Here is a 72,089-nt window from a genome sequence, read left to right on the forward strand (position 1 = left end):
CTGTGGTTTAATTTAAACTCAGGTTTGCAAATAGAATAGCTAGAAGTATTTTTCTAATTACTGCATAATTGCGACATGACACAAAATAATGTTCAATAGTTTCTGATTATTCGCAGAATGGACAAATAAGGGAGAGGGTCAGACCAGCTCTGTGTGAATAAAAACTTAATGGGGGAACATGGCATCGGAATCTGAAGATAATAGCTTCATGTTTTCTCAACGGACTCCACTGAGATTTTCATGGGAAGTTGAGATGCTGATAATCTGTCCATCTTGTAATATTTTCCAAACTATCTGTAAAAATAGCGATTTTTTTTATATCTAACCCCTGACAAGTATTCCAACTCAGGAAGCACCGAGACCAATGGTCCACCGAGTGATGCTCACGCCAAGGCATCTGCCAGTTCATTTAGTTGTAGTTCGCAGTGACCTGGGACCCACACCGATTTCAGGAGTTTTAAATACGGCGGTGCCAATGTTCAGAAAGTTGCTAGGACACGAGATTGTTCTGAGGTTGTCAGAGCTGCACACATCGAAAGTGAATCTTCACGGATGATTGCACTGGTTTCGGTCGTAGAAAGTTTTGAAAGTGCTAAAATAATAGCTACTAGTTCGGCTTCAAATAAAGGAGTGAAATCTGGAAGCTTCACTGAGAAAGACCAGCCGAGGAAATCAGAGGAAATTCCTACACTTGCCTTTTCACTGTTCACACATGCATCTGTAGCTATTACATTATTGGTTTTTGCATGTACCAAGTAATCTTTTAATGTAATGGTAAAAGATCTTAGAGATTGCAACTTGGCTTGAGGGAGGAATAATTCATCATACTTTATGTATATAGTGTTGAGAGTTGAGGAATTAGTTTTACTTATCGTGTTAATGTCCACATTTATGCAATCTACTTTCGTTTTAACAAAAATTATCTGAAAAGTATGAAATCGTGGCCAATGTGCGAGAAAGAAGGAGTCAGGGTCACTGATAAATGCGTACTCTGATCTTCGCGCCAGTAAACTGTAGAACTTTAGGAAGGTTCGAACCGTTAGGATGCGGAATCGACAGATGAGTGTTGTCAATCTCGCTTCCTGATACAATACATTATTAGCCAGGAACATGTGAAGTCCCAGGTATATTCGCAGGACTTCTCGCTCTAATATTACTAGATGTTTATTTTATAACCAGTGCCCTCCGAGAATAATACACACCCAAATCCCAATATTGGTCGCATGTACTTTTTATATATCATTAACACCGTGTCTTTGCGCAGCCCGTATTTTCTGTTGCTTAGCCTGCGTAATAAACCTAACGCCCTTTGCGCCTTTGCTGTTATATATTTTATGTGTCTGCTCCAATTAAGCTTTTCATTATAAATCATTCCTAAGTACTTGATTGAATCTACTCGTGGAATAGGTTTCTGATCATATAATACAAAAAAATTGAAATTGAATCTGCTATGGGAAACACTAAGAGCGCACTTTTACTGATGTTCAATGATAATGAAATGGATTGCAACCAAATTTCTAGAGTATTACTATATCTTTGCAACTTTTGATGCAATGAGTAAATGTCACTGTCTGCAGCAAAGAACGCGACATTATCTGCATAAATGTAGACACGGACATCCTGTTCAATTGAAACAGATCTCATCAGTATACTGAATAATACTGGAGATAGGACGGCCCCTTGGGGAACTCCACGTTTCTGTTTAAATTTATGCTAGCATCATCCATCCTTCACGCATTAAAATTTTCTTGATTTTAAGAATACAGCTATCCACGGCACTCAATAATATAATGAGGAAACTTTAGGCTGCGCAGGGTGCTCAGTAGAATAGAGTGCTCGACACTGTCATACGCTTAAGCTATGTCGAGAGTTACTAACGCGGCATATTGCTTCCGTTTACAAGCAATCTGTATTCCCTACTTCTTCTTTTTCTTATTCTCCTCTCGTGGCTCATACCCAATGCAGGTGATTGGCCGAGTTATAAGCGATTTTTTTTTCGGTATTTTCTTGTTGGTGGCACGTTATATTTTCGTCCATCTTGTGTTATTCAATTACGATTACTTCTAATACCATCTTCTATACTTACCCTGGCATCATTGGCTGTTAGTTCTCAATATTATTGCGTCTTACAAGAAAAACGAGCCCTTGAATTTACACCTGTTTTTCGTAGCTTATTATTGTTGCATTGCGCTGTTCTTTGTCGTAGGGTGAAATGTAGGGTAATAGCAACTGTGTAGGGCAAATCACAAGAATTTCGGTTAGAAGGTTATTCCCTCCCCCCCCCCCCACAAAATGACTGTGAACACCAGGGCGAGGGCGGAGGACGTTGGGGGATGAACCTTCGAAAAACACACCAAGATGGGATGTGGGTGACTTGCAGCGGAGTGTAAAATAGGGTATTAATATCTCTAGAGGTTGGAGTTTTGGAGTGCTCAGGAGTTGGCGCTTTCAAGATGACCATTTCTCATTCTCTAAGTGGAGAAGCCAGCAGCCATAAGCGTCCGCGAAAGTTCACGCGAGAACAGGCACGTCAACGCCGAGTCGACCGCGATGTTCACGTGAGAAACACCGAAGCTAAGCGCCAACGAACGAGAAATATGAAAATATAGAAGTAAGATATGGCCTGATGGAGGACGAGCATAAGCGTCGCTGTGTCAACCGTGTTTGCGAGCGGGAACTGGCTCGATGTTAAGGGGCGAAGCCTTGTCCGGTGAAGAATATCCAGGTCGAGGCTTGTCAGTTGGCGGTGCTGGCGTGCGCCGTCTATACCCGTGATGATGATGGCACTAATGGTGATGAACTTCATGAAGATCACGGACAATGACTGATTTGTGCAGTGTTTGACATCTCTAGATGCTCTACCACGCATTCAGTATGACTGGAAACAACAGACAACCACCAGCGGGCCGTGCCCAGCCTTCGTGTCTGCCAATTTCAAGCTTGATTGATTGATTGATTTGTGGGGTTTAATGTCCCAAAACCACCATATGATCAAGCTAGATACGATACCGCACAGTAGTAATAATGAAGGCAAAACGAAATCCACAACTCAACACAACATACCAGTTAGGACCAATGAACATTGTACATAACTGTACACCGCACGGTACTCATTTACACGCGTTAGTCATCATAACGGGTGATTTACGGTAACACTGAACGATCCGATTGCTTCGCCCACTTGTCATCCTTCACTTCGTTGATATGCACTGATTTCTTTATTATTACTCCAGTAGTTTGTCACCTACCGTCTGAGCTCAGCCCGGGTGACTATGGTCATTTACTTTATAATGCGAGGGTAAACGTCGTTTACGATTACGATAATGTGCTGATTAGGCAGTCCTACGTGGAGGTATACATATAACCTTCAATGTAAACTGCATCGCGGTAAGAGTGTATGCAGCCTAAATATTCCGATGCTTCGCCATTCTGCTTCATAATTCGCCACCAGTGTGACGCACTTGGAAGCTCGAAATAAAGGTCGTGGCAGGGCTGTGATACTTTGCAATTCAGTGGAGTTACTATGCAAGATGCGGAGAAGTAAAGTTTTAAAAAGAGAAACGAGATACCAGCAAAAGAAATGTTTCTGACGGAAAACGTACCGGGCCTGTTTAAAGGTAACTCGACAGATAACTCAATTCTACACTATAGTTCTGTTGTGTGGGATGCTACAAGGTAGCAGCCTGCTTGCAAGCTTTTTCTCCGACATTCATAGTTTCATCTTGCGATAAAGACGAAATTGGTGATCGAGGGACAACGACCGCTGATTCCATTCGTTGTGTTCGCGTTCTAGTTCCAACTACTCAATATGTAGCACAAGAATAAAATAGGAAGTGTCGCTAAGTATTTTTATATATCACCACCATGAACTTGTCTTCCCGAGACAGGCTGACTTAATTTTTCGAACATTGATTGCTAACTTTATTGTCTTTACCATGCTGCGTTGTTATTGGGCACATCATGACGAAATCTTCAGGACTCCACATGAAATGATTTTTGTGGGCGCGTTGCTGTTGAGGAAAACACGCACTTTTTGTATAAAATATATACCGGGGTCTGAGCTTTCTGCCACCTTTAGTAGCACGAGAGAATAGCGATAAAAACCTCACTTACTTAAAGTAAGATCTGTTGCTCGTCCCCGATACTGTGGAACTGCACGATTGAAATATTACGGCTGATTTCGTACATTCTTGGCTCATGGCTAGTTTTCTGTACTACGCTGAGCCAAAAGTTACATCCACTGAACGCACTACAAAAGACCCAAGATAATTATATTTTTCACAGAAAAAAATCTAGAGACTTTAATGCCATTTTTTTTCACCTTCCAATACACTGAATGTGAGATCAAAACAAGTGGGAAAGGAGGTAATACTATTAATGAGAACATTACATGAAAAAGCCATAGCTTTGCCAAAAAGGCGAAGCAATGAACGCGATAGCAACATATTGAAAGGTTACGCACAGAATGGCAAGCAGATCGAAACGTACCACGTGTTTCTCACCCACAAATGACGCACAAAACGTACAGCTCAAAACCTAAGCCCCATATCCCTAACCTGTTGCATTGGCAAGCCGATAGAGCATGTACTCCTACGACGTCTGTAGCCCTTCTTAGAACAGCAATCCTTCATTGCGCATTCTCATTTAGGATACCGAGCTCATCTATCGGTCAAAGATGTACTGTTACAGCTACGGGATGAAGTCCTAGGGCATCATTCTCGCGCCCAAATGAGAGCACTCATTGCTTTAGATTTGAAGGGGTCCTCTGATCATGTTGAACACAACCTTATCCTTCGCAATGTAGCCGAGTCGCATTGCGGAACTCGAATCTATAACTACATCCGCTCATTTATTCGGGATCGTACGGCCACTGTGGGAATGGGACTGCATTGGGCTGGTATAATCCACATTACAGGACGTGGGACACCTTAGGGCTTCGTTTTCTCCCCTACATTTTTTAATATCGCACAGGCAGGGCTTCCCCCTTTGCTCTACCAGATACCCGATGTCGCCTATGCTATTTATGCGGATTACATCACTGTCTGGTCGACACGGGGCTCTGACGAAGCCATCCAGGACCAACAGCAGAAAGCAGTGGATACTGTCGTTGAGTACGCTAAAGAAGAAGGCTTGCAATGTGCTACTAAACATCAGAGCTTATCGCAAATTGCTCCTAAAGCAGTAGCCCTCTTCCCCTAAATATTGGGCCCGTGGGCGACATACCCATACTACATGTCCCTCGTGCCCGCATCCTTGGACTACATGTTCAAGCGGATGGCAAAGCTAACTACACCGTTGGCCTTTTATCTCGACAAGTTGACCAAATACTGCCCATGATCCGGCGGGTTTCAAATCGGCGCTCAGGGCTTGAAGAAGACCTGCTGCGCTTGGAGGAGGCCTGCGTAATCAGCCGGCTGACATATCACTTGCCCTTCCAGTGGTTGACCCAATCGCAACAACTACGCATAGACGCCATGATCCGCAAAGTGACAAAGCTGGCCCACGGCGTTCCGAACTACACTTCCACACGTCCTCTTCTTAAGTTGGGGACACACAACACGCTAAGTGAGCTGCACGAGGCAGATTGGGTCAGTCAGTGCCAACTCCTCCTACTCACCCCTACTGGCCGCAATCTCCTCTCACGCCTCGGATATCCCGTCCCACCACTTGAGATTGAAACTCGCCTCACGCCCTTATCGCCTGCGATACGGAAAATACTAACTGTTCATCCCTTACCACGTCACATGCACCCCCAGCATGACAAGGGCCGGCGCAAATCTCGCTTACGATACATCAGCGGTATGCTCGAAGACATCCCGGAATAGCATACTCTTTACACGGACACAGCCCGAACTCGTGAAGGTTACACCTCGGTAGTGTTAGATGTCACCGATTCCCTGCAGTACTCGGCTGCAATGCGTGGGACACATGCCAAGAGTGGCCCACCAAATTCTCAACCAATTTCCGCTAACTGAGTCAAACGGTACTTTTCGCGTCCACTTACTCTGGATTCCTGGTCATGCCTCTCTGCCGGGCAATGAACGAGCACACACTGTCACCCGCGAAATTTCGCTCCAGGTGGCCCGGCAAGGCGAGGCGAACATGTGGGAGTAGGGGGATCCTCTTCCCGCTTACAACGACATTCTTCGTCACTATAGGAACGTCCGTCGCACCCAGAGCACCCCACCACCATCATTCTTGCGAGAGGAGGCAGTAGCGTTACGCCAGCTACAGAATAAAACATTTCCCAATCTAGTATCACTTCATAAATTCTACCCGCAGTGCTCTGCAGACCGTTGCCCCAGCTGTGGAAACTCGCCCGCGACCTTCCATGTCTTGATCGAGTGCACTGCGAACATCTTTCCTCCCTTACCTGATTTCTCCACCCTTTACGTAACAAGGAGCTGTGGGATGATACCTTCCGCGATGGACCTCCTGAGGTCCTCCGAGCTCTGATAAAGCGGGCCCGACTCGTCGCTGGAGTCGTCCTAGGGACCCCGGACTAGGGGGTTTTTCCCACGCCCTCCTTCTTCATGCTTTTGTGAATAAATTAGTTTCTCTCTCTCTCAGGTACAGATTAACGCGAATAAGCGTCTCAGCAACGCCTCGCTGGTCTCAGTTGTTACTTCACTGTGTCTGAAAAGCGCGTCGTTTTTGCAAGCGGAGGCTGTGAAACAATTGCAGTGACCTTTGTGCGCCCCGTAAGTACAACAGAATTGTTCCAGTCAAGCGCAGCGCTAGCCAAGAGGTATTATCTTCCCGCCGGGAGATGAGGGCGCGCGAGAGAGATCGTCCACTCCCCTCCTCTGCGCTGGCTAAAGAGCGTGAGAGATGAGAGCCACCGCGTCCTCATTGCGCCATCTTGCTGATAATGCTGAAAACACGATTGTCCCCCCCCCCCCCCCCGAGATGTCCACTAAGTGGTAGATATAAATAGCTTGCCGTTTGAACGTTGAAGGTGGTACCCCTCGGTAACTCCGTGGTTAACGCCTCGCGTTATCGACGCGGAAGTCCAACGTTAGTATCCAGCCGAGTGTGTCAATATAGTTGCTATCGCAATAATTAGCGGGATTTATTTAACGTCCCTTAAGCACTATATACTATGAGGGACGCTGTAGTGGGCAGCTCTGGAAATTTCAACCACCTGGTAACATCTTCGCCTTTATCGAGATCGCGGCCGCCGCGGCCAGAATTCATCCCGTGATCCAGCGGGTCAGCAGTGGAGAGAAGGAAATAAGTGGGCAGCTCACTGGAGAATCTGGAGTTTTTTCGCAGCGGAGATCGGTGCACACAAATAATGATCGTGATAACGTTGAGGCCCGACCAAACGTAGGCGCTGCAGCGCGTCATCGCATGGTTTTTATGACGCGGCGCTGCGCCCTCTCCCAGGCACGTCGCTTCATAGAGTTTCTCACAGTCATGACTAAAAGATAGTGTGGCACGAGTACCTATGCGAATTTATCAAGAGGCCCCGAAGCGTAGAGCTTCCTAAAATTGACTTGAGGGGACTCTGGCACTGCGATCTGTCAACGTTCATGGGAATGATGGGTAGTACACCGATTTGCCTTATCTTAGTAATTGCGGGCGGCGAATCGCCCTTGCGGCTTCGTTAATTGATGGTTTTGGGTAGTACAGTGATTTACTTTGTCTTCGCAATAGCGGGTGGGGAATCCCATTTGCAGCTTTGTTAATTGATGGTCTTGGTTCTGTTTTTAAGGAAAGAGTGACCTCTTTTCAACTTCGTGACCCGATTCGAAATGGCAAGGCTAAAAAAATAAGGTGGTGAAGCACAATTGGTTAAAATTTTCAGTTATTGTTTCGTGTGAAAACAGCTCGAACCCACACGAACACAGACGCAGCCAGAAGCAGGCCAGAAATAGGAAGATTAGACAAATATGTGTACTACCGATCATTCCCATGCTCGCTGAAGCACCCTGCGTTGCTGCTTCCATAGACACTAGCCCCAGAGTTCCCTCTAGTATATATTAGAAAACTCTATGCGTTGGAGCACTGGAAATGACGATATATGTTTCTGCGAGGCTTGTGTTGGGTGGTGTTGAGCGAGGCGTTGGCTCGTATGCGAATACGACTGCGCAAACATAGCTTCGAAACGTTTATAAGTGGATCTCACTCACGCGTACTATATACTAAAATAAAAGTCTTCTTAATTTGACGGTACAACCAAACGGCGAAAAAGAGAAACAGACGACATTAAGTGACAAAAGGAACGCTCGCTTTGTCGTCTGCCAGCCAAGTTCGGCGACCGTTGGTCACTTCTTACGCCACTTCGTAAAATCGTACATCGACGTAGAAGGATTCAGTGTTAAATAAAACACGTTATGTGCAATGAAAAAAATATATAGCCTAATATTAGGCTATACATATTGCCACAAGGCAGTAGTGGGATTGGGGCATAAAGCGGTAGAGGGTCCCTGGCTGAAAGAAAAGACTACGAAGTGGATAGAGACTGGTTCCAGCCCGCCAGTGCGCCAGGCATTGTCATCGCGTGTAATCGTTGTACATATCTGTAAATATACGTTTTCTTGTAAGATTATTGGTGGAGGTGCTGGGTACGCCTACCTGGCTTTTCCGGCAAACCAACACGGAACTTCGGAGTGGTCACCACCTTCATTTTCCTGCAATGGCTCAACAGGCCCACCCACAAGAGCAACAGCAGCCGCAGCTGCAGCAGCAGCAGCAGCACCAGCACCAGCACCAGCAGCACCAGCACCAGCACCAGCAGCACCAGCTGCCTCCTCTGATTCTCCTGCCTCCACGAGACCCCAGAACCTTCTCGGGCACAGGCAAGGACAAGGTGAATGTTGAAGATTGGGTCGCTTTGTACGAGCGCGTGAGCGAATACTATAGGTGGGACCCTACGTTGATGCTGGCCAACGTTGTATTTTACTTGCGAGATACGGCGCTCACCTGGTATGAGACGCATGAGTCGAAGTTGACCAGCTGGGACGTTTGCAAATTGAAGCTTCTCGAGTTATTCAGGAGGCCATTTGGGCGACAGCAGGCCGCGAGGAAAGACCTGGAATGTCGCGTGCAGACATCGACAGAATCATATGTATCCTACATACAGGACGTATTGGGCCTCTGTCGAAAGGTGAACGAGAACATGAGCGAAACTGACAAAATCGCTCACATATTGAAGGGAATTGCCGATGACGCTTTCAATTTGTTGATCGTTAAAGATTGCGCCACCGTCGACGCGGTTGTGAAGGAGTGTCAGCGCTTCGAGCACGCCAAGAACCGTCGCATAACCCGCCAGTTTGCGCGTCTGCCTAATACTGCAGCCACTTCGACCTGTGAAGACAGCCCCAAGTTCACGCAAGCTACATCGTCCGAAAATGTCACCCGAATCGTTCGTCGTGAACTCGAAGCAACGGTCCTGAAGACAACGCATCCACCGTCTCCCTCATCCAAGCCGTCGTTCGCCAAGAAATAGCAAATCTCGGCATCACACCTGTTTGCGCCGTTCGCACCACCGAGAGCTCGGCTTCTGGTAACCAGATTCCGGTGTACCCTTCACGCTACCCTTCCCGCTACCGGAACCCTGCTGAATGGAGAACGTCGGATGATAGACCGATCTGCTTTCACTGCTCTCGCGCCGGCCACATTGCACGCTACTGTCGCAATCGTTGGTCATCCAATTCATCTTGGAACACTGGGACATGGCGTCGCTTTGAAGGCAGTTCTCGCTGCTTTTCTACTCTGTACGATCCACAGCCTGTTCCTACTAACGTTCAGGGCCGAAGGTTCAGCTGGTCACCATCACCCCAAGGCCGCTGATCTCCCTCGCCGATGATTTCTCGATCCAGGTCCCCTGCACGACCTGGGCCCTCAACCTCGGGAAACTAGACCATGCAGCTCCCGGAGGTGACGCTGCATTAACGACCCATTCTGCAAATCCTCTGTTGACGATTCCTACACGCCGCAATATTTTGGACCTTTTGGTGGATGACGTTACCGTTACAGCCCTCATAGACACTGGTGCACAAATTTCAGTCATGAGCGCTGCTCTCTGTATTAAACTGCGAAAAGTGATCACGCCTCCTATTAAGTGTGCAGTAATGCTTGCCGATGGGAGCACATCTGCCGTTCTCGGCATGTGTACCTCTCGCGTGTGTATTGCTGGGCGCCAGACCGTCGTATTGTTCACCGTGATTGAGCAGTGCCCACATGACGTGATTCTTGGCCTCGACTTTCTCTCTGCGCACTCCGCCCTTATCGACTGCTCGACGGGTCTTCTTCAGTTGGAACTGCCTTTTGACGCACATGACGCTCAAAGCGTCATGTTGAGCGTCATGTTGCACATGACGCTCAAAGTCGCCTTTGTGCCACCGAGTTCCTGCATCTTCCGCCGCAAGCCGCGACTTACGTGCAGCTCGTGTGTGATCCGCCTGTGCGCGGTGGTGAATATGTCGTTTCACCTATTACCGACGTTGTGCTAAAGCACTCCATTGCTGTCCCGCACACCGTGGTGAGAGTATGCCACAATCAGACCCATCTGTCTCTTTTGAACTTTGGTTTCTCCACGCATGTGCTGCCTGCTGGTATTAAACTAGGCGTCATGTCGTCGTTGCAAGAGTGTGATATTTCTGAACTGTCGGCTCAGCAACCTACTCCGCACGTCAACTTGCTCACTGCGCCCAACCTGTCAAGCATTGACATTGCCAAAATGATAGCGCCAGATCTTTCGCCCTCCAAAGCACAAGACCTCCACCGTCTGTTGACATCCTATGCGGACATATTCGATCTTGACAACCGCCCTTTAGGCCAGACATCAGTTGTGACCCATCACATCAACACCGGCGATGCCAACCCAATTCATCGCCGCCCTTACCGCGTCTCCGCTGCCGAACGCTCTGTCATCCAGAAAGAGGTCAAGAAAATGCTCGCCAAAGGCGTCGTCGAACACTCATATAGTCCGTGGGCATCCCCGGTCGTGCTTGTCAAGAAGAAGGACAACACATGGCGGTTTTGCGTCGACTATAGACATCTCAACAAGGTCACTAAGAAGGACGTTTACCCTTTACCAAGAATAGATGACGCACTTGACTGCCTTCATGGCGCAAAGTTTTTCTCGTCCATTGACCTTCGATCTGGTTATTTGCAGATCGCTGTTGACCCACGGGACCGAGAAAAAACAGCATTTGTAACCCCCGATGGGTTATACCAATTTAAAGTAATGCCGTTTGGGCTTTGTAATGCGCCGGCCACCTTTGAGCGCATGATGGACTCCCTTCTGCGCGGCTTCAAATGGTCCACTTGCTTATGCTACTTAGATGATATAATTGTTTTTTCACCGACGTTCGCAAGCCATCTAGAGCGACTGTCCAGTATTCTCCAAGTATTTCGCAACGCTGGTCTCCAGCTGAACTCCTCCAAATGCCGTTTCGGCCGTCGCGAAATAACTGTACTTGGTCACCTTGTTAACGCATCTGGGGTACAGCCCGATCCGGACAAAATTCGCGCATTGACTCAATTTCCCGTGCCCTCTTCTCATAAGGATGTCCGGAGCTTCCTTGGTTTGTGCTCCTATATTTCCGCCGCTTCATCCGAAATTTCGCCGATATTGCGCGGCCTCTCACCGAGCTTCTTAAAAAAGATGTCCCATTTACTTGGAATTCGCCTCAGAGTGCTGCATTTTCGGCGCTCATTGCAGCCCTCACGACTACGCCAATATTAGCCCACTTCGATCAGACTGCCCCGACAGAAGTTCGTACGGACGCGAGTGGCCACGGAATTGGTGCTGTTTTAGCTCAGCGTCAGCATGGACGTGACTGTGTCATCGCCTACGCCAGCCGCCTTTTATCCCCTGCCGAGAGGAACTATTCCATCACCGAAAGAGAGTGTCTTGCTCTTGTTTGGGCTGTCGCTAAATTTCGCCCGTACCTCTTCGGCCGCAGTTTTACTGTTGTAACTGATCATCATGCACTCTGCTGGCTTTCCTCGCTAAAGGATCCCACGGGACGTCTCGGTCGTTGGTCTCTACGCCTCCAAGAATACACCTTCTAGGTCGTCTATAAATCTGGTCACCTCCATCAAGACGCCGACTGCCTGTCACGGTATCCAGTGGATCCACCAGACGCCACAGAGAGAGCTACGGAGGCTTGCGTCTTATCAATATCAGACTTTCTTGATATCGCTTCTGAGCAACGCCGCGACCCGGATTTACTTCCCATCATAGAAAGCCTGAGTTCCGCTACTCCACCCACTTCCCTGAACTTGTATTTCCTTCATGAAGGAGTTCTCTACCGCCACAACATGCGCCCTAATGGTCCTGACCGTCTTCTCGTCATGCCTTCCCATCTGCGTGTAGATGTTCTCCGACAGCTTCACGATGAACCTGCCGCTGGTCACCTGGGAGTCACCCGCACTTATGATCGCGTCCGGCGCCGTTTTTTCTGGCCACGCCTATATCGCTCTGTGCAAAAGTATGTCGCCAGCTGCGACCTTTGTCAACGTCGAAAACGACCAACATCGCTTCCAGCTGGCCTTCTTAACCCTGTGGAGATCCCTGCTGAACCATTCTACCGCGTAGGGCTCGACCTTCTCGGGCCAATTCCCACTTCTGCATCCGGGAACAAATGGGTTGCCGTGGCGACCGACTACGCGACACGTTACGCGATCACCCGTGCTCTTCCAACCAGCTGCGCTACCGATGTCGCCGACTTTCTGCTACATGACATCATATTGCATCACGGCGCTCCTCGACAGCTCGTTACTGATCAAGGCCGATACTTTTTATCTCGCGTCGTCCAGGATATCGTACGTTCCTGTTCCACGAACCACAAGTTCACAACGGCATACCATCCACAAACTAATGGACTTACAAAGCGCCTGAATCGCACTATCACGGACATGTCGTCAATGTATGTTTCTCCAGACCACCGTGACTGAGACGCAACGTTACCCTACGTCACCTTCGCTTACAACTCCTCCAGACATGACACCGCAGGCTATTCCGCGTTCTACCTTCTTTATGGACGGGAACCCTCTCTGCCTCTTGATACACTCCTTCCCGCTGGTTCAAGCTCCCCTGTCACATACGTCCGCGATGCCATAGAGCGAGCCGCCGCAGCACGACAGATTGCCCGAGAACGACTCATGCTTTCTCAAGCCTCTCAGAAAGATCGATACGTTCGTCACCACCGCGAAGTTTCGTATGCACCAGGTTCTCTCGTACTCTTGTGGACCCCATGTCGTCACATCTGCCTCTCAGAAAAACTTTTATTTCGCTATGACGGACCATGCAAAGTCCTGCGCAAGATCACCAACCTCACCTACGAGATACAGCGAGTCGTCGACGAAGCGCACTCAATGCCACCACCATCCACTGTTGTGCACGTCGTGAGACTGAAGCCTTATGTGTCACCTAACACTCCCCTTTCGTGACAAGCGCCGGGTCGGCGCTTTAACGCCGCGGGGTAGTGCCACAAGGCAGTAGTGGGATTGGGGCATAAAGCGGTAGAGGGTCCCTGGCTGAAAGAAAAGACTACGAAGTGGATAGAGACTGGTTCCAGCCCGCCAGTGCGCCAGGCATTGTCATCGCGTGTAATCGTTGTACATATCTGTAAATATACGTTTTCCTGTAAGATTATTATTATATAATATATTATATATATAGGCTATATATTATATATATAGCCTAATATTAGGCTATATATATATAGCCTAACGTGCTCTTTTAGTTAAAAATTCAAGCATTTTAACGTGAAGCCAGACGCGTCTTCGAGGTATTCAAATCCGAGTCAAGTTCGAAGCTCGCATATCCCGTCATTGCCTTACATCCAGCAGGTAACTAGTGCCAGATTTTCCTCTAGGTAAGTTTGTGAGAAACTCTCTGCGTCGCTTCGCGTAGCCGCGCGACGTCCATCTTCATAGGAAGAGGACGCGGACCCAGTCATAAAAGCCACGTGCACTGACACACAGCAACGGGTGCGTGCGGTCAAGCCTTTACGTTCTTATGCGCTCAAATCCTCTCCGCTCCGCGACGCTGGGGCCAGCCTTCTTCCTTCCTCGCCCTTTACCTTTCCTTTCTCTGGTGGGAGCGACAGTGGAACTCGAAAGTTAGCAAAATGCTTATAATTTAGATCGCCGTAAAATAAAATAAAAAACACTGCGCTTGGTTTATTGCTCATCAGCTTTATATCGCTTATCAGCTTTATATAAATAAAATAAAGCATGTCAAAGAAGGGAACTTCAACTGCACTATCGTGAAACCTGGGGAGGGGTGAAAGATGTTGTCTGCGTTTAGTTTACATGCACCCTGCGAATCTTTATTTTTCAATTAAGCACAAGAGAGTCTTCCGCCTGTACTACGTTACAAGTAAATAAATTGACCGGTGAACGGTTGTGCAGCGCGTTGTTTCTCACACTGGTCAGGGAGCGTTTGTAGAGACCATTTTAAAAAAGGGGAAGATCCCTTCCTTCTTGGGCTGTTGCACGGGAATGCAAAATCCGACATCAGAGCCGACATTGGGGGTCACACATGTTAAAAACAGACCACATAGGACTATGGCGGCACCCAGAGAGCCTTCGTGAAAACGTCTATAGTCAACGCGCGCCATTCGCTCTCTCTCGCCACGCGGCGGGTGCAGAGGAGGTGGCGAAAGAGAGCGAACTATCTCTGGCGCTCAAGCAAATCGAACGTCACAACAGCAGCAGACGACGATGCACACCGACATGCGGAGACTTTCAGGTGCTTCGCCCATAAAACCACGCAGACACTGGTGACCGTTGTTAAAGCGACAGCGCGATAAAAGAAATTAAAGCTGTTATGTCGTCACGTTTCTACCGTACAGCAGCTGGGTGGTCTAACATATTTTTCGTTTCCTCTGGGTGAGCGTACATGGACCCAGGTTCTTGAATTTAGGCGCACGTTAAAGAACCCCTGCAGGTGGTGGGCACTTACACGGCATACTACTTGGTTTTCGGACGTTAAACCCAAACAGTTATTATGAATGGACGTCAGACAGATGGGAAGATGCCTGAGCATAGGACGACATGGTCACCAGCCACATGGCCCATGACGTCGACGTCAGCCTTGAGTGCGCGTCCATTGGTGCATGCTCATATTTGTCCGCTGTTGAGCTGCACCCGACTGTTGTTGTATACAAGTTCAAGATTCAGATTAAGACAAACACGTTCGAGGGATTTATAGAGAGTTTATCAGCGAAAATCTGTGCACGTGAAGAAACGACAGTGACGCGCCAGCTGATCGTTCGCTGTGCAAAGTTAAGCAATATGTCTCTATCTATATGGCACACGTCACAACATAAACATAGACTCGTTTTAAAGCTCGTGTAGTTTGTATTGCTCACAAGCGAGAATATGGGCACCGTCTACACCCCCGAAAACTATAACCGACACGGTGGGCTACCGCGAGCCCTTCTCTTTATGATCACCGAAGCTTCGCATACTTCTTGACGTTCTCGACCGCTGTGAAAGGAGCGTCCATGCAGTTCTTGGTGAAGTCCCCGAAGTTAACGTCGTAAAGGAGCCACGACAAGCCCTCGCGAAGGTTGGTGGAGTTCTTGAGGCCGCCGAACTGCACAAAACGAAGGTGAGAGCAGTACCGGTTGTTTTATATTATAGGTGTCGGCAACCAGCGGCCCGCGTGGCACTGTTTTGTGGCCCGCGTGATATTATTATGCGGCCCACGTGGCACTATTTTGCTATTCACCTGGCACTATATTTTGGCCCACGTAGCATAAATACACACAAAGAAACAGCATTGACGCTCTTTCTTTGTGTGTATTTCTTCCTGTGGTGGTTTAGGCATCTCGAAGTTTCCCTCAGTATGACGAACCAACTAGCCCAGCAACAAGTACTTCTATTTTGCGGCCGGCGTGGTACTATTACGTGGCCCACGTGGTATTTATATGCGGCCCGCGTGGCACTATATTTTGCGGCCTGAGTGGCACTCTTTCGAAGACCGCACGGCGCTATTATGTGGCCCGACTAGCGCCGGTATGCGCCCCATGTATCACAATTATGCGGCCCGCGTGGCACAATTTTGTGACCCACGTGGCACTATTATGCGGCCCGCGTGGCACTATATTTCATCCAACGTGGCACTATTCGCGGCCTGAGTGGCAATAGTTTGTGGCCCGCGTGACACTATTTTGAAGTCCGCGCGACACTAATATGCGGCCCGCATGTCACTAATATGCGGCCCGCATGGTACTATTACGCGGCCCGCGTGGTGGTTATTTGCGGCACGATGAGCAGTATTATGCGGCCCACGTGACACAACTATGCCACCCGTGTAGCACTATTTTGCGGCCCATGGGGCACTATTTTGCCGTCCGCGTGGCACTACTATGCGGTACCCGGCACAGCATCAAAATCACCGCCCCCTTTCCCTAGAACTTCCTTTCTGGCCATTGACATGGCAGTTTGACTAAAAATTGAATTTTCGTTTGTAGCCTATATTTCATTACAACTTTGTCGCATATGTGCTGAATATAAACACGATTACTAATCGAGGTTTACAAAGTAAAGTGTCCAAAAAGTAGTTCTTGAAGGAAAGGAAAAAGAAAAAGCTAATTTCTGTCTGCGTTGTTAAGCTCACGGTTAAGGCGACACGGTTAAGCTCCTTGTAGGAGATGGGGGAAGGGAATAAAAAAGAATAGTAGAAAGAGAAAGATATACAGTGTGTCCCACGTAATTTTAGCCAGAGTTTAAAAATATGCCAGAACACGTAGTTACCAAGTGACCAAATGCATGTGCCTCACCGTTGCTTGGAGTTAGTCAGACTTTTTTGTGTTTTCAAATATTGTTTAATTAGATCTGTTTAATTAACTAACTTTTCCAGAAACGAAGATAGATAAAAAATTTAATGAGAAAGTTCTAGATCGGTTTGCAAAACGTCCAAAGAGATAGTTTTGAACTTTATATCTGTTACGTATTAGTCTTTCTCTGTTAATTGCAAATGCCCGAGAAATGCGAAAAATACCACGTGACAAACCCGCTCGCGCGTCAGTGCGCACGATGATTTTAGTGCTCCCTGACGTTCCGCGTACGAACGACACGCTTCCCTCGCACCGGTTCATGACAGCGATAAGCAGTCACGGTGGCTATTGTTGTTGTGGCCGAAAGCAAAACTTGTTGATCGTAAAGCCACCACCATCATTGCGGCCCTGCCTAAACAGCACATTGGGGCAAATGTTATGGTCGTTTGCACACGGCACGTTAGGGAGCACATTGTGCGCACTGGCAAACGAGCGGGTTTGTCACGTGGTATTTTTTGTATTTCGCGAGCATTTGTATTTAGCAGAAAAACACTAATACCTAACAGATATAAAGTTCACAAATGTTTAGTCGGAAGTTTTCCAAACCAATCTACAACTTTCTCATTGACATTTTTTCATCTATCTCCGTTTCTTGAAGAGTTGTTAATTGGACAGATGTAATTAAACAAGATTTAGGAACACAAAAATAGTCTCACTAACTCCCACCAACGGTGAGCAACATGCATTTGATCGCGTCGTTAATGCGTGTTCCGGCATATTTTAAAGCTCTGGCTACGTGGAGCACCCTGTAGAAGACGGAGAACTTGCCGCACACCAGGCAAGAAAGAGGAGAGATGGCGGACATGGTCAAAGGAATCTGAGGGCGGGGAACCACTCGGCGAGAGCTACCTTTCAGGGAAAGTGCTAATACTTGCACAATTCAAAGTGCTCTCTCTCTCTCGGCATAGGTTGCCCCACGTAAAAATGTTTTTTGAAGTACAATATATGGAACATATGCGTATGCACAGCGTATGCGGAACAATCTTAAAAACTTAGCAAATTCCAAGCCCAGGTCGACCCGAGCCCACCACCTGAAACCCGAGGGCGAGAGCGATGGCAGTTTCTTCAGCCTAGGTGATGTGACACCACACGTAGACGATGGTACATTCTGCGAGTGTGTGGTCCACGAGCGTGGTTACTGCCTTGTGGTTCGCACGGTTGTAATTGGCGGCATCAACGAAGTACGTAGTGTTCTTGTGCGTCCAAACAACGACGGTCGCTTACAGTTCTGATGGACTCTCAAGCGGCTTGCCGGAACTACCTACAAGGGCGCGTAAACAAACGCGCCCTCAATGTTATCACGAGCGCTACGGACGCTGGCGAGCATCTCACACACACATTCCGGATTTCGTATCCGATTATATGGACACCGGGTCACGTGTGACTGGAGGAAATCCAGGAAAAGGATAGGGTAGCTCGAGGGTATGCGAGCCGAGCACCTTCTAACTGCGCCCCCGAGGAACCCGTTCCCGTCCCTTGCGGCTATTCATCGCAAGCGGAGCCCCAGACTAGCACGTCTTGCATGCCAGCCGAGAAGGGTTCCCGCCCGACGCACGTGGTTCATCGTAAGCATGCTAACGACGCCGCCAAAAAGAATGGTAGCGAGGTACTGTGGGCAAGCCACCATGAGAGATCATTTTTGGACCGGTATGTCTTTATGAGACACGCGCAGTGATTGGAAGTTGTCTTTCACGTCAGTAAGCGAGTAAAATGCGAAAGTGAACGTTTCTCATCGTCGGTCTGCTCGAGTTCTGAACTTTGAGGACCGATAGCTCCCCTTTTAGTGCACCAATTTGCATCATTTTTGTGGCATTCGTCTCGACATTCATTACTGCACACGTTCCGGTTCTAAATAAAGTTGTCTAAAATGGGTCAGAGGGCCCCTTTATAGGTAAGGTGTGGAAGAAGATCTGATGCACAAGCTTTCATAAAAGGCTGGTTATCTGTGCACAGGTGGTGTTTTTGCCAATAACACGGCAAAAACAATAATTTGGGCATTTGTCTCTTGATTTATTGAGGCTAATACTAACTCCTTAAAATTTTACTTAGCTCCCACCAGCCTCTGTAGAAGCACTTCGCCGTGGCCTCAGACATAGGCTCCGGCTAATTCGACCTCATCATCATCAGCCTGACTACGTCCACTGCAGGACAAAGGCCTCTCCCATGTTCCGCCTGTTAACCTGGTCCTGTGCTTGCTGCTGCCAATTTACGTAAACAGAGCTAAACGCGATTTGTCAGCCGTGTATCTCGTCTTTGACGCTGCTAGGCACTCACATCAGATTGGACGAGCAATACTCGTCATTAGCGGCTTCTGTACAGACGAACTAGGTTATAAGATAATGGCTAGTTGCTGGAGTGAAAATCATATTTTGTGAAAGTGAAGCTGAATTACCGTAAAAACGGCAGGCACGGTCTGCACAGAGGCACCACAAAACTTCAAAATTAAACAGGAATGTTTCCATCGCATGCCCACAAGTTTGACAAAGCGATACCTTTGGGACATGCACTGTTTAATGTGTGCTAGGGAGTTCATTCAGATGGGCTAACTTTGCAGGGATGAATAATAGTTTAGTTTAAAATTAACGGAGCATTTTGTATGAGCAGATCGACACCACTTTATCTCTAAGCGGGCACCACCCGCAAAGAGCACGCTTCTGAGCTTGATGGCGGATTGACGATGGCGGGGGGGGGGGGGGGGGCAAATGCTTATTTCAATGTAACAGGAAGAAGAAAGCAGCGACGAACAACACGAAGACAGTGAAAAAGAACAACCACACAGAACAAGCTTTTGGTGAGGCGTTTCGCTGGTTTCTTCTTCCTGTTACTTTGAACGAGCTCGCCTAGAATGCTACGTGACTGATCTTATTTCACATTTGTGCGTTAGACATTTGGAGGGCTTCCGCTCCTGAATTTTCAGTGGCCTTGCGAGACCAGCCCTCTAGATGACGCGTGCGACTTTGGATGGTTAAAAAGCTTCACGGTGGCCCATCGGTAGAGAACATGACTGAAACGAAAATCCGTATGGTGGGTCATACAAAGCTTACTTTATATTTCAGCGACTCTTCATCCTCCCAAGTGATGACCATGTTGGGTCCAACGAAGGGTGACCCGAACTTCATGCCACCAGGTAGCACATCGATGTCGAATAGACCTCCTATGCAATCCTGCGGGTGCAGCACTCGAAATAAGTCCTCCTTTTTTGACAATGAAAAACGAAAAGCAACCCTAATAAGATTTAAGGGTCTGAGTGGCACTATGTTAGTAAACTTCTCATAAGCTATGACCGATTTTATTTTTTCACTATTCGATGTATGCCACCCTTCTCCCCCAGGAATCTTTCAGCACGGCTTCGCGCTGCCTTGAGGATTCGAAGCATTGAAAGCTTTCTGCCCCTCACCTGGTTTTACATGGCCTCCGTGAGCAGCACATATACGGTTTCGCGAGAGACGTCATCGCGTGATGTCCTTTTATGCGACATCACAATGACACCACAAGCAAGGGAGTGTAAAAGGAAAGCGAGGACGAGGAGGAGAGAAGAGAAGGATAGTAAGTAGGAGGGAAGGAGAGGAGAGCAATGCATAGCTGTGAGTAGTTAAATGTGAAGGAAAGGCGGGAAAGGGAAGTGAGGGTAAATAATAATATCTGAGAGTAAGAAGAAGTGGTAAAGCGTAGGAAAGCTGTTTACATGACAGTAAAGGGGGCAGAAAATAGAAGTGGGAACAGGGAGGATGGCAGTGACGAGAGGGAGTGTGGCATAGCCGTGTATAGTATGGCTATAGCAAGGAGCAAAAAGGTAACTGGAGGTGACGAGGAAAGAAATAAAGCACAGCAGTGTATAGTGTAAAAAGTGGCCCAGAAAAGAAGTTATCTGTTATCCAGAAAAGAAGTTATATCTGTGTTCATCAGCATCATCAGCAGCCTGACTACGTCCACTGCAGGACAAAGGCCTCTCCCATGTTCCGCCAGTTAACCCGGTCCTGTGCTCGCTGCTGCCAATTTATACCCGCAAACTTCTTAATCTCATCTGCCCACCTAATCTTCTGTCTCCCCCTAAGCCGCTTCCCTTCTCTGGGAATCCAGTTAGTTACCCTCAATCACCAGCGGTTATCCTGTCTACGCGCTACATGCCCGGCCCATATCCATTTCCTCTTCTTTATTTGAACTATGATATCCTTAACCCCCGTTTGTCCCCTAATCCACTCTGCTCTCTTCTTGTCTCTTGAGGTTACACCTACCATTTTTCTTTCCATTGTTCGCTGCGTCAACCTCAATTTAAGCTGAACCCTCTTTGTAAGTCTCCAGGTTTCTGCGCCGTAGCTGAGTACCGGCAAGATACAGCTGTTATATACCTTCCTCTTGAGGGATAGTGGCAATCTACCTGTCATGATTTGGGAGTGCTTGCCGAATGTGCTCCACCCATTCTTATCCTTCTAGTTACTTCAATCTAGTGGTTCGGCTCTGCGGTTATTACCTGCCCTAAGTAGACATAGTCTTTTACAACTTCAAGTGCACTATTACCTATATCGAAGCGCTGCTCCTTTCCGAGGTTGTTGTACATTACTTTCGTTTTCTGAAGATTAATTTTAAGACCCACCTTTCTGCTCTCCTTGTCTAAGTCCTTAATCATGAGTTGCCATTCGTCCCCTGAGTTACTCAGCAATGCAATGTCATCGGCGAAGCGCAGGTTACTAAGGTATTCTCCGTTAACTCTTATCCCTAACTGTTCCCATTCTAGGCTTCTGAAAACTTCCTGTAAGCACGCGGTAAATAGCATTGGGGAGACTGTGTCCCCCTGCCTTACACCCTTCTTGATTGGAATTCTGTTGCTTTCTTTATGAAGCACTATGGTAGCAGTTGATTCCCTGTAGATTTCTTCCAGAATGTTTATATATACTTCATCTACGCCCTGATTCCGCAGTGTCTGCATGACGGCTGATATTTCTACTGAATCAAATGCCTTCTCGTAATCTATGAAGGCTATGTATAGTGGTTGGTTATACTCTGAGCATTTTTCTATTACCTGATGGATAGTATGGATGTGGTCAATTGTTGAGTAGCCTGTTCGAAATCCTGCTTGTTCCTTTGGTTGATTGAATCCTAATGTTTTCTTTACTCTGTTAGCAATTACCTTTGTAAATAGCTTGTATACTACAGAGAGCAAGCTGATCGGCCTGTAATTTTTCAAGTCCTTGTCATCTCCTTTCTTATGTATTAAGGTGATGTTAGCATTCTTCCAAGACTCTGGTACTCTTCCCGTCAGGAGACACCTTGTAAACAGGGTGGCTAGTTTTTCTAACACAATCTGTCCTCCATCTTTCAGCAGATCTGATGTTACCTGATCCTCACCAGCAGCTTTGCCTCTTTCCATGTTCTCCAAAGCTTTTCTGACTTCTATCATTACTGGTGCGGTGCCATCTGGGTCACTGCTAGTTCTTTTAGTATTAAGGTCGTGGTTTTACAGATCTCTGTAAAACTCCTCCGCTATTTTAACTATCCTATCCATATTGTTAGTTATTTTGCCTTCTTTGTCCCTTAGTGAATACATCCGACTTCTGCCTATCCCAAGTTTTCTCTTCACTGCTTTGACGCTTCCTCCGTTTTTCAGAGCGTGTTCGATTCTCTCCATGTTATACCTTCTTACATCGCATACCTTACGCCTATTAATCAACTTCTAAAGCTCTGCCAGTTCTATTTTGTCTGTTGTACTTGACACTTTCATGATTTGACGCTTCTTAATTGGGTTATTAGTTTCCTGGGAAAGCTTGCCAGTGTCCTGTCTAACTACCCTGCCTCCAACTTCCACTGCACGCTCCGTATTGATACTCGTCAGATTATCATTCATTGTATCTACGCTAAGGTTGGTTTCCTCACTAAGAGCCGAGTACCTGTTCTGCAGTGACACTGTGAATTTCTGTACTTTCCCTCTCAGAGCTAGCTCATTGATTGGCTTCTTGCGTATCAGTTTCTGTCGTTCCTTCTTCAAGTCTAGGCGGATTCGAGACCGTATTATTCTATGGTCACTGCATCGTACCTTGCCAACCACTTCCACATCCTGCACGATTCCTGGGTGTGCAGTCATTATAAAGTCTATTTCGTTTTTATTTTCGCCATTAGGGCTCCTCCACGTCCACTTGCGGTTTTCTCGTTTTCGGTAGAAAGTATTCAAAATCCGTAAATAATTGCGTTCTGCGAATTCTACTAGTATCTCTCCTCTGGCGTTTCTAGTACTGATGCCATAATCTCCTACTGCTTGGTCTCCAGCCTGCTTCTTCCCTACCTTTGCATTAAAGTTGCCCATCACTATAGTATACTGTGTTTTTACCTTACTCATTGCCGATTCCACGTCTTCATAGAAGCTTTCAACTGAAGCGTCATTTTCACGGACGGCCATTTTTGGCGACACCGCGTCACGGCAATTAACGGGCGCGTACCCCCCACTGACCCAGAGAATGGCGAGCGCATGAAAGGGAGCCGAGAAGTGCAGAATGCGGTGCTCTTCTTAGAACGTCGGCGTCGACGGTTGATCCTTTTGTAACTGCGGCGGCGTCTGCAAGGTTGTAGAATGCCGCGGTATACCCCGAACAAGGATTAGACTACGAGACGCATCGGCTGAGAGCCAAACGGTTGACCGTTCTCACGGGAAAAAGCGTGGGAAATGCTCTGGTGGCCAAGCCGTATAACAAAAACCCGACAGGTTGTCACTCTCGCTAGTTGAGGGCCCTCTTCCAATAAAAAAGGGGTGGGGTCAAAATATTTTTGCGGCGAAATTTTCATCAATTAAACGCGCATGATTGGACCCAGGTAGAGGTCTCTTGTCCCCAAGGAAGAGAGCGAGGACACACGAGGGGGATTTAAGCGCAGGATTTTGCCCTGCTAGGCAGACTAGTCGCTGACCAACATGGTGGAGAAACAGATCAACAAGCATCTCTTCTAGAAGTTTTTAGTGTGGCTCTGTATCGGCCGGCCACCTAAACTTAGCCGTTCGTCTAGTTGTGACGCGATATTAACGCCTGCAACTTAGACATCGGGACTTCGCCTCGAGTTAGCTCAACATGCTCGAAGTCACCTGCAAGCACTAGCCTCCCGGAGCCACCAGCGTTGCAACACCGCCGACATCGCAGTCGTGCCAGAACCCTCTTCGACCTCTCGCATCCGATCGTCGGGGACGCAACGCTGCCGGTCATCACACGTATGCCTTAACCTGTTTATATCTTCGAACTTTGTACTCCGTAGTTCTATTGTTGTTAGTTTGTGTAGCTTGTAATAGTTCTCTCGCGTAAGCTGATTTATTGTTTTTTATCTGTATTTTTTAGTTGTATCAAGTGTTGATGTATTTTGTTAGTTGTATTGAAGTGTTGTATCAGATCCCGTGTGCTGCAATATCACTAGAGTAAAGTTTATTTTGTTTTCTCACGTCTCTGATATCTTCACTGTCTCTGCTTGCGTACGGAACGAACCAACCTGCTGTCATTCCCGTCGCCGACTTCGCGCTGGTGACGCTAGAGTGGCAGCTTGTAAGAGTCATCATGGCTGGATGTAGGCGCGTAAACCTGTACTACCTTCATCTTGTATCTTTTATTCAGTTTAATTACGATACCTACCACCCTTTCATTAATGCTATAGTATTCCTCTATGTTGCCAGCTATGTTTCTGTGAATTAAGAACCCCACCCCAGTTCTCTCCTGTCAGCCAAGCCCCGATAGCAAAGGACGTGCCCATTCCACCGTATAGGCCTCATCTGTCCTCCTAACCTCACTGAGCCCTATTATATCTCATTTAACACCGTCTAGCTCCTCGAATAGTACAGCTAGACTTCCCTCACTAGATAAGGTTCTAGCGTTAAACGTTGCCAAGTTCAGGTTCCAATGGCGGCCTGTCCGGATCCAGAGATTCTTAGCACCCTCTGCTGCGTTGCAGATCTGACCGCCGCCGTGGTCAGTTGCTTCGCAGCTGCTGGGGACTGAGGACCGTGAGTTATTTGACGTATGCATGTGGGAGGTAGTGTCCAGATACTGCACCAGGGTGGCCAATCCTTCTCTGGTGAGGGGGTGCGTTCCCGGCGGTGGTTACCGGCGAGGCCGCACTCCAGGCCTCTTAATGCAGTTCCATCAACACGCGGATTTTTTTAAAATCCGGTTGGGAACTGGGCGGCACCGGGATTTGAACCACGGACCTCTTGCATGCGAGGCGGATGCTCTAACCACTACGCCATCGCCGCACCCCTGTGATAAGGGTAATTAATACAATTTTTGAAAAAATTCTATCAGTGCAGATAACATCATTTGCATCCAAACATAATATAATTTGCTCAAACCAGCATGGTTTTCGAGCACACAGATCTACATCTCCTTCAGTTTTGGTATTAACCCAACAAGTTAACAAAGCCTTGAACAACAATAAGATAGCCGTCGTAGTTTTTTTAGACATAAAAAAAGCTTTCGATTCCGTCAACCACAACATCATGTTAAGTAAGCTTCATGACTACGGTTTTCGAGGTAAAATTCACCAGCTTCTCAAATCATACGTATCCGACCACCAGCAACGAGTAGTGGTGAATGGCGTCGAGTCCTCTACTCAATCAATAGTCTCCGGGGTACCACAAGGCTCAGTTATTGGACCCACTCTTTTTTCCCTGTACGTTAATGATTTTCCCTCCATCCTACTATATTCAGAAGCTTTAATGTACGCAGACGATATGGCACTAATCTTTGTTGGTGACAGCCTAATAGACATCGAAGATAAAATTAACGAAGAGTTACAGAGAGTACAAGTATGGTTTAAACGAAACCACCTTAATATCAACACAGAGAAAACTAAATACATGGTCTTTCACTCTAGGAAAAAAAAAACTCGACTTTGCAGGTTTCAACATTGTTTTAGATACGGCACTGCTACAGCCAGTAGCCTCGTTTAAGTACTTAGGGGTCATGTTTGACTCGGACATGAACTGGAAATTGCATATAGAAAAGACATGCTCCAAGCTAGCATATGGGTGTCACACGCTACTAAAAGCCCGCGAATGTTTTGGCGCATCAATTTCGCGCATCCCATATTTTGCAGTCGTGCACAGTCACTTGAGCTACTGTATAGCATCGTGAGGCAGTACATATAAAACTCATTTGACATGTATTAGCCGCCTGCAAAAGAGGGCAGTCCGGATTATTACATATTAAAACAGGACGGATACTGCAAAACCACTGTTTCAAATGATACGTGTACTTCCACTGGACTCTGTTCACGTGTCTAGTGTTGCTGATATATTGCATGGAATGATAAAACTTGATGACCCATTCCCATTAAGCACCTTTACGTTACCCGCGCGCTGTACAAGAGCTGCAGCGAATCACGGTTTTAATTTACCAGTAGCCAGAAATGCCTACGGTCGAAGGCTCATAGAATTTCACGGCGCTCTCTTATGGAATGCGATACCGACTGATGTGAAAGAGGCTAGAAATTTTCCATTGGCCATGAAGCATTCACTTCATGCGAACTTTCTAAATAATACGTCTGCATAGTCATTTATTATTATTATTATTATTATTATTATTATTATTATTATTATTATTATTATTATTATTATTATTATTATTATTATTATGAGTAGTATTATTCTGTGCTATAGGTAGCTATGTTCTGCGCTATGTTTCTTTGTATAGTTCAATCTTATGTTTTTTGCTTTTTTTCTATTTTAAACATTATATCCAGATTGATGTCCTTTCTCGCTGTGTAACCGTTTGCGCAAGTATGTAGGTATGTCACACAATTGGTCCCTCTACTTGCCAGTTAGGCTATGGGACCAAACAAGTGTTTGCAAAGTTTTTTGTTACATGGATGTGAAAGTTACAATAAAAAAAAGGAGAGTGGGAGTGAGGTGAGCGACAGGGCATCCAAATTGAAGTATTTTGTTTACTCCATAGACGCTGACCGGGCGTGTGCGACATTTTGAACACCAGCGCTTGCTTGCCTAAAGGCGAGCGTCACTGAAGGGCAAGCGTCGCTCGGGCCTTGAATAGGGCATTATTATTTCGTGTAACATTTTTCGATCACCTAATATGACCAAAGGGCACGCAACATCGTGCATTTTGGTTCTAGAACGTAATAAGAGCTTGTCTCAGGCTCATTTGTCTCAAGGATAGAGAGTAAGAAAAGTGCACTGGGAATGTACAGAGGAAGGGTCAGAAGTTTCTTTAGCCACTATCCCATGTATTTCTGTGGAAGCGTGGCCCGGGATTTTTCGCCCAGTACTATACTAAGGGCTTGTTGCTTTTACCGGTGCAAAGGGGGTACAAGCGTGTGTCTCCTTTTGTTTCGTGTTCGTTCTTTCATCGGCTGTGTGCTGCCGTACGTCGTAGAGAACACAGGAACACGAGAGGAAAGGAGAGAAGACGAGTATACTGACCACGATGTCTAAGCCGGTGAGGTAGAACCTCTCGCACGGATGGTACGCCCTCTTCTCGAGGGAGTCCGTAGTTTCGTTCAGCGAGTAGAACAGAGCACCCATCTCGAACGAAAGACCCAGTCTGGTGCTGTTCTTGTTGTACATGACGTTCGCAGAGACCAAGGCTGCGTGGGTTTTCTGCAAGGACAAATTACGCTCATCATCAACGCCTTGCGAAAAATGATATGCGACCTTGATGAGGTATTTTTGGTGAGATATTTTTAAGCCTATACAGGAAAGAGCTTGACTTTCTGGAGTTGAATCGTTACGCTAAAATGTAGGACTATGAATGCCTGTAGTATGCATGTGCTTTGCTCTTGGCCCCTTCCGAGTCTGCGCTCATTCTATCCACCCGTTTCGCATGTCCTGTTCCTAGGCGTAGTTACATTCGTTGTTAACCATGTCTCACCAGTTAGCCATCACAGCAGTCTTTGAGATTATATTTTTGCGATCAAGGCGAGAGTCTTGCGAAATCTCGTCATTTCGCGATGAAACACAGGTGGAAGCTTTGAAAGACGCTGGACTGACGTTCCGTTTCCGACACAAGAAGCTTAACTTCAAGGTAAGGGTATTTGCACTTTGGTCGACGTCTTTCGAAGTTTTCACTAATATCCCGGTGACCCGAAGCTTCGCTTTTCACCGGTGATTGGACACATTAACCACCGAACGAAATGACGCTTCTAGTCAATTATATCACTCGTTGGATTATTGAGATAACGCTGAAAGCGGTATTTGCAATATTTTCCACGAAAAGAACACTAAACCAAACAGTTAACTGGGTTATACGAATAAGTCTCGTTCTGGAAATAATATTGTCATTTATTGCAATACCTATAGCAATGGAAGAGAACATTTATCATTTTTACATTTCGCACCAAAGTATACGCGCCTGAAGTCATGGAATTGGAAGCGAATTTTTCGTATTTTGGTGGAATTCGTTGAACTAAGTTTCCTCAACATCTAGTGCTCTCACCGAGTACAATGTACATACATGATGTTTACTCGTTAGGGATTACGTAACAGCACAACGCCCCCCCCCTCCCCAAAATTGTTCTCGCCATGGCATACAGAAGCGAAAAATGACCATTTCACAGAACTCTTCTGCCCCCCCCCCTGCACCCCCCCCCCCCCAAAAAAAAATATCTGCCTACGCCCTGCTCGCGGTTTTAAGTTCGGGAATTTCAAGAAGACGTCGCCACCCACCACTTTTTTTTTGCGCGTTTTTTTTTTCTTGTGAATCACAGTTGAGATTCTGAGGAATCAATACCGAAATCCTTGCTTGTAGCGTGATTTCTCTCCCCGGTCGTGTGAATGGTGGTTGCGGAGAGATCAGAATCACGTCGCATGTCACGTGAATGATCTGTCCGCGATCACGTCTGCCGTGTGAATACAACTTGGCGCGCCGCGGGCGCACACGAAGACACACACCACGGCGTTTTTTCTTCGGCTTGCACAGCAAGTGTAGGTTTCATCTTTAAAGAAGCATGCTTCCCGGATGAAAGGAGGGGGGGGGGCGTTTTGAATTAAGCTGCAGGGTGAGTGATCGGCTACGGTTTGCCGTTTTGTGTCGCCTTTGTGGCATAATCCGTACAGCTCCACCGGTAGTCCATTTCCTCATTTCTTCAACCCGTCCCACATATCTTCCTGAAAAATACGTGTTTTCCGAACATGAACTGTTTGTATAGTACTAAGCTTGCCTGTTTGTATAGTAATAAGTATTGTATAGTACTAACCTTACTTTGTCAAATCGTGTTTAGAACACCCTGTAATGGCCTATTAGCACATTACACGTACATTCTAGGTATCCACATCTTTTGTCATTATTATTATACTCTTGATGGCGCGCCTTTGTGATTGTTTTACGAATATATTTTTATATTTGCCGTGTGCATTTGAAACGCTTTTTGCTTGCAACTCACTTGCAAATAAACTAAATTCTTCTTTGAGAAATCTGCGCTTCTGTATATCTTTGTGTAAGACCTTCCTGCACATATCTTCATTGGGTTTGGCAGTATGCTTGAAGTAAAAATAAAAATTTGTATCAGGGACATTTTTCTTTGTCTGACCCGTCAGTGGCCCATGACCCATATATTTATATTAAATGCTTGGCATTTAAATTTTACCATTACGTGGTTAATCCATCGTGTTGAATATTAACCATGCGCAGTGGATAAAAAGAAGGAGCTGGCAGTAAGACGACCAATAGAGCCAAGAGACCATTGGTGATATGCGGAAACCCAATCAAAGGTCAACATAAACAACAACAAAAAAAAAAAAACGCCAGGCCTGCGTGGAAGGCGCAGCATAGTCACAGCGAAAGCAACACAAGCGGCCTTTCAGAGCCTTTTCTAAGCACTCATTGGGTAAGTACTGCAAGCACACTTGCTTGATACCATCTACGGCTTTATTAATAATTTTTTCGGGTAGTAGGCTAGCACTCACTATACGCTAATTTTCGTCATTCTTCTGAGAAGCGTGGCACCCGCTAAACAATTGCGAGCAGTTGTATGCCAATTGTTCATGCAGTGGCTAACGACAAAAAGGAATTATGCCTGAGTCGGTACGTGCCACAGCTATTAGCTGAACAAGAACAAGCTTTTGTAAAGGGTTGGAGCATTGGACGACCCCCTCGTTACGATTTTCGCATTTTGTGACGACTGGTTGTTCTTTCGCTGTTTTTAAACGCTTTGTAAGTCGTATTACCACGATTGCTTTCCCAACATCAAGCCTGCCTAAGGCAAGTTTGCCAACCAGTCCTAAGCAGTGGCTTGGCTGAGTGGTAGAATACTGGGCTTGCACCCAGCAGACCCGAGCTGGAGCCCCGCTGTGTCAATGGCACTAGTTTTTTTTTTCTAATTTCGGGCGATGTGTTTACAGACACCGGCAGCGGCGGCGGACAACTGCGGCGCTGCGCGTGACCCGAGTTGTGATCTCACAACAGCTTTCGCTGTAACAAAAAGAAAATCCTAGGTCATGTGGCGTGAGCTACGCCACGCACCCTCCCCTAAGAAAAAGCCTTCATGTTGGAGGTCGACACCACTGCCACTTCCAGTAGTAGTTGGCGCTTATGCGTCAGTGCATATACGCAGTAGTACGCTAACAATGCATCATGAACAATATAGTACGTGTGAAGTCGTCAGCATATCGGGCGAAATCTCCCGGGAATTCACTTCCGCAAAACATGCCATACCATGCGTGACAAGCGCGCCATCACACTCTGCAGAGGTGGCACTCACGAGGTCCGGGTAGGACTTTGCTGTTGTCCGGGCCGGATCCTGGAGTCTAGAACTGTCCAACACCGATGTCGGGGCGGCGTAGCATGTGTCCGAGGATTCCACCATGCTCATCGAGCTGATCGCGATCACCGTGTCGGCCATGGTGTTTCTGCACCGAGATCAACACCGACATGCCTCACTTTGGGTTCACCTGTTCGTTGTTTGTGCTGAATTGCAGTTTATTGTACATTTCAAACCGAAATATGTAGATTAGGCGAACGTTCTTTACAAAGACACCAATTAGAGCCCAGTACCGCAATATCAACAACAAGATGATCAAACTGTACATGTTTCATGCAACTGTCCTACGTTTCACAAGCTGTTGGCAGCGCTGTTGAACAACATTGTGTTCCTTCGCAAGTGTCGCATCCGTAAGCCACTGTGCCCCATCGCTCGGCGTATGAGTCCTGGAGAATGCTAGAACAGTTGAGGGACACTGTTGTGCTCACACAGCCCTGATTGGACCAGAGAGGTCTTCCTATGGCAATGCTACCAGCAGCTTGTAAAACGGTGTGTATAGACGAAAATAAAACTATGGTCATACACAACGTATACAAATAGCAAGCGCTGCCCCACAACTGCAGCGTGCAATCCATTTACACGCGCATGCGAACCGTAATAGGGTGTTCCCACTACACCCGCGAGTATTTTTCTACTTGTCGATGGCTACTTGCCGATGGCAAAAACGAAAACTGTGGCGTTATCTTTTCATCTTGTTTTCTTTGTTCTCATTCACGTTACAATTTCTAGTAATAACTTCCCCTATACTCTGGTTCGCATCATACTCTGTTCTCATTGATATGGTCTTTGGTCGGAAACTTGAACTTCTCTGTAATTCGTTTTAGGAATTTCGAAATTAGTTCTCATCCAACCCTACAGCTTTAGTTTGTAACAATGAGCACTTAACTCTTGATATGTGTAGTACTTACTTATACAAAAAAATTTACTTAGGATTCAAGGACAAAGAATCCAGCAGGACTTTCTTTCAAGGGGGAAGGGCCATCGCAAGGTGATTCAATGAAAGGAGCTTACACGTTTCCCTCTGTCGTAAGTGACAGTCACACCTTTTTTACAAGTACCTGATCAAGTAGAACTCTGCTATGCTGCTATATCAGCGGCGCTTTGTACTTACTCGACGGCATCTCGGAAGCCTTTGCGGTACTTATCCCAGGCGTTCGGCTCGTTGTAATCGAACAAGCCGAGCGCAATCACTATCTTTCTGTTGCTGTCATCGCCTTGAATTTCCTTCAGTTTCTGCAAGTGAAAGAGAAACAGAAGTTTTGTGAATTCAGCCGAAGATCTGAGAAAAAGGATGCACGCTGTATATATAGACAAGAAGCTCGCTTGACTCATTCAAGCAAGTTTTGTAGTCATGCCAATGTTCTTCTTCCTGATTATTATAATCCCCCTTTCTTGTAAGGCGCAACATCCTGACAGAGACCCTTAAGGAAATGTAAACTATGATGGCATTGGCGATGGCCCGCCTACTCACCGCAATCGTTCCTCGGGCTCTATTCATTGAGTCATCCCAAGTCTTCACACTAGTCACCATATTCAGTATGCCGTAGTTTTTAATGTTCGCTGAAGCCAGTTTGTCCAGATGCTTCTTCAAAGCCTGGTCGTCGAATGCCTGCGCCGTGACGTACCTGAGCCGAAAATGAAACGACGAGGGAGTGAGTGGAAGCTTGCGAACAGCGTTGCGTGTGCGATCTCGGGCGGAAAGAGGGGCCCTCGTGTTAATAACAAACAGATACACAGCATAAGAGAAGATCAACCCCAACGGTGCTGTCAGTGAAACCTGTGCCTCCTCTATTTTATCCAAGCCAATCAGATGTGCCTGATCCAGCGATTCACCAACCTATCCTGTAGCCCTCTCCTGCTCTCGCCTAGCCTCAGCGTGTGCTTTGCCGCAACGCCGACTAAATTTCAAGGCCGACAGTAGAGTGTACTAGAACTTTTGAGTGGCACGACCGAAACGCTTTCCCCTCGCTTTCTCCATCCCCAACTTGTGGCAAAAGTAGCGGTGGCGCTGCCATCGCCCAATCTACCCACTTGGTTTACTCGGCTGGCTCGGCGGCATGGCCGGCATCTCGGTTTTAGTCACGAAATGACGAAGCAGCAGCGTCTAAACCATTGTTACGCGCCAGGTTGCACAACTGGATATCCGCGTGTGCAACAAAGTTGGAAGTTATCGCTTTTTAAGGCCCCGTAAGACGAAGAACGACGACTTCTTTGGGAGCGGAACCTCCATCGGCTTGACAAGCCACTTGACGCCGATTGTGCTGTGTGCGAGTTACATTTCGAACCGCATTTCATTGTGAGAGACTACGTACATGTTATCAATGGTGTTCAAGTCCGAATTCCCAGGGGAACGCTGACACTTGCCCCTGATGCAGTCCCGACGATCTTGCCCAACCTGCCTGCATATTTGACGCTCAAAACTCCGGCTCCGCGGACCCAAACAAAGAGGCGGCATCAGTGTGTGCCGGCTGAGAATGAGAACAGAAAACGGCGACGCATTAGCACTCCTGCACAGCTCCTTGTGGATACCAATGGTGCAACTTCTTCAGATGGCGACGAAGCTGACGAGACAAGCTCAAGTCCCTCGTCTGACGCGGTTGTCACTCTCGGTGACCTTCGTGGTCTTGTCCTACCATCAAAGTCATGGGCGCTGCACGAGTTTCCTGGATTTGACGGCGTGTGGTACGTAGCGTGCTCACTGAATCCTAGCACTCGTGAACTTTGCATTCAACGAGCCGTATACTTCACCTGTTTGAACAAGTCGCGGGATGAGAAACGAAGAAGCGCACAGCAGCACCTAAAATTGAGTAGGCTATAAAATGCTACAGTGGCGTAACAAGGATGTCATTTTTCGTGCATATTTTCTTACACTCTTAATTTTTGGACGGTACACCAAGAAGAAAAACAATTTTTCTTAGAAGAGGCTTGTAAGCGAGAGAACGTGCAAATAATGACGCGAAATCTCAAAATAAATCTTTGATCTTGAATCTTTTTGTATTAAACCTGTGATGGTAAATTTAGCAGCACTAGGGATCTCGGTGCATAATTAATCAATCTAAGCCAATTCATTGTTACACTTCAGTGTCCCTTCAAACGATGTTTCGACCATAACAACTTTTTTTTATTTAAATGCATTTTGGAAAGACAACCTAAACTCTGTCGTTTTCTTTGCTTTGTTTTATGTTATCTTTTGTATCCTGGCTCTATATTTTACGTTTTTTACAATTTACCTAAGTCCAAATGTATTGTTTTTTAAATATGTAAACCTTGCATTTTTATATTATCAATTAAGATTATCATTAGTTACGACTTTGCTTTGCAGTATTGTTGCGTTTTTTAAACTCTCAAAATCTTCGACTACTATGTTTCACCTAAGACATTCTTCTGCAGTATTACGTATTTGCATTTCTGTGGGTCCTACAACAATAAATCTATTCCCATATTTCAAAACCAAAAAGAGGTTTGGAAAAACTCTGCTGTTCTTCAAATAATATCAATAAAGCCTACTTTTTTGTCGTGTGTGCACGCAGTCACAAGCAACGAGCCTTTTATTTGAGTCCAGCTTTGGTGTTTTACGTGGAATCGACCAAGAGTTCTTCGTTTTGTGTGCAGCATATTCCTTTTCTTCTTTTTTTTTGGGGGGGGGGGCGCTTCTGCTGTGTACCGGCCAGCTGGTTTCTCGTATAAGATATGTACACTTTAAAAATTAAAAAAAAACGCGCTCAATATATTGTACAATGTACTATGCTGCTTCGGGCTGCAGTGCGGTCAGCAGCAACTTCAATAACAATAATGTCAAATAACGTTTATTTGCGCGGAAAAGGGGAGGTATGTGAATAAGAAAAAAAAAGAGGGAGATCATCTTCACACTTGGCGCGACAGAGAGGTACCAACACGTACGCGGAACACCTGCCAGCCATCCGCCCGGGTAGATTGGTCGACGCCAGCGCCACCGCATCATTCCACGCCGAAACGGCCGCTCCCAGGCAGCCGCTCGCGCCACTCAAAAGCTTCTAGTACACTCTACCGAAAGGCTGCCGCAGTGACATCAGAGGTTGGGGGCCCAGTTGCCCAACTGAGCATGCTCAGAAAGACTTTTTTTTTCCACATCTTTTATTCGGCCCAATCAAGCCGCAGCAGCTGCGAGAGCGGGAGCGTTGGTTCTCCTAGAACGTGAACGAAACACAGGCATTCCGCCGCGTTCGCGTCGTAACTGGGCCCCCACCCTCTGACGTCACTGCGGCAGCCTTTCGGCCTTGAAATTTAGTCGGCGTTGTTTGCCATCATGGCGAAGAAAACCCCTTCTGCAGTGCCTCACGACGGAAATCATATGAACTAATTTTTTGTTCAGTTGTGTACAGTTCCGTCACGCGGCGTCTTGAATTCACCTCGTTCACTATACGCAATACGATCACGCTTGCTCTCTGGTCTTGTGGTGTTTTGAGATACGCTGTTTTGAGATAGCGTGTCGTCGTTAGTGACGCTATGCGGGCAACGAATGGGGAAGCGTCACTGCAACGCTACTACATGCGCTGCGCCGTAATGCGGTGGCGGTGTTGCTTCGAGCTACGAAAAAGGAGCACGAAGGAACAAATCTGACAGACGTATGATATTGGAGTGGTAAACACGTTTGTCACATCTCCGGGTGAAAGCGCTCGCGGCACAGGCAGCGCTATACACCTCGTGCATAGCGTCGCATCACGACCACTTCCTGAACTAAAGCGGACTGACGGCTCCCGGTGATAAGCACACGATTGCACTGGAATCGAAATAAATAAAGAAGAACTGAAAGTTGGGCCAGTTGGTGACAGTACTTGAACATATTTCAACACAGCTCACAACTACGCGGACACAAGAGAAGGAACAAACTGCAGTCCCTTCACTTGTGTCCACGTAGTCGTGCGGTGCGTTAAAATATTTTTCAAAAAAAAAGGGCAGATCCCATGTACATTGGGAATCGAGAATATGCGAAGCATGAATAAAAAACGTTGATATGTCACTTTAAAATCAACACAACGTTACGAGATGTGGGTAAATGATGGCCTACATGACTTCCATGTCATGATTATCATGTTCGGATGTGTCGTTTACCTTCGCCATGTATTTACGTTACGTGATACCAAATTTAGTATATGTGGAGCTAATGAAACGCCCGCGAGCATGCTATGGGCGCGGTACGTTGTGATGTTCTTACATCAAACGCGTGCCAGGATGATCATGCTTGCACCAGTCATATACTTTCGTCATTTATTGACGTCACGTAACACAAAATTTGGTATATGTGGAACTAGCGAAATGGCTGCGAGTGCCTCATGAAGGGCCCAATATACTGCAATGTAGCGTTGATGCATGCGCACGCTGTGCATAGTGACGCTACGTTAGCAAAACGCGAGCACTCTATAGTCGATGCCAGGCGCGACCGGTGCAACCAGCAACCGGCGCGAAATGCGACGTGCTGCATTTTGCGCCGGTGCGTTATCCAGACTAGAGTTACTGTATATTCTACCTAAAGGTAGCATATACGGTGACTCTAATCCAGACAACACTGCGTCTCCGCCTTTGTTGACGGAGGGACGCCGGACGCGCTGAAACGCGCATGCGTGTAAGCAAAGCAGCGTGGCGTCTGCCTGCGAGTATAGGACAGGACTGGCGCCTTGCGTGGCAGGCGTGACGCTATGAAATGAACGCCGGTCAGCACGCGTACTGCGTCACGTCGAAATGTGTTGACGCCTTGACTGTGGCGTGTAGTCATGTTCTCACATGACACGCATTTCATGATTATCATGTTTGCACCAGTCACATACCTTCGTCATCCATTGACGACACGTAATACCAAATTTGGCATATGTAAAGCTAGCGGAACGGCCGAGAGCGCATCATAAGCGTGGCATGTAGTCATGTTGTTACATGAAACGCATCTCATGATTATCATGTTTGCACCAGTCACATATCTTCGTGATCCATTCACGTACCGTAATACCGAATTTTATATATGTGACGCTAGCGAAATGCCCACGAGTGCATCATGAGCTTGGCATGTAGTCATGTTGTTACATGACACGCATGATATGATTTTCATGTTAGGGTCTGTCGCTTGTGTTCACCATGCAACCAAGTCATGCCATACCAGTTTGGCAACATGCCATGTGAACGAAGACCGCAAGAGCTGCAGGACCATGAAATGTAAATCATGACATTCATGACATCCTTGTCATGATTTTAAATGCGAAGCATTTCTGAGCGAACTTTGGTGACTTTGAGCGTATCTATCTATCTATCTATCTATCTATCTATCTATCTATCTATCTATCTATCTATCTATCTATCTATCTATCTATCTATCTATCTATCTATCTATCTATCTATCTATCTATCTATCTATCTAGCCGCTTACATTAGGGTGTTCTCGTGGTCACCCCATAACTTGACGTGAACCAAAATTAGCATGAGAAGGTAAGATGGTTTCATGAATATGACGCGCTGCTCAAGACCTCAATGTCCCAATCCCACCACGTACGTCGTCAAACACGTCCCGCCAGACATTGGCACATACCCATGGGCGGTTATGCGCCACTGGTATGCGGATATGTGCCAGAGGTGATAAACGCTTATTATCTACCCAGGAACGACGAGAACACACATGGAACCGACGAATGAACACCCGACAACCCGACGAACGCGAAGAATAACAGTCAGGGTCCCAGCTGGAATCGAACCCAAGCATTTTGCGTGGCCATGAAGCATTTTACCACAGAGCTACGCCAGTTCTCGGAACTACTTTTCAAATAGACGTTAATCTTCGTGAAACGTCAATAGTGGTTGCAGTGCTGCTTACCCAATTTTATAAACATTACACATATGCTCCTTTCATACATCCGTAACGTCGGGTTTACGTCAATTGTGGTTAGTTGACATGCGCTGAAGTTGATTTATGTGGTAGTGTTCAGGGGCAGCATCCGCGCGAGCATCAGCGTTTCATATCAGCTTCTAGTGTTGCTGGTACGTATGTTCCAGTTGGTATGGTTACGCAAGTGCAAACAACTGCTTATATAAACATCTGCAACACTTCAACATATTTCTGTGCGTGCAACGTTTGTACATATATTTAGCGTCATTTCATGACGTGCACACATTTAAAAAAATTTCAACACGGTCCCCTTCCCTCCACATGCTTCGCATAACGTCGATTTCCAGGTACGTGAAATCTGCCGAATTTTTTATGTTATGACTAGTCAAATATGTTCTCCATACAGTCATGTTGAGCCATTTCAATTTTGGTATCGATACCATTATCGAAACGGCCAGGAGAGCTAAATGTCATAGGCGGCTATATATATATATATATATATATATATATATATATATATATATATATATATATATATATATATATATATATATATATATATATATATATGATATCTTACAGACAGTAATGCCAAGGAATGTACAGGGGAAGTTATTAGAACCAATGGAATGTAAATAAGAAGAAAGAAAAGTGGATGAAAAAATAACCAGCCGCGAGCAGGAATCGAACCTACGACCTTCGAATAACGCGTTCGATGCTCTAACCACTGAGCTACCACAGCGGCCTTCCCTCCATCCATTTTTTGGGGTTTATATGTGAATTTAGAAGTAGGAGTGACAGTCAGCGCCATCTATAAGCCAAGCGACGAGTGTGAAAACACTCTTTTATGCACATGTTTGGCGTCACGTAGCACATGAACTTATTATGAGCGGGCAGCTGATTAATAGCCCGCTGTCTTAATAGCCCTACCTGTGTTATTAAATGTTCACCACCACCACCACCACCACCACCACCACCACCACCACCACCACCACCACCACCACCACCACCACCACCACCACCACCACCACCACCACCAGCAGGCAGTATTCGAGGGCTCATTCATCTTTAAAACTAGGCTTTGTTGACATGGACGTGGGTAAAAAATAATGCAGTATATGGCGGAACTAACGCAAAGTACCAGCCCATTTATTGAATGTGACAAACAAGAAATAGAGGCCCGTAAAACGTAGCACCGTGAGAAAATAAATAAATAAAACGTTTTTAATTTGTCGCATTCAATAAAGCACTTTCAAAGATAAATCCACACGAACTATCCCACATATAGGCCATATAGCTCTTCTCTAGGGCTTATTGATCAGCTGTCTGCTCATTAAAGCTTCACGTGCTACGTAACGTCATCTAGGAAAAGAAAAGAATGTTCCCTTCACTGCCATGGCTAAGAGCGGCTGACACTTCCAAGGTTTGCATGTACATTAATACCCGACAACTGGACGGTGGGATGACTGCCTCTGTATCAATCAATTGCAAGATCAGACATGTAATCCGAATGTCACAGGCTTGGCGCCGGCCAGGGCAAGGTGCCTTTTGACCAATTTAGTTTCTTAGCGTCTATATCATAATTATCACCATACAATTGACGTCCACTATACATTCATTGTCTCAGTTTTTTGTGGGTTTTCATCAAGGTTTTGTTACTACGAGCATTTTGTTGTAATATAAATCCCGTTTCATCTGCATATGTGAAAACTTCTTATTCGAAATCGAAGCTGACGCATTTTGTTGTAATATAAATCCCGTTTCATCTGCATATTTGAATACTTCTTACTTGAAATCGAAGCTGACGCCGCCTGCCGTCATTGATCGGGCTGCGATCTCCTTCTTGAACAAAGTCCAGCTAGCGTTCACCTCGACGCCCGCCAGCTCAGTCTTGTTGAACACGATGACGTGCGTATAGAAGAGGTAGTTGCAGAGGCCATCGGGCGGGTACATTGCGTTTATCACCGCGAATGCGCCCAGAGTGCAGACCAAGTCGTCGGGCACAGCTGCGTTAAATGGCGATCATTTTTTAAAAGCTGACAGATCTATATCTATCATGTCTTAAACAAAAGGCGTGCTGATGACGGGGTCACCAGATAGCCTCCACAATTCAGTAACCATGTTTACAGTTTGTTCCGTGTAACACTGTGCCCTCAGGCTTGTATCCCTATTGCTATGAAAACAGTTCATCATCATAATCATCAACCTGGCTACGCCCACTGCAGGACACAAGCCTCTCCGATGTTCCGCCACTCAACTCGGTCCTGTGCTTGCTGCTGCCACTTTATACCTTAAAACTTTCTAATCTCATCCGTCCACCTAACTTTCTGTCTCCCCCTTCACCCGCTTGCCTTCTCTTAGAATCCAGTCTGTGATGCTTAATGGCAAGCGATTATCTTGCCTTCGTGCTACGCGCCCAGCCCATGACCATTTCTTCTTCGTGATTTCAACCATGATGTCCTTAACATCCGTTTACTTCCTGATGCACTGTGCTCTCTGCTTGTCACTTAGAGTTACACCTATCACTGTCCTTTCCATTGCACGTTGGGTCGTCCTCAACGTAAGTTGAACCGTCTTTGTGATCCTCCTGGTTTCTACTCCGTAGGCAACTACCGGTAAGATCCAGCTGTTATATACTTTTTTCAGAGTTATTGGTATATTACCATTCATAATTCCAGAATGGTTGCCAAATGTGATTCACCTCATCCTTATTCTTCTAGTTATTTAAGTCTCAAGGTTTGGCTCCGCGGTTACTACGTGTCCTAAGTAAACATATTTCTTCGCAACTTCCACCATATATCCACCTATCGTAAAGTGCTGTTTTCTGCCGAAACTGTTGCACATTACTTTAGTTTTGTTTAGTATAGCCTTAGGACCTACATTTCTGCTGTTATTGTGTAAATTCAGTAAACGCGAATGGCAGTTCGTCCCCTGAACTACTCAGCGGTACAATGTCATCGGCCATAATGTAAGAAATAGCCATACTTCAGATAAAATTCCACCAGTAATGACAGAAAAAGTCAGAAAAACTCGTGGAACGCATTCGATGCTAGCGGCAATGTCTGGGCAGCTAGAGGCAGATTCTGCCACTCGCTCCTCGGCTATGATTTACCCACTGCCACTGTTCCACCGAAGACAACTTTGGAAGACTGCTTCGTCAACGGGAATATATCCGACGCACCATACGAGCACTCATACCACCGTAAGGTTCTGACCTCCCTGGTGAGCTTACCCTCTTTGAGGAGATAGTGCTTCGGAGACTTCGAGTTGGGGGTTGCTTTGACACCGGAAGTTACCGCACACTAGCTGCAACAGTACCGCGCAGCTCATGGAACCACCTGCGCTTTTTGTGACACTCCCATAACTGCCGTGGACGTGACACACTAACTCTGGTCGTGCCCGGGCTTAGAGCAAGTGCGCCTTCGTCATCTTAGAACAACCGGTCACCGTCCCAGTCGCCGCCCGGAATAACAAGGGTGAATAACAGGAACTTTCTACCGATCAATGTTAAACTTTATGCATAAGTGTAACTTTTATGTGTGATGAACCTGTGTCTTGTTTATGTATGCTTGTTATTCGAAAGGACAGTCTTTAGAATTAAAAAAAGGTCAAGAAAGCATTGAGGGGAATGCAAAGACAGGTAGCATCACATCTGCTGAAAGATGGAGGACAAATTGTGGTAGAAAAACAGGCGACACTGTTTATGAATTGTCTCCGGACGGGGAAGGTACCAGAATCTTGGAAGAATGCTAAGATCATCTTAGTCCATAAGAAAGGGGATGACATGGGCTTGGAGAATTACAGGTCGATGAGCTTGCTCTCTGTCGTATAAAGGCTATTTTTAAAGGTAATTGCTAACAATATTACGAAAACATTGAAATTCAATCAATCAAAGAATCGAGCGGAGTTTCGTACAGGCTACTCAGCAATGGACCACATTCCTGCTATTTATCAGGTGATAGAGAAATGTTGAGATTGCCCAACCAGTGTACATATATATCCTTTATGGATTATGAGAAGGCATTCGATTCTGTAGATGTATCAGCAGTCATGCAGACACTGCACCATTAGGGCGTCGATGAACCATATATATAAAGCTCCTGGAAGAAATCCACAGTGGATCAACTGCCATCACAGTGCTCCATAAAGAAAGTGACGGAATACCAATAAAAATGTTGTAAGACAAGAGGACACGATATCCACAATATTTACCGCGTGCTTACAGGAGGCTTTCAGAGGCCTAGAATTAGAAGAGTTAGGGATACGAATTAACGATACAGTTAAAATTATTGGCCGGTTTGATTAGGTTGTATTAACAAGGAAACGAGTTCTCAAGGTTCCCTTCATTCGTTTGGCTAGGCAATCTCATCAGCGAATCGCAGGTTACGAAGATATAGATTGTTAACCCCAGTTGGCCGAAATGCAGGCTTTCAACCTCAATTTGATGCGTTCGCATGTACCACCATGCGTTACGTTGACGGCTTGAAAAATGCGAGACCACTTATTGAAACGTTGTCTGCAGCAACAACCTCGGCGCCAAAATTTACCTTTTCGTGAGGTTTCTGCCCACCTTGTTACTTCACACACAGCCGGCTTCTCGTAATGTAGTTCAGCGCATTCTCCCGAATAGGCCACAATATGTCTCTAAAAACTGATGTTTATTCACATCTTCGACGCAGTGCTACCCTACAACGTTTTTTTCTACCCGGCATGAAAATATGAAAGAAGTTGAGCTGTAGATGCTACTCACCACGTTGTTTGCGCGTCATCGGAACGACCGTGATGGGGACGGGACCCATAGTTGGTGGAGAAGGTGGCCGAGGGCCCTTAGTAACTTTCCCATGCACTTCACCACCGGTTGTCGTTGATGATGCGCCGCCGCTTTTGTCTGGATCAAGTTCTCCCGTAGGACCTGTACTTGGTGGATCTGGTGGAACCTCACCGCCACTACCACTGCTGCCACCACCACTTCTGCCACCACCACTGCTGCCACCACCACTGCTGCCACCACCACTGCTGCCACCACCCCCGCCACCGCCGCCACCACCACCACCACCTCCACCACCACCACCCCCTCCACCACCTCCTCCCTGGAAGACATCGCCGTCTTCTTGCTCCTCCACTGTGTCCGGAAAGTGAGAGATGTCGGTAAGTGAGTGAACCAAAATACAGCCCTCGTTGATGACTAATGCTGAGCAGCATTTAGCGCAAATGTGGTAGGGGATATAGAACAACACACAAAGCGCAGGTCATTACGCTACAGTGGTGTAGCAGTTACAGCGCTCGGCTGCTGGCAAGGTTGTGGGTTCAAGACTAACCGCGGCAGTCGTATTTTCGTGGAGGCGAGATGGTAGACGCCCGGGCACCATCCGATATCAGTGTGCGTTAAGGGACACTATATTGTCGAAATTTGGCGTTCTTATCGTACGATATTGTAGTTTCAGCACGTTCAACTCCTTATTTCATTGTCTACAGCACAAGACAACGGCTAACTCACCACGATCTGTACTGTTAAAGAAAAAAAAGAAATACTTTGCTTCATAAATTTCCTGTTTAATCGGTATGTGAAAGTGCATTGTCCGTTGGGACCCCAAAATACATCTTGCCTGTGTTAGCGTCCTCTATCCTGCTTTTGGTAAAATTTAGGGTGTCGCCGGTATGGCCGTAAAAAGATGAAAATTGATAGAAGACACAACACACGACTCACGCAGTGTTAAGAAAATGAAAACAAAAGAAGGCTGTATTCAATTAAGAAAACTAGGTTACAATATTACTCGCGCAACCGTTCAATTCCGCACATCGCACAACCGCTCAAGTCGCTCGCAATTCGCAGACTCTTGTTCGCTCGCCGTTCTCGCTGCGTCTCTGGCTCTTCCCGCGCTTTCTCGTTTTCTTCTCTCGACCACAGATCCGAGCACACATACGCGCACGCTGACACAAACGCGCACGCACGCACCACACACACACACACACACACACACACACACGCGCACGTGCACAAATTGTTCCACGAAGTCAGTGGGGGAAGTCCGTCGCTTCGCCATTCGGGGAAACAGAGTCGAACGTCCCACAGGCCACGGATGCACAAAGGGACATGTTTCCTTCTTCTTGCACCCGAACTGGCAAGGTGCATTAAAGCGGGCCGCCGCCTTTGTGCTGACCCGGCGCCCGCAGGTCTGGGAGGCTCGCCGATCGCTGCTGCCCGTAAACAAGGAGGACGGCCCCCTCGAGTGACCAACGTACACTCGCACGGCACAACACACGCAAAAAGAAAGAAATAAAACAAAACTTAGAAGATTTGAGGCAGTCGCGTACACCTGTATGCAGAAGTGAAACTAAAATAGCGAGTCTATCAATATATTTTTTCCTTCGACTTAAGGTAGGCCTCCCCGTCTCTACTTGAGAGTGGCTTGCGATTCTTCCCGCATAAAAGGGGAGTGGAATCATTCAGGACCTCAATAAAGTTTTCAGGGCGGAGCTCCTTATGGTCGAGGCTTGTCCGTTGGCGTTTGTGATATGCGCCGTATAGCCACTGCTGACGATGACCATGACGCACATGACGATTAAGAACAAAAGCGTTCCAGACAACATATTCTATTTCTTCCATCCCGGAAGAGCACATGCAAGGTACACACTTTACGCCATGACGATGACGATGACGCTGATGACTATGATCACAGACAATGACTGGCTTGTGCAGTATATGGTGTCTCGATACGCTTTACTATGCAGTTGGTATCACTGTAAATAACCAACAACCACCAGGCGAACGTTCCCACACCTTCGCTCTTCCAACTTCAGGCTAGATCCGATACCACTAAGCAGTAATAATGAAGGCAAAGCGAAACTCACAATAGGTCAACACAGCATACCAGTCATGACCAATAAACATTGTTTACAACTGTACACTGCTTGGCACTCATATACATGCATGAGGGGTCAAAGTACCAGGTGATTTACGGCAACACCTAACGATCCCACTGCTTTGCCCACTCATCATCACTGACTTCGTCGATATGGCACGATTTTAGGAGTCTGCTCCTTTTGCTCGCGGCTTGTCCTACGGCGGTCGCCTGAGTGTACACCAGTGTGGCCAGCGGGCAGTATGGGCCCTTCTACGGTCGCGCTGGAGGTCACAAATCGCCTCTCCCGTGATCCTAACAAAACTCACTAGATGGCGCACCGCCACCCAAGGGGTCGGTTTTCGATAGCCACCCATTCGCCTCCTCGAAGTGGCATTGAAAAAAAAGGAATTCAAAAGAAAAGTGTGGTGTCGTAACTGTATCTCTCTCAGGAGGCCACCTAAACAACGCGACACTGTGGATGGGTTGTGGGGAGATAAAGAAACGTGAAAAAGAGTGAAAATTCGGCAGATCCTACGTAACTTGGGAATCGACATTTTGGGAAGCATGCGGAGGGAATGTGACTGTGTTATTTCTTCATTGAGCGACACGTAATGAAATTACGCTAAATATATGTATAATTGCTGCACGCACAGATATACGTTGACGAAGTGCAGATGTTTCAATAACCAGCTGTTCGCACTTCGCTTGCCTAACGATGCCAAAAGGAACATGAGTATTAGCAATACCAGAAGCAATAAGCTGAAATGAAGCGCGGGTGCTCGCGAGGATGGTAGCCCTGGGTACTGCTACATAAATCAACTTCAGCGCATGCCACCTAACCACCATCGACGAGAACCCGACATGACGGCTGTATCATAAGAGTACATATGTAAGCTTTCTAAAATTAAAAGGCCAGCAGTGCATTCACATTGTGAACTTACTTACAGCGCAACACCAGAAAAAATACAGGACAGGGAAGGAGCAGCGCCGCCTTTTCTTTCTCTTTTGCTCCTTCCCTGTCCTGTATTTTTTCTGGTGTTGCGCTGTAAGTAAGTTCACGATGGATCCTAACCAACTGGCCCAACTTACCGCCTTACTACAGTGCATTCAGAATTGACGTTTAACGAACAATACGGTCTTTTTGAAAAGCAGTTCCGGGCCAGGCGTGTGTCTGGTAGAATGCTTTATTGGGACCCAGAATGATTGGGTTCGATTCCTGCTGGGACCCCGATAATAATTCTTTGCAATCGTCTCTTTTTTACGTTGCCCATATGTGTTCTCTTTTTTCCTAGGTAGATACTAAGTGTACCACCTGTGGCACATACGCGCATACCTGTGGCGCATACTCACTCTCGGGTATGTGCCACTGTCTGGCGGGAAATGCTTGACGGATGATGTACGTGACGCGATTGTGGCGTTTACGTGTTGACCAGAGTGTCAAATTCACCATAACATCTTACCGTCCCAAAATAATTTTGGTTCACTTCAAGTTGAGGAGCCGACTCGGAGAGCACCCGGACGTGAGCGGTTAGATAGATAGATAGATAGATAGATAGATAGGTATAGATAGATACGCGGATAGATGCAAAAAATCACACCATATCCGTAGAGTTAATGATTATGAGTGGGGCGAAGCGTCCATCTATCCATGTGTCCGTCCGTCTGTGCATGCATCCAATCGCGTTCAAGAATGCAGATGGTGACCGGTTAACACCGACAAGACACGAGCCAAGGAAGCCGAGCGCAAGCATCTTCAACGCGCCTGCCGTTCTTTTTCGTCCATGCCCAACCAACAATGCGCCACGTATGGTGACTATCCAGGAGACTGAGAGAAGCACTCCCTTTCCACGTATTCAGGCACAGTCCGAGCAGCAGCCAATCGGAGAGTAGTGGGTGGTACAGTGCCATCTAAAATATCCTCACTCAACTGCAGTTTTTGTGTACTTCTATGAGGCAGCACCGTCTATTATACTGTTCGGGAGATACTGCCTCTTCTCTCGGTTACGCGTGACGTATGACAAGGGTACACTAAGGTTACAGTACGCAAAGAAATGCTCCGCATTTAAAAGGAGGGGGTAAGTTATGTTTGGGTCTGGCCACGCGCGAACGCTCGCCGCCTCCGAGCTTGGAGGATAAAAACTAAACAAAATAAAACATTGGACAAGCCGGCAGGGCGAGGAGCCTCACTTCTTATGCCCTGCAGCACGTGAACTGCTCTTACGATGAGTGTTACGCACGGGTACCAATACATTCCCAAGCCCCGACACCAGCCGGCTCTCAAGACCGTTGTAGAACGCCTGATAGGTCCACGTCTGCAATTTATGAGCGTCAGGCATTTGACTCACGGCAGCAGTCAGTATGGAATAAAAAGGAAGGTGATTATTGTGTCGATCGACGTAGCCAACACGGTGCAGTACCAGCCACAGAACGTGCCCAACAACGCTGTCCTCGAAGTGCACATTATGCGCCGGCTCGGTAACTAGCCTCCTTAAAGAAATGGTCTCGCCAAAAAACGTCCCGCGTACCTCCGAGCAAGCTCCTCGAAAATCATTCACTTTGTGGACATGGCGGGGATGTTTTTTCATCCATCTATCTGTTGCAAGACCACAGAAAGGTCCCTGACACAAACACTTCATTTCGCTTTGATATATTACGCATCCATAAGTTTACCATTATGAAGTAACTAGACCAGAAAAAAGTAATTTCTTCCACCACCAGGAGTTGTTACAAAATAATGATTTTCAAACAGTGAATTCTTTCTTGATAACTAAGCACAATTTGTGTGGCCCTAGTTAGAGAGCAATTTGGTTTTCAACTATCGCCTGTTGAAGACATTCAGGGAACAGCTGAAGAGTGGAACCTGGAATGAACTGGTTCTATGCGGCTTGCAGATTTGTCCAGTTGGAAATCAGAATTGCCAGTTTGGGATCATTTGTATACCAGATGTCACCAGTTCAGTTGTTCTCAGTTGCATTTCTAGCTACACACGTTTACCTGAGTTATAAGTGTGCCAGATTTCCTCCCCGTACTTGGATTGACCAGTCCCGGATAATTATTAGTCCAGGAGAACGTGGTGGTTGAGTGGTTACGATGCTGAGCTGATATTTCAAAGGACGAATTTTCGATCCTGAACGGGACGGTTGCATTGTAAGGGAGTTGAAGATCTATAAGCCTGTCAAATTGCACAATTCGGTGCACGTTAAAAAATCCTAGGAGTTCAAAGTGGTGTTACAACAGTCTTTGTAAACTACTGTTGCCCCGATTTTCTATATTGATATGCATTGACTCTGGCACGTTGAAAACTGCTGTCCAATAAAAAAAAAGTAGACAAGGAAACTTTTTGTCAGCGCATGTTCTATTTTGAGGGGTTGGGAACCGGAAGGCAACACTCCTTTGTTCCTAAACGTGTCATCGAAGTGTTCCTGAGTAATAATAAATAAATAAAGAACGTATGCTCACCGTCACCGCCAAGGACGAGGAAGGAGATCACAACAGCGATGCCGACGACTATGATGATCGCAATTAGGATGGTTACAATGGAGGTCGAGGACTGGTCACTGCGCACAGAAAGTGTGCGACACGAATAACCAAGTCATTACTGAAGGCATTAAGAGTACGAAAAACAGATGAAGCGATCGCACACAGACAAGCGCAGTGTGTGACAATGTGGTTTGTACATTCATACATACTTTTCACACCATTTTTTTTTCATGTAGCCAGCCCGCATTACAGGTGTAACCACGGTCTTGCGCTAGCCTCAACGGAATGTCCGGAAGCGTTCTGCACTATTTTATAATCTTCCGGCAGGATTGCGCACACTTTACATGAACATTACAGTTAACTCTGGAACTAGCGCACGCGCCCTCCAATGATAACGCTTGAATATTTATTGACACATGAATAAATTTTCATGTGCCTGACACCCCGTTTATGTACATTCACATTTCGTGTAAACATGTTGAAGAATCAGAAATTACTTTAACATGAAAGTGTGTTATGCCGGAGTGCACCAAGACGTTAGTGACGAATTTCCGTCACGAAAATGACGTCGAAAAATGCACATCGTTGGACGCAAAAAAAAAAAAAAACTCTGTCGATGGGAGTCAAACCGACACCTTACCGGTGTGCGGCAACAGATGCCGCGTACACTGCATACCCTCTGCGCCACGATCACACACTGCTGCTATTTCACAAATGCGTCTTTCATTGTTACAACTTCCCACTTGCAGTGCTCTTCATCGGCGGGGTGATGTCGAAATCTGGTATCAGTAAAGTGAATTATTGCATCATGATCATGACCTTTTCAATGAAGTCCTTAGTCGAAGCCGGAGCCTCGCTCGTAGCATAGCTCTTGGGAGGCGTGTCTCATACGCCAGGCTTTATTACCGGCTCCCCCACTTATACTTGCCATGAGAAAAACCTCGCCCGAGTAGACAGTAGGCCCGACTCGCGATGCGTTTCCTTCGAGTCTGGCCGTAGACTTACATGCTGCGAGATGGAAACCTTAGCCTAAATTCTGCGTCCAGTCAGAAATGCTCTTCTAGCTGTCGCACCATTCCCTCCGATAACGCTCTAACCATGAACTACTACAGCAACTACAAAAGTTTGTTCAATCATTGATCGTGTACTTTAGTCATCGGGATGGAGATGTGCCACCAAGCGACAACGTGTGTGCATCAGCGTTAAACGGTGCCTTAGCTCTCAAACACCAGGATACGTTGCACAAGTTCTCTTCTGTTGTAGCACAGGAACTTTCGACTACTTTTGTTAGGACACCTTTTACGATCATGTTATGCCGATTCCCATGAATGAGGAAGTGACCATGTTTTTTTTTTGTCACTTGTAAAGCCAAGCGTGATAAATTTGCCGAATAAAAAATTTTTCCATCAGATAGCCGGATAAAATTTTTTCACCAAAAAAAGCCTCACCCCTCCTGAATTGCTGATACGGCATTGTTGTCTCCTTCACTAAGTATTGTCATTGGCAATAATCGTCACATGTTTCTTCTCAAAGTGTTTATTAGGTCACACTGAATATTTAACCGCGCGATTCGCATGATTTTCTCGATAACGTCCACTGAAAATTACAGCTTATTTTTTTAAGAGAATGGCGTTTTTAGAAAAAAAAACCTGTCACTCACACCCGGCGTTGTCTGTGTCACCGATGTTCGCGCGCCAAAAGTTTCCTATCGCGTTGCTACAAGTCATATATCAGTAACTGTTTTCATTTTCTAAGCATTTACTTACTCTTGAGCAGCCACTGCAAAAGACGAAGAAAAAAAAAGCGACTTTGGCGGATCCAACACACAATTTTTGCTATATAAACAGACCAGTTGCTACCTAATAGGGTCTTGATACCAATTTTCGAAGTATTCTTCAGCCCGCGATACACTTCTCCTGAAAAGACGACTCTGAGGAAGCATGATGCTCGGGAAGTGGTGATAATATATTCTACGTTCCCCTTGCCGTAAACTTTCACGCGGCGCTCCTGTTGATATCTACAATTGCGTGACGTTAGACAACAGTGCCAATTTTGGCCAGTACGGTTTGAGCGGCAGTAACTAACACGTGCAAAGTGGCCGCTTGTGCGTCACCAATGGAGTTGCAGAGCGGAGTGGCCGTGTAGACGTCAGAACATCTTCCGTGAGGACGTAACTAGAAGTGCATACCATGTCGTGACGTTGGGGTCAAGTAAAAACCAAAACTACTTTTTTTTCAAGATGACGCAGTATTTCATGTCTCAAGATGCACTCGCGCTTACAACCACAAATTGCGCGCTCTCGTGTACTTGACCTTATCATTTGACGCAATAAAACGACAACAAAAAATTTTCGTGTCTGTACCACTTCAACGACTGCGGTGACACAAGCCCCTTCGAATCTTGCTACGCAGACAGCCTCAACCGCGGTTAACGTTACCGCCGTTTTGTGCAACCATGGTTTCCTTATGTCACATGGTACGCGAAACCGTAGCTATGCCACTGCTAGAGACCGAGATTGGCAACTTTGGTTTGGCGGTTAACCGAGGGATTCACGGTGACTATGGAGGTGACGTCAGCCGGCTAAGGCGCGAAACAGACGGGCGATTTTCTCTGCGATTCGGCGTGCGGTGCGACGAGGCGACTGCCGGAGTGGTGACGTTTCGTGACGTATTATCGCGTCGCACCGCCGCATAGCCGGTGCGGCGAGCATCAAACCGGCCAGATATTTTCGTCGCAGCATCGCACCGCCACATGGCAGCAGCCAATCACAGCGCGAGCATACGAGTGGCGTCCCGATGCTACTGGCGCCATCTCCCTGTCGCCGCTCCCATCACCCGTGGTCCAAGGCTCCAGGCGAGTCGATGGAGCGGTGCGAGCGTGGATTTGCTGACATCGCCGACTGCGGCGGCGGGGCAAACATCGAGTACATTTCCCTGGTGACGTGATATTCCCCATGCGGCGCCTCGGCATGCAGGTTCGAACGACTTGGTATCCTCGTAATGAGGCTCAAAACAAACAACATTGCACAGCCAGGCTTGGTTCTATAAGAATAATTAATAAATCGCATTCGTGAACGACAAGCACGACGTAACCACGGAAATAGCTGATTATTCACGACTCCGACAGGTAGGCCTAGCATCGCGGGCGCCGGCCGTCACCTACGCCGTTCACACGCGAGCTCGTCATCGAGCGCTTGTTTTTGACAACACTATCAAGCATTGCGCTCGTATGTAATGCGTTAGCATACATTATTGCTTTATCGATGCCATCGATGTGAAGAGCAAAGGTGGAAGCGAAGCGAGCCAGCCCAGAGACGCCGGTAGCTGTGTTTACCTGCGAAAAGACCTTCCATCGCTGCTCACGATCTCCGATCTCGCTAGTGGTTTCAACACGGGCGTTATCGTGCAGAAAAGGCACACTTCAAGCATCACTTTATTCAAACCGGAATAATATCACGTCACCAGAGAAATGTACTCGATGTTTGTCACGCCACCGCAGTCGGCAATGTCAGCCAATCCACGCTCGCCAGACTCCATCGACTCGCCTGGAGCCTTGGACCACGGTTGATGGGAGCGGCGACAGGAAGATGGCGCCACTAGCATCGCGACGCCACTCGTATGCTCGCACTGTGATTGGCTGCTGCCATGCGGCGGTGCGATGCTGCGACGAAAATATCTGGCCGGTTTGATGCTCGCCGCACCGGCTATGCGGCGGTGTGACGCGATAATACGTCATGAAACGTCACCACTCCGGCAGTCGCATCGTCACACCGCACGCCGAATCGCAGAGAAAATCGCCCGTCTGTCTCGCGCTTTAACCGAGGACGCGTTTGAACTGCGTAACATTGGCGAACCGGGCTTGGCGCTAATCGTGGTTAAAAGCACTTAACCATCGTTGGTCGTAGCAAAGTAGCTTTGAAAAAAAAATTGCTTGAGTGTAAGCTCTCGCATTTCCTTGCCAGCAAAAGTGAAGCCAGCCTTTGCCCTGCCAAGATGTCGGATAGATGCTCCTTTCTAGTAGTACCCACTTAGAGATCAATTGGCTTTGGTATGTAAGTGTAAATTCTAGGTTACTTCTATATTAAAGGCAGTTAATACAACACAAACGAGTATGGGTCACTGACTCTCCAATGAACTTTGCCTCCAATTAGAGGCGCTTACCAAGGAAAACTAGTCCCACTAAGACGCAATTCGAGCTCTATATGGGACTCGAAAAAGTTTTCACAGTGATATCGTTGGGCGTGCGAAAGAAATGCTCCGGTATTAGTAGCTGAACGGTGGTAGTTAATCATGCCCCTAGTAAGATAGCCACCGCAGCTGCTATCTTGCCATAGGCATAACTCCACTCCTGGGCAATAATTTCCATTCCAGTGATATTTTAAACCTACTTGGTCGTAGCCAAGGAGCTTAGAAAAAACTGCTGGAGTGGGAATTATATTCGTAATGTGAAGCCAGTTCAGTGCCATCTTACTCCAGGCACAATAAGACGTGTATTTTTAGAAAAAGATGCCACCTGTATTTTCCCATGGGGGGAACTCAACTAAATGCATCGCAGTGAGGTGCAGGTATCGCGTGAATATTGCGCAATTGTGTATAGTTTCGGGAATGCTTAATTGTTATTTCACCTTGATTATTTTTATTTATCGAAAGAAGGAGAAGTGTTGCCTTCAGCGAGCACTGGGATGCTGATGTTGAGTTGTGCCCTACTACTGGTTGAAGGCACTGTTGCTTACATCGCATCTACTCGTGTCGAGGAAGCGTCAAGTCAAGCGAAAGCAAAGTGAAGATGTTTTTGACTGAACACTGAACGCGCGATCCAGTGCCTACATATATGGGGTGTTAAGTGAAAAGTCGGTTTTTACTAGCAGACGCTGCCTGCGTCAGCCTTGCGATGCGAGAGGGGGGGGGGGGTGAGCGACAGTTGACCTGAAGCACGTGAGCATGCGGCACGAGACGCGAGCATGCGCAGTGGGGTGTCGACAACACCGCCGACGCCGGTTTTGCTACCAGCTGCTACTATAAAATGCTCGTCATTTGAAAAGTGTTTAGCGATTCACAGTACTTCGTACTCTACCGTGGGAGAGCTGAAAGCCGTCCCGTCATCATCTACTGCCGAAAGCGCCGAAAGCACGTGTAGAAACAGTGCTTAACGATTAGAGTACTCTAATATGGGAAAGGATAAAGCCGTCCCGTGGGCCTCACATTTGATGAGGCGCGCTAAGTGTGGTTAGAAAAAGTTGTTAGCGATTCAGAGTAGTTAGTACTCTACTTTGGGAGAGCAAGAAGCCGTCCTGTGGACCTGACATTTCATGCAGCTATGTTAACAGTAGTGAGCATAGGGGCTGTTAAATTGGAACAACAGCGTTCGGCTCACACCCTGTACAACTTTAATAATGGTAATTACCGCTAATAAATACTGATCAACATGTGTTTTAGTGCTGCTGCTACCCTTAAAAAGTCTCGAAGTGTTGACAGAGTATTAGTAGAGAACAAGCTACCTGTACTAATCCTTATTTATTACTTTTGTCAAGAGCAGAGGTCTCCTACTTTATGTTTAGGCTAGCATTCCCATAAGCAGAACAAAGTCAGCTTATCTCGGACTCAGTACGACGTGAGAAAGCCGTTTTGACGGTAGGCTCCAGGCAAACTCTGGCTTCACATATACAGGGAAGGCATAGGAAAAGCTTCCACTCCAGAACTTTCCTTAAACCTGATCAGTCGTAATCGCAGTTGACTTGCCTGTATAACAAGGCTTTTAGACTCGAAAGATTTATAAAGCGCAAAAAATGGGCGTTAGAAAATGGAGGAACTGAAAGTTTATGGTCCAAACCGAAAACATTGCTTTTCTGTGATGTATTCTTTCATGAAAGCAGCCAGAAAGTTTTATACCAAAAACCGGGGACACGAACATGTGTGTGTGTGCTAAAATTAGGCACCTGAAGTACACTGAAGCTGCTTTACGTCACCTGAATGCGCAATTCTTATTGGATGAGGTAACGCCTGGTCCCCGACCCCTTCATGAGTGTAGCCCTGAGTGGGTTCTCAGAAACCTTCTTCCCAGGACGCAAATGAAGTTCACCTGTCCGGCCGTCCGTCCTTCCGTCCGTCCGTCCGTCCGTCCGTCTGTCTGTCTGTCTGTCTGTCTGTCTGTCTGCCTGTCTGTCTGTCTGTCTGTCTGTCTGTCTGTCTGTCTGTCTGTCTGTCTGTCTGTCTGTCTGTCTGTCTGTCTGTCTGTCTGTCTGTCTGTCTGTCTGTCTGTCTGTCTGTGAGGCGTTTGTCAGGGATGCCCAATAGCATCAAGTTGGGTTTACGTGGGACAACGGCGGCTGTGGGCGAAGCTTAGTAGTTGGTTGTAACCTCCTGTGCTTATTTGCATGTTCTCTTTTTTATTGCAATGTTTCGCGAAATATGCAATCATGCTTGGCCGTTAAAAGAGCTAGGCAGCCGTTGAAGCACTTGTAGCCGCATTTTCGAAGTACCATGTGTTCTTAGTGAGGGATCTGTAGCCCAAAGTATCATTGCGTTTGTTTTTCAATATGTAACGACGCAGATGCTAAGAAGCGTCAGAGATACTTACCCGAACTGCTGCTGGCATCGAAGCCTGAAACAAGAGGTGGCAGAAAAGAAACACTCAATAAAAAATCGTGGCTGCATATATTTATCGTATCAGTGTTAAGCCCACACGACTGCTCTTTGTGGGATTTCTCCACAATGAAGTGAGACTGGGCCTAGTAAAAAGAATATCTTGATCTGATGGGTGCATATTCCTCGGGTTCTCCAAGATAGTTCTCTTGTGCGTCTATACTGCCATAATGCGCACGGAGAAGGGAGCAGGAGTAGTGGGGTGAGGGTCTTTCAATTCCCTGAGAAGAATGTGAAAAGTCTCCCTCATACACTTTGTCAACCGGACATGTCCATTCAGGTTTTTGACAAAAATATCAGTCGAAGGCTACTGATGTGATTCCGAGAACTGTACTAACCACATTTACTTCAGGGAAGACAATGCCCATTGCGCATCGCTTCGTTTTAGTTTTTTTATCCACTGTGATGCATGTTGTTTTTGAGATTGGACTAACGGGATGAAGGAGGACGAGGCGCCGTAAACAAACTTTGTGTCCACCCCTCCCTCCACCCCCTACCGATGGGCAACTCCACACACACCAATGAATAGACCGCTTCCACCGTGATTGTCACGCTGCAATGCGTGCCCGAGAGTCGGCCGTCGGGACTACAATTAAATGACGGAAATTCTGTCGAAAAGGTGACCTCTTTGTAGAACAACCCAAAAAGACAAAAACACGAGACGAAGGCGAACACAGGAGCGATGCTCGATCCTGTGTAAGCTGAGTGACGGGATCCAGCGCCTGTCCTGTACTCCATCTCGTGCCTTCATGTCTTTTAAGCTGTTTCACAATGAAGTTAAATCAAATAGCCCAGTTTTGCACGCTAAAAGGTGGCCTTTCGGACTTCTCTCGAGCTTTCAGAAGAGGAAAAAGTCTGCCGGGCTCACACAAGGGCTGTGTCAGCGCTGCATTAGCCTTGATTTGAGCCCACCACACTGCTTCCCGTTTGCAAAGCTCGAGAGAAGTCGGAAAGGTCACCGTTTTGCCACTACGGTCTTCAAAGCACATGTAGATGTGTGCGCGGAAGATTGGTCAAAAGTTTGATAGCAAAGGTTGTGATAAAATGGATTATGGTATGCTTTACCTAACTTCGCAATTGAACGTACAGAAATTGTCACCAGTATAGGCCTGTTTAGGCTTAGTCGACAAGAAGAAGACGCCATTCTTTTCCTATAGAGAAGAAAAGAAGTATGCATACAATAACCATCAGAAATGCTTACCTGACTGAGACATTTGACTGAGAGCTGCAAAACGGAGAGTAATACTCATAAATAAGAAAACGTGGAAAAAATTGGCATCCAACGTGCCCATGTGAAATGCAGGTGGAACCAATAAAGTTTTAACATATCCCTATTAAAAACGCTCGTTCCTAGCTTCCTCAACACACATGCAAGCATCGCCGGCAAAAAAATGACAAACGTTTTTCCGAATGAATACGAACAGATCAGCGACACTTTATATTATCGCGCAGGCTGTGATTGTTACCTTCTGTTTCACTGTGATTTCAGGGAGATAGAAACAATAATAAATAATAATATGTAAGGTTTTACGTCCCAAAACGACGACATGATTAAGGGAGACGCTGTAGTGGAGGGCTTGGTGTTTTTTCACGTGCACTGACATCGTACAGTGGGGCCTCTACCATTTCCTCTCCACCGAAATGCGAGCACTGCGGCCAGAATTGAACGCGCAGCCAAGCACCCCAGCTACGTCCGTGTCTGCCCAGGGGCGGAGAAAGCGAGAGTTCGTGAGCCCGTACCTCACGTGGTATCCACCACCACCACCACCATCACCGAGGTTTAATGATTATAATCAGGCCCGGGCCGTAGCCAGAGGTGGTTCCCTAGGCACGCCCCCCCCCCCCCCTCGAGATTTCAATGGAGGAGGGTGTTTTACCAAGGAAAAATAGATGTTTTTCAAGGCCTTGCCGAGTGCCCCCCCCTTTCAACCCCCGAAAAAAATTCCCGGTGACGGGACTGATTGTGGTGCTCGCCTGCTGACCCGCATGACCCCCAGATCGCGGGAGCGAATCACGGCCATGGCGGCCACACTTACGATTATGGAGAAAGAGTGCTCGAGGTCCACGCACTTAATACTTGAGAATCCCAGGTGGACGAAATTTTTGGAGCCCTCCACTACGGCATCTGCCATAATGATATCGTGGTTCTGGGACGTGAAACCCTATAAAGTTGCAACAAAAAGTGGTGTTGTGGTACCTGTGAGATCGGCCGACGTTTTACAGAACATCACGGCCATGGAGGAAGGATAAATATAGGAGAGGCCGTGACGTCATATTCGTGAAGCCGCCGCATCGCAAACACCCGCACCACCTCTTAGCGGAGAAGCAGATAAACACTTTGCGATTTCCGGCGACCGGCCGAAGCCTGCTTGGAAGCGGTGTTCTCTGCCGGCAGCGAGTCAATCCACGAGTGCTGCTTCTTTTGCGTGTTTTTTTTAGAAAAGTTGTGCGATGCCCGACTGTAATGTATACTCTGTGCGAATCGCGTGCACCACCGGATGTACCTGGTGGCACTTTTCACATGTTCGCTTCACTGTTGATGGCATTTGCATGAGGAGATCTCAGCTGTACGCTCCGTCGGTTCTTACTAATGGTGTCAACTGAGAACACACGCGAACTTTCGTTTTTACTGTTGTAGGCATCGTGTCGCGTTTTCAGAAGTTGTTTCATTCATACGGAAGGACAATAAACTTGTCTTGTTACCGGACCATGTGTGTATGCATTGTACGGTGTGCACTCGCTGCGTGTTAGTTGTGTGCGCACTGAAAATACACACTTTAAATGCCCAATCACGTATACGATACAGCTGTGCCTTTTTACCGATGCGAAGTACGTCAAGTACTAGGCTGGCCTTGCACGGAATATCTACGAAGCAAGCTCTAGAAATTGTGCATTGCCACACTGACACTATATACGAGCAAAAACTGCTAATCGGCCCATAGAGCGGGAAATATGGCAAAGAAAAAAAAAAGGCATTACGGCGAGCAGAACACTTAAGTCACTGCGGTGAGTTCGAATACGATGATGCAAAAGCTGAATGATTTTGGTTACACGTACCGGTGCTCTCTGCTGTTGCACAAAAACACTCCCCGAAGTAATTCAGCACGCCGCGCTTGAGCCTGTCACGCAGGAACAGTCTCGGAAAAGTGTCCTCGCAACACTTAACCGTACGCAAACCAGACAATACGTGTTAAGTTAACGCCGGGACTATATAAGCGAAACAGCGCTGAGAGCACGCCGCGGAGCGTCTGCTGTTTTGTTTGCCCCATAACAGTTTGTTTGCCCCATAAGTTTGACGTCACTTCCGCCAGACTTTTCGGGATAGGATAGAGCCTCTCCTTAGTTTGTCCTTCCTCCATGATCATGCCATATGATGACGTCATGATGATGTCACAAATGTATGCAATTTGTGACGACGCTATTATGACGCCGCAAGGTTACCTAAAAAAAAAACAGCTGATCCCTCATTTTTGGAGTCGGTAAAACAGGAAAGTGAAATGTGTCTTCACCGAGGTAGTTGAGCGTTTATTTTGCATTGTTTCACCCCAAGGGCGAAGGAATCAATGCTACAGCAAAGAATTGCGATTTCATGCAAAGAACAGCAGGCAGCTCGAAAGATACAGCGCGCACCTCATGCAGAAAGCGCACATGAAATGAGCATACACAGCACGAGCGCGGACAAACAACTTTCTCAGCTCGACACTAAAAGCACGCTGCTCTAACAGAAGGAAAAAGGAACGAAACGTACCCACAAATCTACACAGGACGAGTGCGAACAACTGTCATAATTCTTAGTTCAGTGTGTGAGCAGGGTGCTCCTTTCATAAATGCGGCCGCGGCAGAGAGCGAAGTTACCTTCGTGCTCTCCAGAATCATGAGTCTGATCTGATAAGTGCAAGCGCAGTCTGGGGGACCATGCCCCGTGGAAGCGCCCGCTCAAGGAAACGCGAGATGCGCCCAACGCTCTACACAACAGTAAAGCCCCTATATAGGGGCTTTACACAACAGGGGGCCGTTGCGCCATCTCGCTACTGATGAGAAAAACGCGGTGAAGTTGAGAAGCTCTGAGGACTGCCAACTGTATATGATTTGTATAAATGGCTTGCTGTTAGTAAGCTTGATACCGTGCATTTTGTGGCATAGTGGCTTGTGTAGTGCACTCCAATGTGAGTTGTTGCTCTTTGAAGCCCCGCTACAGAACTCTTCTCGTTTTTTAATGCGAAGCATTTCTTAGCGAACTTCGGTGACTTTGAGCGTATCTATCTATCTATCTATCTATCTATCTATCTATCTATCTATCTATCTATCTATCTATCTATCTATCTATCTATCTATCTATCTATCTATCTATCTATCTATCTATCTATCTATCTATCTATCTATCTATCTATCTATCTATCTATCTATCTATCTATCTATCTATCTATCTATCTATCTATCTATCTATCTATCTATCTATCTATCTATCTATCTATCTATCTATCTATCTATCTATCTATCTATCTATCTATCTATCTATCTATCTATTTAGCCGCCTACGACTTTAGCTCTCCTGGCCGTTTGAATAATGGTATCGATACCAAACTTGGTATCGAATAATATGACTGTATGACGAGCATATTTGACAAGTCATAACATCAAAATCATGACATACATGTCATGAATGTCATGATTTACATTTCAAGGTCTTGCTGCTCTTGCGGTGGTTTCGTTCACATGACTGTTGCAAAACTGGAATAGTATGACATGATTGCATGGATAACTCAAGCGACACACCCTAACATGAAAATCATGACATGCGTGTCAAGTAACAACATCACTACATGCCATGCTCATGATCCACTCGCGACCGTTTCGCGTGACGTACACCAAATTTGGTGTTACAGTACGTGAATGGATGACGAAGGAATGTCACTGGTGCAAACATGATAATAATGAGATGCGTGTCATGTGAGAACATGACTACATGCCACGCTCATCATGCTCTGGCGGCCGTTTCGCTAGCTTCACTTTTATCAAATTTGGTATTACGGGACGTGAATAGATGACGAAGGTATGATACTGGTGCAAACATGATAAATATGAGATGCGTGTCATGTAAAAACATGACTACATGCTACGCTCATGATGCGTTCGCGGGCGTTTCGCTAGCTTCACATATAACAAATTCAATATTACGTAACGCAAATGGACGACATAGGTAAATGACACATCCAAACATGATAATCACGACAGGTGTGTCATGTAACAACATGACTACATGCCACACTCATGATGTGCTTGAGGCTGTTTCGCTAGCTTCACGCCTGCCAATTTTAATATTACGTGACGTCTATGGATGACGAAGACATGTGACTGGTTCAAACATGATATTCATGAGTTTTGTATCATGTAAGAACATGACTACATGCCACAGTCAAGGAGCCAATACACTTCGACGTGACCCGGCTCGCATGCGCACCGGCGTTCATTTCGTCGCGTCACGCCGGTGTTGCCACGCCAGGCGCCAGTCCTGCCATATACTCGCAGACACGCGCTGCGTTGCTTTGACGCATGCGCGTTTGAGCACGTCCGGCGTGCCTCCGTCTCGAAAAGAAGCAGACGCGGTGCTGTCTTGGTAACGCATTGGCGCCAAACGGAGCATGTCGCATTTCGTGCCGGTTGCTGTCGGGCCGCGCCGACGGACGCTGGTCGCACCGGTCGCGCTTGGCGTCAGACCATAGGGTGCTCATGTTTTGCTAACGTAGCTTCGCTGTGCCTAGCTTGCGATCGCATCAACGTCACGTTGGAGTATATTGGGCCCTTCATGATTCACTCGAGGCCGTTTTGCTAGCTCCACATATACCAAATTTGGTGTTACGTGACGTGAATGAATGAGGAAGGTATATGATTGGTGCAAACATGATAATAACGAGACGCGTGTCATGTAAGAACATGACAACATACCACGCTCACAGCGTGCGCACGGCCGCTTGACTAGCTCCACATATACTAAAGTTGCATCACGTGGCGTGAATAGATGACGAATCTAAACGACTCATTCAAACTTGATAATCGTGACACGGAAGTTGTTTACGGCATAATTTACCTCTACCCCGTAACGTTGAGGTGATTTGAAAGTGGCATATCAAGATTTCTCATTCGTGCTTCGCATACAGTGGAATCCCACTGTACGTGGGATCTGGCAATTTTTTTTTTCTGTGCAATCTCTTGGCATATATTTTACTACATCAGTAGAGCCGACTTAAGTAAAACGACGTATTATTTTACTACGTGACGGAAATAAGTCAGCGGAGCCGTGGTTTACCCCAGCATAAAACATTTTCTTCAAAAAAGCAAGAAAGGGGATGATAAGTTTGACCTGAAAAGTTCGCCAACAAGGGATATTTTTCGTAGACTGACGTTTCGACTAAAGTACTTTTCTTCTGCAAGGATGTAACTTGAAGTTGCAGCCTGGAAGAAAGGCAAGTACTCCTGCCAAACGTTGGCTTCAACATAAACTGTTTAAGAATTTTTCATCCCACGTTGACATGCCACTTGTGACGCACCACATGGTGACGTCATAGAAAGACGTCATTACTGACTTGTGTTTTCTTCCCGCCTTATTGACCTCCGTGTTTTGCTCAAAGGGCTTCCGAACCAGACGAATAGGACTTTAAAGGCCCTAAATGAAAGGAAGGAGTGTGCACCGAAAACAAACGAGGGATGAATAGGGAACAGAAACAACCGGCCCGCCATCACGGGTGCGTGCTTACCAACGCTGTACTGCGAGTCCTCCGCTGAAAGAAGAAAAACAGTATTTGGATGTTAGCTGCCGTATTAAATGAAGGCTCATTTAGACACGAGTGAGTTCTTAGGCACGAAAGGACCACCTTTATACTCACCCATGATTTTGTCCCTGTCTAGCTGCTTGTGTTTCGAGACTTGCTTAGGAGCTCAGCGCCGCGTAGTGGTCGATGCCTTCACAGCGCCACCTTTGCGGGAAAAGATGTTAAACAGAGAAATATGAGAAAACAAAGACTGAATATCTAAATTGACAATGAAGGTAGAAAAGCACGTTAATGTTCGAAATCTCGGTACGTGTTGCACTGCTTTTTAATTATGTGACGAGAAGCGAGATCCGGAGCTGATATTGATCATAAGCGTTGCTACGACGACTGATGTAAGATAAGGTTCTGATTGAGGGCCACAGCATGCACGAGATTGTTTTCTGCGTTCATAGGTATATATATGAAGGGTTTAAAATACTGAAACCACCATATGACTATGAGAGACTCCGTAGCGGAGAGCTTCGAAAATTTCGACCACCTGGGGTTTTTTAACGTGCATTACCCAAATCTGAGCACACGGGCCTACAGCATTTCCACCTACATAAAGTATGTAGCCGCTGCAGCCAAGATTCAATCTCACGACCTGCGGGTCAGCAGTCGAGTACCTTAGCCACAAGGCCACTGCGGCAGAGATTTTCCTCGTTCGTACCGGAACAAGCACAGCTGTCGCTCTAAAGCAATCGCCCACATTCCCCGTAAACGGAACTCACAGTAGTATACGCGAAGCAGCCATTGGTCGACTTAACGTTCTGTAAAAAAGATGCTCTTTATTATACATCGTAAGCGTTCACGAATGCGTTTCCTACATTATCTACTTTAGGCTTCGACGTCTGCAGATCCATTGACTTTACCGACCACAAGGGTCAGTTTGCCTGCGCTGCAGCGTCTCGGTCCAGCTTCTCGAGCTCTCAACTCCGGGTCTTTCCGGCGCTGCCAACCTGCAGCTGCTTCGCAAGCAGTCGCCTCCGCTGCACTCATGCTCATGTGTTCATTCACACAACTACGCTGCGTGTCTCTGAGAGAGAACAGTAAGCGCTTTTATTATATAGGGCAGCGCAGCGCCGCTGGCGGTCTCAACTGATACCAGAGCACGCGCAGGACTGCAGAGAGCGCTTTATGTCAGTGACATCTAATCGGTGCTCCATTGACTAGACTGGCTACTATGACGGACAAGGGACAAGCCTCGATCACAAACTGCTTCCCATCTAAAACACCCGCTTTTCGACTACTAGCGGCCGTTCGCCATGCAACTGTGACCGCGGTCAGCAAGCAACATGGGAGCGCCGGAAGAATTTGTGAGCGACTTCGTTTACTTAGACGCGTGAACTGGAACAATCTCCTTAAAGAGTTCACTGATCTTTTACGATGTGTAAAATCCTGACAAGCAACCATTTTGTACATTCCGGCCATGGAACGTTACCCTTGGTGGGCACATCGATGGATGATTCCCTTTCAAATATTGCAGGGGGTTTCAGATAACCTGTACCCGCTACATTTCTATTGTGACAGCAATTCTATTGACACTCTTGGTTGATTTTGCATCGCCGTCATTTCGAGGATATATATATATATATATATATATATATATATATATATATATATATATATATATATATATGTATATATATATATATATATATATGTATATATATATATATATATATATATATATATATATATATATATATATATATATATATATATATATATATATATATATATATATATATATATATATATATATATATATAAGGGAAAGAAGTGTATACCTAAGGGCTCGTTTTTCCGTGTTTTGATACAATATTGATGAGATCTAACAGACAGTAACTGTGTATATATATATATATATATATATATATATATATATATATATATATATATATATATATATATATATATATATATATATATATATATATATATACGGGGCACCACAAATGAACAAAGAGGACGATGTTTAGGGCGAGCTCGTGCAGACTGGGCTCCATATTGTGTGCCTGCCTGTTTATCTAAAGTAAAGGTATTTTTTCAGACGCCTTCTGCCCGTAACATTTTGGTGGAGCGTGGCGGTCTTCTTAAAGTCAACATGCACGATGATTCTATATAGCAGACATTACTTGGCCGCCTGTGCGATGCCTGATCAAGACGAGTACGAGGATTCTTCGGAGAATCCCCAACCGTGCTTCGTCCAACTGCGCAGCAACCAACAGCACCGCGTCCAGCCGCTACTAACGGCACCGTCGTCCTGACCAAACCACGTGACTCAGGCATCTTTTCGGGCAGTGACAGTACTGACGTGGAGGAATGGCTTCAGCTGTACGAACGGGTGAGCGCTCTGTACAAATCGGATCCGACGCTCATGTTGGCCAATATTATTTTCTACCTTGATGGCACAGCAAAAGTTTGGTTTTCCAACCACGAGGAAGATATCATGAGTTGGGACATCTGTAAACAGAAACTCATCGATCTCTTCGACAAGCCCATTGGTCGTCGTCGTGCTGCGCAGAAAGAACTAGTGGCCGCCTACAGTACTGCACCAAGTCGTACGTTACATACATACAACATGTGCTCGCCATCTGCCGGAAGGTTGACGACAAGATGCAGGAATCTGAAAAGGTTACGCATATGCTCAAAGTAATCGCGGATGACGCCTTCACTCTCCTCGTGTTTCGACACTCATCGACCATAGACGACGTTGTTAATGAATGCCGACGCTTCGAAGACGCCAAACGTCGTCATATCACTCCACACTTTTCGCGTCTTCCCAACACAGCTGCAACATCTACCTGCGAGGACGCCCGTTTGCCACCAGCCCCTGCTACTTCCGACAATATCGTGCGCATCGTGTGCCACGAAATCGAGGCAGCATCTCCCCTGTCTGAGCAAGTCCGGGCCCCTGACGACTCTTGCGCCATGATTTCTTTTGTCAAGAGTGTTGTGCGCCAGGAGCTGGAAAACGCCGGACTTCGGATGCTATGCCCCGTTGACCGACCCGGCTACCAACTGCCCAGTACACCTAATATATCCCGTGGACTAAACAACCACCCACGTTACCGGAACTCAGCAGAATGGCGAACTTCTGATGACAGGCCGATCTGCTTCAACTGTGAACGAGTCGGCCATATTTCACGCCATCGCCACACTTTCTGGAATTGGCCGCCATGGTCGCAATATACCAACACTCGACGCTCACCTGCTGGTTCTCGGATACCGATCCACGAGGAGCAAGACGATGCTTCACCATCCAGGACTGCCGAACCGAACCGCTCCCCGTCACCCTGTGGACGCATGTCCCGCTCAACTAACCGACGTCGCTCCCCCTCACCCTACTACCGCCATTCCTCGGAAAACTGACAAGCGCAGCTCCCAGAGGTGAGCCTGCTTCGACGACTCGACCCGAAATTCTTCTACACACGACACCCGGACACAGCAACTTGATTAAAGTAAATGTTGACGGTACTTCTGTGGCAGCACTCATTGACACCAGCACTCACATATCAGCTTTTGTGCTCGACTCAAGAAAGTGCTCACTCCTGTTCGGATCACTGTTGTCCGAGTAGTCGGTGGCGCAACACCAGTGGTCACTGGGATGTGTGCTGCCTGCGTCACTGTTGCTGGACGTCATACCACGGTTCTGTTTACGTACTGGCCCGGACCACTGCACACACGACATCACTTTAGAACTCGATTTTATGTCGGAGCATTCTGCCCTAATTGACTGTTCTGCTGGTGTTGTTCAGCTCGTCTTACCACCCGCCGATGACCCTCCGATCCTGCACCGCCAAAGATATGCTACGCCAACTTTGTTCGCCTATCTTGTCGGGCTGTGACGTATATCGACGTCTATTTTAATCAGACTTTGACTGACGGCAATTATGTCATTTTACCTAATTCTATAGTCCTGTGTTTACTCAATGTTGCGTTCCCCCACACCGTCATCACAATGAAGGACAACGTGGCATGTCTCCCTATTGTGAACTTTAGACTTTTCTCTGAAGTGCTACAACGAGGGATATCTCTTGCAACCCTTGCCCCGGCCGGCGACTACCACATATCCGCTTTAACAGAGGATACACAGTCATCTGCTAGTATTCAGTCGGGCAGTACGCTAGACTGCATAACTACAATGATTGCCTCTGATCTCCCGGCCGAGCATGTGTCTGCGTGGCCTTCTTGCGTCGTATCAAGACATCTTTGATTTCTATGACCGACCCCTAGGTCATACGACCGTCGTAAAGTATCGGATCAACACCGGCGATGCTAATGCAGTACACCGGCGACCCTATCGGGTTTCATCCACCGAGCGCCACGTGATCCAGCAAGAAATTGACACGATGCTTGCCCGAGAGATCTTTGAACCTTCTTCCAGTCCTTGGGCTTCGCCCGTTTTGCTCGTGAGAAAGAAAGATAACAGCTGGCGCTTCTGTGTAGACAACAAAAATCTTAACAAAGTTAAAAAATAAAAACGTGTATCCTCTGCCACGGATAGATGACGCTCTCGACTGCCTTAGTGTAGCACATTGTTTCTCTTACATCGACCTTCGTTCCGGGTACTGGCAGATACCGGTTGATGATCTGGACCATGAAAGAACAGCTCCAGACGGGCTATATCAGTTCAAAGTAATGCCGGTCTGGTTATGCAATGCCCCAGCAACATTTCAACGAATGATGGACGCTCTTCTTCACGGTTTTCAAGTGGTCAATCTGCTTATGCTTAATTGGATGCGCAAACCAACGGAACATAAGAGAAGAGACAAACAAGCGCGGACTCTCTTTTCTTGTCTCTTCTCTCGTGTCCCGTTGGTTTGCGCATACAATTATTTCATTATGAATTTGTACAAGTAGCCCGCCTGTCAACCCTTCTGCTTATGCTACCTTGATGACGTCATTGTTTTTTGCCAACTTTCGAAACTCACCTCGAACGTCTTTCAACAATTCTTTTTCGGTTTTCCGTAAAGCAGGGCTCCAACTAAACTCGTCGAAATGTAACTTCGGCCACCGGCAGCTCACTGCCCCAGGACACCTGGTCGATTCTTGTGGTGTTCGTCCCGATACTGAGAAAGTTCGCGCCGTCAAGGATTTCCCTGTGCCGACCTCTGCGAACGACGTTCGAAGCTTTGTGGGCCTTTGTTCTTACTTTCGTAGATTTGTGCGGAATTTCGCTGACGTCGCCCGCCCGACCACGGAACTACAATAAAACATTGTGACTTTTGTGTGGGAACCTGAACAAGCCAGAGCATCCGTTGAACTGATGACCAGACTTACGACGCCACCGATTCTTGGCCACTTTGATATATACGCTCCAACGGAAGTGCGTACCGACGCCAGCGGCCACGGAATCGGAGCCGTTTCGGCACAATGGCAATATGGCTTCGAGCGCGTTATTGCATACGCTACGCGTCTTTTATCGTCAGCACAACGAAATTACTCCATTAAAGAACGTGAATGCCTTGCGCACGTCTGGGCAGTGGCTAAATTTCGGCCGTATTTGTATGAACGCCCGTTCACGGTTCTCACTGATCACCACGCGTTATGGTGATTGTCATCCTTAAAAGATCCTAGTGGACGTCCCGGCGAGTGGGCTCTACGGCTACAGGAATTTTCCTACACGGTTGTCTACAAATCAGGCCGCCACCATGAGGATGCTGATTGCTTGTCGCGTCATCCAGTAGACCCAGCAAACCTTTCTGGGAGCGATGATTCTGCTTGCGTTTTGGCACTTTCGGCGTTTAGCAACATCGGAGATCAGCAATGCTGTGATCCTCACCTCAGAGATATAATCCTTCGGCTCCGTGGTCCCCCAACTCCTCCGTCTCTGTACGTTCCTGCTTCAAGATGTCGTATAATATTGCCACAGCATGCAACCTGACGGACTTGAGCTGCTGTTGGTCATACCACAACATATGCGTCAGACTGTCCTCGTACAGTTGCATATGCTATTCCGACAGCTGGTCACCTGGGCTTTTCAAGAACTTATGGCCGCGTTCGACGTCGCTTCTTTTGGCCCGGTACCGATCAGTCTGCCGTTACGTCGCCTCATGCAAATCCTGTCAACACCGCAAAAAATCAGCAACCCTTCCTGTGGTACGCCTTCAGCCCATTCAGATACCATCCGAACCATTTCATATGGTAGCTCTTGACTTGACTTGACAAGTGGATAGCAGTCGCCACGGATTACACCACTCGGTGTGCCATCACACGGGCCCTTCCTACCAGTTGTGCGACCGACGTCGCTGACTTTCTCCTAGAAGACGTCATACTACACCATGGGGCTCCTCGGCAACTGCTTACCGATCAGGGTCGCTACTTTTTATCACAAGTTATCGAAGACATATTACACTCTTGCGCAACAAAGCACAAGTGCACAACGGCGCATCACCCTCAAACCAACGGGCTCACAGAGCGGCTAAATAGAACCACCACGGACATGCTCGCCATGTACGTTTCTTCCGATCATCGTGACTGGGTCTCCGCCCTCGCCTTTGTGACATTTGCTTATAATACATCCCGGCATGATACTGCAGGTTTCTCGCCATTTTTCCTTCTGTATGGATGAGAACCCACGTTGCCTTTTGGCACGCTCGTTCTTGCCGTTAGCCACACGTCAGAATATGCCCGAGATGTGGTCTCTAGAGCTCTAGAGGCACGTGAGATTGCTCGCCTGCGTCTTAGCGATTCGCAGGAACGACAACGACTGTTAATGAAGCTATTTTAACCGATTGCTTCTATATTTGGATTGGTAGCCATTTCAGAATGTATTATTATTATTGCGACATTTCAGAACAAGCACCACAACTTTCACATTGAAGGTTTTCGTTATAGTTTCTAAATAAAAGTTTATTAGGCAATATCTGCTAATTACCTAGCTTGGTGAATAGAAAGAAGCTATTCTGGTGTGCTGCGTCCGCGTCAGCGCCGATCGATTCGACTCGCGCAGTGGTTGTGTTTTGTATTGACGAAGGTTAGCTGAAACACCCAGCATGCATACCGGTGATGTGGGAGTCACCGAAGGTACAGTCGGGGTCACGTGAGAACTCGGCCCTCAGCCATCACCCTTAGCTGTCCCGGACATAATGTTACGGAGTCAGTGACTTCTGTATAAACGCAATTACAGAGGAACAACCTCAGGAGAGAATCACAATGGCTGATTGGCGCCGCTGATGGCGATTGGTTACGTGATAACAAAGGCCATGCCAACCAGTTGCGCCACTGACGTCGCGGATTTTCTTCTTCATGACGTGATCTTACACCACGGTGCACCCCGACAGCTGCTTACAGACCGCGGCCGCTCTTTCTCGTACAAAGTTGTCGACGACCTCCTTCAATCATGTGCCACGGCGGATAAGCATTCTACCGCCTACCACCCACAAAAATAATGACCTAACTGAACGTCTCAGCTGCACGCTCACAGAGATGCTTTCGATGTACGTCTCCGAAGATCATCGTGAGTGGGACACCACGTTGGCCTATGTGACTTTCGCATATAGTTCATCTCGACATGACACTACGGGATTCTCACCTTTTTATCTTTTGTATGGTCGCGACCCCATATTGCCATTTGAAACCACCTTACCTCTCAAGCCATCTGCTTCCGAGTACGCTCGCGAAGTTATTTATCAGGCTCACATGGCTCGTCAAGTTGCTCAGTCTCATCGCGCCAGGTCACAGGATATGCAAAAAGCCCGCTACGACCACCGGCATCGTAATATAACGTTTGCCCCAGGTGACCTTGTGCTCATCTGGTGACCGTCTCACCGTGTAGGTCTCTCCGAAAAAATTTTGTCGCAACACGCAGGACCCTACCTAGTCTTACGTCAAGTTAGCGACGTCAACTACGAGATAGCGCCATTGCACTCCAATACGTCACCAAGTTCATCACTTGTGGACATTGTTCATGTTTCGCGCATGAAACCCTACTTCTGTCGCACTTCTCCGGACTCGCGCCAAGATGGCGCTCCAACGCCCGGGGGTCCTGTTACGGAAATGAAGTAAAGGAAGAAGAAGAACAGAATCAACTGACAGGCGCGCGAGTGGGCCAATCAGCCATTGTGATTCTCACCTGAGGTTGTTCCTCTGTAATTGCGTTTATACAGAACTCACTGACCCCGTAACAATATAAACCAATAAGGAGGTCTGTGAAGAATTAAGCGTCAGAGCGCATGGCCAAGTTGGGCTTCGCAGACATTTCCACCATGCCTTGTGAAGATTATCGAAGTAACGATCGCTAGCTCTCACCTGCACGAGATACGAGTAGCCAAAGACCAACGTCGAGACGAGAGCGACTGGCTAGACGCCTCTCTCCTCTTCACAGCAACACGGCCCTCCGGCACACTGTAGATACAAAGCGTCCCTTTGGCCGCCAGTGTTGGCGCACGAGCATTCGCGAGCCGGACCATAGGTTTAGCACCTGCAACTTTCAGCCTCGCACCCACTATGGAGGCAAATGTGGCAGGGTGGTGATCATGATGATGATGACTGCGATAATCTCTTCTCCATGGCGCTCACTCACAAAAGAGGATGTGCCAAGAACCGGGCGGTAGCATGCTGGATATTTATTTCAAAAATAAAACATTGAATAAATGAAACTCCTAAATGAGCGAGCGGTCAGACTTTGGTTGCTTTCTGACGAAAATAACGATGAATTTCAAATCCGATATATGAATAGATAAAAAAAATCACAGATACACTTATCTTGGGAGTCGATGTTACGCGCAGCATGGAGATGCAAGTTCAATGCTCAGTTTTTTTACGGAACGAGGCCTTATGAAGTGGCGCTGAATATATGTACAAATTCACACACATACATAAGTTAAGCAGTCGCATATGTTTTATAGCAGCAGTTGTTTGCAGTTGCTTAACGATGCCTACAGTAACATAGATAGTAGCAACCCCAGAAGTGGTAAGTTGATAAGAAGCGCAAGTGCTCACGAGTATTGTAGGCCTGGACATCGCTACACAAATGAAACTCAGCACATGGCGCCTAAGTACAATTGACCCTAATCTGACAAGAAGGCTATCACAGGAGCAAATATGTAATGTTTATCAAATTGTATAGCCAGTATTGCAACCATATAGGGCGTTTCACGAACACTAGGGTCTATTTGCAAAGTGTTTCTGAGACCTAGACTGGCTCTGTCATACAATACTTGATTTCTACGCAGAATGCTAGTGTTCAATACCTTCTGGGACACTGACATTTATTATTTGCATCCGTCTGGTCAACGCTTCTTATGTCAGCTTTTTCGTAACTCTCAACGATAAAATTCCCCTTGTGTATTCTGGCTATTCATGGCGATATATGAAATGTCGATTGACTGTGGCCCACACCTGCATACCGCTGACCCTTTCCCAACCCCCGATATGTAACGTTGTTTTAACGTTGATTGTAACGTTGTTAAATGTTTGAAGACGTACGCGACGAGATCGTGGCATCATCCTTCTCATGACCAGCGCGTCGTACTATTCAAACCATTTAACCATTTCGTATGCTAATATCATCTTAATACATAAAAAAGGAGATGACAAGGGCTTGAAGAAATACAGGTCGATCAGCTTGCTCTCTGCAGTATACAAGCTATTTACAAAAGTGATTGCTAACAGAGTAAAGTAAACATTATAATTCAATCAACCAAAAGAACAAGCAGGATTTCGAACAGGCTACTCAACAATTGACCACATTCATACTATCAATCGAGTAATAGAGAAATGCTCAGAATATAACCAACCACTATACGTAGCCTTCATAGATTACGAGAAGGCGTTTGATTCAGTAGAAATATCAGCCATCATGCAGACACTGTGGAATCAGGGCGTCGATGAAGTATATATAAACATCCTGGAAGAAATCTACAGGTGATCAACTGCTACGATAGTGCTTCATAAAGAAAGCAACAGAATACCAATCAAGAAGGGTGTAAGGCAGGGGGACACAATCTCCCAATGCTATTTACCGCGCGCTTAAAGGTATATAACAGCTGTATCTTGACGGTACTTAGGTACGGAGCAGAAACCTGGAGACTTACAAAGAGAGTTCAGCTTAAATTGAGGACGACGCAGCGAGCAATGGAACGAAAAATGGTAGGTGTAACCTTAAGAGACAAGAAGAGAGCAGAGTGGATTAGGGAACAAACAGGGGTTAAGGATATCATAGCTGAAATCAAGACGAAGAAATGGACATAGGTCGGGCATGTAGCGCGTAGAGAGGACAACCGCTGGTCGTTAAGGGTAACTAACTGCATTCTCAGAGAAGGCAGGAGGGTTAGGGGGTGACAAAAAGTTAGGTGGGCAGATTAGATTAAGAAGTTTTCGGGTATAAATTGGCAGCAGCAAGCACAGGACCGGGTTAACTGGCGGAACATGGGAGAGGCCTTTGTCCCGCAGTGGACGTAGTCAGGCTGATGATGATGATGATGATGATGATGATGCTAACTTCGGTGAACACGACGTTAAGAGAGTGATCATGAGAGCGCGTAGGTGGCTAAATAGATAGACAGATTCTTCCACCAAGCACCAGCGTGGCTGAGTGGTAAAAAACAGGGCCGGCACGCAGCAGACCCGGGTTTGCATCCCATTGTGGCCTTGGCGTTTTTTTTATTTACTGAATGTTTTCGTATTTTGTGCAATACTGGTTACGGACACCGGCGGCGGCGGACAACTACGGCGCCACACGTGACAAGTGTTCTGATCTCTAACCGCTTTTGCTGTAAAATGCACGGCACATCTGCTTAGCCGACAAAACTGTGGCTAGAAGACAGCGAATCAGCGTAGCCATGACGTGGTAAAACAAGTGCACCGTACAGCACATGCTGCGTATGCGCAATGTTTCCGGCCAATGTTGTTACGTGGCGCTGATAGCTCAACGTGCCTAGAGTGCCTCGATACGAGCGCCCCCGCGGAGCGCGGGC

At 46.7% G+C, this 72,089-nt stretch overlaps 1 protein-coding gene and 1 long non-coding RNA gene across 2 annotated transcripts; both read right to left on the reverse strand.

The window, feature by feature from the left end:
• Positions 1–15,215: 15,215 nt before the first annotated feature.
• LOC119168558 (uncharacterized) lies at positions 15,216–51,316 on the reverse strand. The gene is made up of 10 exons (XM_075867741.1): positions 51,189–51,316; positions 47,694–47,791; positions 42,140–42,511; positions 39,179–39,395; positions 32,014–32,167; positions 31,654–31,775; positions 30,483–30,630; positions 27,208–27,384; positions 19,853–19,972; positions 15,216–15,562 (listed from the first exon to the last, which is right to left on the reverse strand). Exons 1-10 carry the CDS (start codon positions 51,314–51,316, stop codon positions 15,416–15,418), a joined length of 1,683 nt encoding a protein of 560 aa, XP_075723856.1. The 3' UTR covers positions 15,216–15,415.
• Positions 51,317–54,290: 2,974 nt separating this feature from the next.
• On the reverse strand, positions 54,291–69,506 carry LOC142764822 (uncharacterized). The gene is made up of 5 exons (XR_012883910.1): positions 69,421–69,506; positions 61,240–61,329; positions 61,111–61,134; positions 55,557–55,580; positions 54,291–54,314 (listed from the first exon to the last, which is right to left on the reverse strand). It is a non-coding gene; the product is annotated as an uncharacterized LOC142764822 (long non-coding RNA).
• Positions 69,507–72,089: the final 2,583 nt, after the last annotated feature.

The sequence above is a fragment of the Rhipicephalus microplus genome, chromosome 6 (assembly GCF_043290135.1).
Source record: "Rhipicephalus microplus isolate Deutch F79 chromosome 6, USDA_Rmic, whole genome shotgun sequence".
In the NCBI taxonomy this organism is placed as follows: Eukaryota; Metazoa; Arthropoda; class Arachnida; order Ixodida; family Ixodidae; genus Rhipicephalus; species Rhipicephalus microplus.

Excerpts from the sequence above, each read along its gene's own strand:
- LOC119168558 (XM_075867741.1), bottom strand. The coding sequence starts at position 51,316 with ATGCTAGTGGCGCCATCTTCCTGTCGCCGCTCCCATCAACCGTGGTCC. Across the intron at positions 47,792-51,188 it reads GGTGGCGTGACAAACATCGA|TGACCAGTCCTCGACCTCCA; the intron begins GTACATTTCTCT and ends TTCTGTGCGCAG. Across the intron at positions 27,385-30,482 it reads CAAAGTCCTACCCGGACCTC|AAAACCCACGCAGCCTTGGT; the intron begins GTGAGTGCCACC and ends TTGTCCTTGCAG.